The sequence below is a fragment of the Phyllobates terribilis genome, unplaced genomic scaffold (assembly GCF_046119375.1).
Source record: "Phyllobates terribilis strain yellow unplaced genomic scaffold, ASM4611937v1 Scaffold_5__5_contigs__length_657084704, whole genome shotgun sequence".
NCBI classification, from domain to species: Eukaryota; Metazoa; Chordata; class Amphibia; order Anura; family Dendrobatidae; genus Phyllobates; species Phyllobates terribilis.
Genome location: NW_027362765.1, coordinates 244,206,221 through 244,278,309, shown reverse-complemented (window position 1 = coordinate 244,278,309; position 72,089 = coordinate 244,206,221). Strand labels below are relative to the sequence as shown.

At 45.7% G+C, this 72,089-nt stretch overlaps 5 non-coding genes across 5 annotated transcripts; 3 read left to right on the top strand and 2 right to left on the bottom strand.

Annotated features, from left to right (window-relative positions):
* The first annotated feature begins 16,269 nt into the window (after positions 1-16,269).
* TRNAG-GCC (transfer RNA glycine (anticodon GCC)) lies at positions 16,270-16,340 on the top strand. The gene has a single exon. It is a non-coding gene; the product is annotated as a tRNA-Gly (tRNA).
* A 16,258-nt stretch (positions 16,341-32,598) lies between these two features.
* TRNAL-UAA (transfer RNA leucine (anticodon UAA)) lies at positions 32,599-32,681 on the bottom strand. Its single transcript is given in 2 exon segments — positions 32,599-32,634; positions 32,645-32,681. It is a non-coding gene; the product is annotated as a tRNA-Leu (tRNA).
* Positions 32,682-32,812: 131 nt separating this feature from the next.
* On the top strand, positions 32,813-32,883 carry TRNAG-GCC (transfer RNA glycine (anticodon GCC)). The gene has a single exon. It is a non-coding gene; the product is annotated as a tRNA-Gly (tRNA).
* Positions 32,884-33,467: 584 nt separating this feature from the next.
* Positions 33,468-33,538, bottom strand: TRNAG-ACC (transfer RNA glycine (anticodon ACC)). Its single transcript has one exon. It is a non-coding gene; the product is annotated as a tRNA-Gly (tRNA).
* A 209-nt stretch (positions 33,539-33,747) lies between these two features.
* Positions 33,748-33,820, top strand: TRNAK-CUU (transfer RNA lysine (anticodon CUU)). Its single transcript has one exon. It is a non-coding gene; the product is annotated as a tRNA-Lys (tRNA).
* Positions 33,821-72,089: the final 38,269 nt, after the last annotated feature.

Here is a 72,089-nt window from a genome sequence, read left to right as displayed (position 1 = left end):
CAGAGTATGATGAGATGGATCAAGAAGCCGTAGCGGGCGATTACACACAGCCCAGCCTCATCTCATCCCAACATGCATTGGGGGACAATGAGGGAGAGGAGGAGGAGGAGGAGGAGGAGGAAGAACAGGAGCTGCTATCATGCGTTGTAGACGGTAGTACCTGTACAAGTGTCATACCGTCGGTTCAGCGTGGGTGGCCTGAGGACAGGGGGGAGGAGGAAGAGGAGGAGGAGGAGAGCACGGTCAGTCGTCATCTTGGTGAGGACACGGAAATCTTGCCCGTTACCAGTCTGGCACGCATGGCTGACATTATGTTACGCTGCCTTAACCGTGACCCTCGCGTTGTCAAAATGTTGGGTGACAGTCATTACTGGTTGGTGACACTTGTAGACCCCCGCTACAAGGAGAACTTTCACTCTCTTATTCCTGAGGTGGAGAGGTCTACAAAAATGGGGCAGTACCAGAAGGCCCTTGCTGCAGAACTCTTAAAAAAATTCCCATCTGAACACGCTAGCGGCAGAGGTCACAGTTCGTTGCCCAACCGAGGCGTATAGGCGAGAGAGATGCAACTCCAATCCAGCAGAGGCAGGGGAACACTGTCAACGTTCTGGGACAGTTTTCTGACACCCGCCCAGCTTACAGGCCCTGAGGCGCGGGGTACTCTCACAAGGAGTGGAAAGTTTCAAAAGATGGTGAGGGAGTACCTTGCCGACCGTACCAGCGTCCTCCGTGATTCCTCTGTGCCTTTTAATTATTGGGTATCCAAGCTGGACACTTGGAATGAACTCGCTCTGTACGCCTTGGTGGTCCTGGCCTGCCGCTAGCGTGTTATCGGAGCGTGTTTTTAGTGCCGCTGGGGGAATTATAACTGATAAGCGCACTCGCCTGTCAACTGACAATGCTGACAAGCTGACCCTTATCAATATGAACAAGGGCTGGATTGGGCCAGACTTCTCATCACCACCAAATGACAGCAGAGTAACATAAAGTCAAATCCACTGTGTTATTTCGGGAGGTGTATTCACATGCACCGCTTCACACCCACACATGGGTATACGCTTCCTCGTTTCGGCTGTTTTATCTTCTTCTCTTTATCCTCAGCGTCCACCACCACTATACCACCAGGGTGCCAGCATTGCAAGTTCCTCCGTCCTTATTTTTGGCAGCTTTTGCTTGCAAGGCATAAGCAAATACTATGGGACACCCACTCCCCAATAATGAGACTTATGTTTGTAATATGCTGTACTGCATGGCTCTTGTAAGGGGCATTGCAAGTTGCTCCGTCCTAATTTTTGGCAGCTTTAGCTTGGAAAGCATAAGCAAATACCATGGGACACTCACTCCCCAATTATGGGACTTATGTTTGTAATATGCTGTACTGCATGGCTCTTGTAAGGGGCATTGCAAGTTGCTCTGTCCTAATTTTTGGCAGCTTTTGCTTGGAAAGCATAAGCAAATACTATGGGAGACCCACTCCCCAATAATGGGACTTATGTTTGTAATATGCTGTACTGCATGGCTCTTGTAAGGGGCATTGCAAGTTGCTCCGTCCTAATTTTTGGCAGCTTTTGCTTGGAAAGCATAAGCAAATACTATGGGAGACCCACTCGCCAATAATGGGACTTATGTTTGTAATATGCTGTACTGCATGGCTCTTGTAAGGGGCATTGCAAGTTGCTCCTTCCTAATTTTTGGCAGCTTTTGCTTGGAAAGCATAAGCAAATACTATGGGACACCCACTCCTCAATAATGGGACTTATGTTTGTAATATGCTGTACTGCATGGCTCTTGTAAGGGGCATTACAAGTTGCTCCGTCCTAATTTTTGGCAGCTTTTGCTTGCAAGGCATAAGCATATACTATGGGACACCCACTCCCCAATAATGGGACTTATGTTTGTAATATGCTGTACTGCATGGCTCTTGTAAGGGGCATTGCAAATTGCTTCGTCCTAATTTTTGGCAGCTTTTGCTTGGAAAGCATAAGCAAATACCATGGGACACCCACTCCCCAATAATGGGACTTATATTTGTAATATGCTGTACTGCATGGCTCTTGTAAGGGACATTGCAAGTTGCTCCCTCCTAATTTTTGGCAGCTTTTGCTTGCAAGGCATAAGCAAATACTATGGGACACCCACTCCCCAATAATGGGACTTATGTTTGTAATATGCTGTACTGCATGTGACGCGCCCCCTGGGCCGTGTGTACACGTGTGTGGGATACCCGGTGCCGGGTCTCTGGGGTCTGTAGTCTCCGTGGCGGTGACCCGGTCCCGTGGCTCAGGCTGGTCAAACCAGTGGCAGTCTTTCTTAGGTTTTGAGGTTAATTGTCCGACTGCGCCACCCGTGGATTGCGGTCAGGGAGTACCACCGCTGCGAGGCAGACCGCTGAGGCTGGTTTTGTGTGCGTAGCAGAGAATGGGATAACTCCCCACGGGAGGAGTATAGCCTCAGGGCAGTGAGTGTGGATGATGGGGGTGATGGTGCACGAGCGCAGCAGGAACGACTCAGAGTCTTTGCAGTGCAGTTCAGGGTCTTTACTGATGATTATAAGGTAGACCCTCCCGTACTGGCTAGCATAAGAGGCCTGGCCAGTCTGTGAGCAAGCAGGAGTTCCCCTGGCCAGGTGGAGTTGTAGGCCTCTCCGTCTGTCTGCACTCTTCCTGGCTACCTTGCTGTAAGCGGGTAGAAGTAGCCCACGTCCCTGAGTGTACCGTGTAGTGCTCACCCGTATGGCTGGTGACTTGGGGCCTTCTGTTAGCCTCCGCTCCACGACGGCGGTGCTGGTCCCTTGCTTATGACTGAGCCTCCTGGCTTCTATGGCCAGAGGACCTGATATCCCCTGCCGGCTGGTTTCTGCTGCTGGATATATAAGTCCTCACAGCCTTGGACTCCTGTGTCCGGTTCCTATTGTCTTCTGCCAGGGCGAGCTCTGCTCAGCTTCCAGCCCCTGGTCTTTAGCTCCTAGCTCCTACAGAGCTCCTTGCTGTTACTTTCCCTTGCTCTCACTCTGACTCTGACTGTTCTCTGTTCTCTGACTCACTCAACCCCGCCCCAGATCCAGTTTATAAGGGCAGAATTCTCCCCTCCCAGGACTGGGGCAGGAGGATGTTGCATGTTTAAGGGATCCTGACCAGGAAACCTCCCACTTGCTCTCCGATGTAATATCTCTATTACTGTGGTGACCAGACCCCTGGGGTGCCACACATGGCTCTTGTAAGGGGCATTGCAGTTCCTCATAATTTTTGGAAAGCCTTCCATTCACTGCTTAGGCCAACAGTGCACGGGAGACCCAGTTGCTATAAATGGAAAAAAAGGTTTAGTTAACGCCCTCTGACCTCCATGTCATTTCCAAGGGGCATTGGAGTGCCTCAAAATTTTTGGTAGGCATTGCACTCACTGTATGCCCTATAACTGTGTAGCCGAACCGCTCCTTTTGTTACAGAAACATATCCTACAAGACATATCTGGTTGACTGGCCTGATATTGATGTGAATGGTCCCTGTTCCTCCTGCTCTTTCTCCTTTGCCACTACCTCATCCATCATTTATCACCTGAAGCTTTGTTTTAACGGGAGTCATAGAACTTGGATAGTAGCAGGAAAACATCCAGCAATCCTCGGAGGAGGTAGGATATGCGCCAAAACGCTGACCACCTCAGGCCTAGCCGCTACTACATACATGCGCTTGCATTACAACAAAACAAAGCAGATGCTAACTTCTATCATCCTCATCATGCTCCTCACCTTGGCACTCTCAACTCCCCTGATGGAGAAGCCAGGGCCCACCGGAGGAATCTGATAGTCCGGTGGGCTCGGCCAATGCTGCCCTAAAGCAGGCCAGGTTAAGAAAAGTGTGGGAAAGGTTACCGGGACAAATAGGGGTGGCTGGGGACCGAGTATGGACATCCGGCCACCCCATGGAGGCTGGGAAGCAAGCGGGGACACCCGACCACCAGGCGGCTGGGGACTGAGTATGGATACCAGGCCGCCGACACAGCCATGGCGTGGTGGCCAGATTCCGCCTCCACATGCCTAAAAGGCCCAATTTAAAGTGCAAGCAAGCAAACAGTATGGTATTGCAGCCTGGGGGTGGGTGGGTGGCAGGCTGCATACTTGCGCTTGCATTGCAAGGAATGGGAGAGGTACAATTGAACACTGCCCTGGGACAAGGACTTGAATGGGGATAGTTGCAAGTCTGCAACGACAGGTGCAAGGTGGGAGGCATCTTCGCATGTACCATGAACAGTGGTTTGGCATGCACACACTACAGCGGAATAGGCTCTCCTTCCCACTAAATGCACTGGGGAGGGCACAGGTAATGTTTTGGTATACGCGCTTAATCTTATGTATAAGGCACACCAGGACAAATAGGGGCGGCTGGGGACTGAGTATGGATACCTCGCTGCCGAAGCAGCCATGAGGTAGTGGCCAGCTTCGGCCTCCTCCAAACTAAAAGGCCCCATTTCAAGTGCAAGCTAGCAGTATGGAATTGCAGTCTGGGGGTTGGTGGGTGGCAGGCTGCACACTTACACTTGCATTAAAAGAAAACATAGCAGATGCTAACTTCTGTCATCATCATCATGCTCCTCACCTTGGCACTCTCAACTCCACCGATGGAGAAGTCAGGGCCCAACGGAGGAGTCTGGTTCTCTGGTGGGCTCGTCTAATGCTGCCTAAAGCAGGCCGGGCTAAGAAAAGTGTGTGGAGGGATGTTCCAAGGAGAAATAGGGGCGGCTGGGGACCGTTTATGGACACCCGGCTGCCCCCAGGCGGCTGGGGACCGTGTGTGGACACCCGGCCGTAGGGCGGCTGGGTACCGAGTATGGACACCCGGCCGCCGGGCAGCTGGGGACTGAGTATGGATTCCAGGCTGCCAACACAGCTATGACGTGGTGGCCAGATTCCGCCTCCACATGCCTAAAAGGCCCAATTTCAAGTTCAAGCAAGCAAGCAGTATGGTATTGCAGCCTGGGGGTGGGTGGGTGGCAGGCTGCATACTTGCGCTTGCATTGCAAGGAATGGGGGAGGTACAATTGAACACTGCCCTGGGACTAGAACTTGCATGGGGATAGTTGCAAGTCTGCATCTTCTGATGCGGCAAGGATCACTTATGATGGGCACACTTTTAGACAGTGACCTGGGAGTCAGAGATGCTTCCAGGGGTCTTCCCCATGCTGTTCCCATGTCTTTTCAGCACTTTATGCATGTGTCACACAGCACATGGCCAGATAAGGTTGTAAAATGTTAAAATGACATTTCCCGGTGAATGCATTTGTCATAGTTGAAAGCAATACAAAAGTGCAAAAACGCATAAAAAATGCTACTTGTGAACATAGCCGAAGGTGTGGAGGAGTATTTTTGTTTTTGGTCATTTATTTTAACTTATACACAAGTCTTTTCCCTGGAAAGGATGTTCCTTAACATATTTCACAGGAAAAAATTTCACTTTCATTTTTGAACGTTTTATTGTGAGCCCGTAAAAGTGGCATAATACCTTTGACCACGTTGTTGACAGCAGTGACCTGGGGGTCAGAAATGCTTCCTGGGGCGATCCCCATGCTGTCCCCATGTCATTTGAGCACTGTCACTATCGTTTTGGGCACTTGTTAGGCTTTTAAAAGACTGCCGGGGGTGCCACCGCAAAAATGCTTGAGTCTCCCATAGACTAACATTGGGCTTGTTGCTCGGGTCGAGCACCCGAGTATCACGGCGAGCTCGGCCCGAGCTTCGAGCACCCGAACATTTTAGTGCTCGCTCAACACTAATAATAATATATCATCCATGCATTATCCTTCCATATACAGTTGAAACCAGAAATTTGACGCCATCATCAGTGTTACTATCCCACTTTTTTGCCTCCTAGAAAAAACGCTTCTGGCGATGATAGATGAGGTGGTAGCACAGGAGGAAGAGGAGGAGGAACAGGGACTATTCACACCATTATCAGTTCAGTCTTCTACACATGGATTGGATGGTGGGTTCCTGTACCAACAGTGGACAGGTACACAATTGTCCAGCCAGGTGACAGTTCTAGAGGATGAGGAGGAACCGTGTTCACAACAGGATGGCACTCAAGGAAGTTTACAGCATCACTGGAGTGTGTCTGGGAGATACAGAGGACACAGACGATACACCTCCCACCCAGGCCAGCTTGTCGTTGTTATGATCTGCAACATGTACTAAGGAAAGATAAGGAAAAACTGTCCCTACAGTAAAACTAAGCTGAATCCCTACGATGTAGCGGGCTGCCTGTTCCTAGCGAACAGATCCTCCTTAGTCCTCGGCTAGTCTGAACAAAGACCTATAGCATAAGGGGAGGAATCCCTAAAAGAACTAAGGACTGGGACAAAAATGGGACACCTCCTAAACAGAGAACTTGTTGCAGAACACAAAAAAGACAAACAGACAAAAAAAAGTACTAGAGGTCCCAGAAGGACCAAACGAACTGACAGAGAAAGGCACAGAAGCACCTGGCTGGAGAAACAGTCAAACACTGAAGTCCAGCACAGCCAAAAGGGTGGAGCTGGAATATAAAGGCAGATGGTCACGTAACCGCAAAACACAAGATGGAAAAAACAAACAGGAGGGTTCTAACAGTACCCCCTCTTTTATGAGGATCCTCCGGATCCTCCAGGCCCAGGCCTATCCAGAAACCTCTTGTGGAAAGCTTTAACAAGCCTAGGAGCAGAGACATCATCCATCCTTACCCAGGAGTTGTCTTTGGGACCGAAACCCTTCAGGAGACAAGATACTGTAATCTCCCTCTATGCCATGTAGAGTTTAAGATACAAGAAATTTCATATTCGCCGTCTTCCACCACAGGAGGAACTGAGACTGTGGCATCCCTATCTGATACATCAGCCTTTTTCAACAAGGAAACATGAAACACAGGATTAATCTTCCAGGAAGTAGGGACATCCAACCTAACAGCAGACGGGTTAACAACCTGAAGCACTTTAAATGGACCCACAAACTTAGGACCCTGTTTTTTAGAGGGAATCCTCAACCGCAGGTTCTTTGTGGACAACCAAACCATGTCACCCACAGTAAAAGAAAACCTCCTTATGTTTCCTGTCAAAATACTTCTTGGACTTCTTGTTAGTCTCTTGAAGGTTGCAATGTACATTAGTCCAAACTCTCTCCAAATCACCGGAAAAATTCTCCTCCTCCGTCACCGCCGACCCCAATTTGGAGAACAAACCAAAAGATGGATGTCTCCCAGTACAACAAAAAAAAGGAGAACACCCAGCAGAGGAGGATGTATGATTGTTAAGAGCAAATTCTGCAAGAGGCAGAATCTCAGACCACACCTCTTGATTGTCCGCCACAAAACAACGCAAAAACTGTTCAACATCCTGGTTCACTCTTTCAGTCTGTCCATTAGACTCAGGATGATACCCAGACGAAATAGACAAATGGACTCCCAACCTGTCACAAAGAGCACGCCAAAAGCGAGCCACAAACTGAGGTCCTCTATCAGAAACAATATTGGTGGGAACGCCATGGAGCTTGACAATCTCCTTAACAAGCGCCTTAGCGAGTGTCTTGGCGCAAGGCAACTTAATGAATGGAACCAAATGACTCATCTTACTAAAACGGTCCACGACCACCTAGATGACAGTAAAACCCTCGGACACAGGAAGATCAGTAATAAAATCCATTGTGAGATGCGTCCACTAGGAACCTCCAGAGGGCAAAGCAACCCCGAAACAGGAGTATGTGAAGCCTTTAACCTAGCACACACAGTACATTGACGCACCCACTTGATGACTTCCTTCCGCCATCCAGGCCACAAAAAACTGCGACTGATAAGTCTCTTAGTCTCCGAAATTCCTGGATGACCTGCCAACCGAGACTCATGACACTCCACAAACAAATCTCTCCTAAAGGCTCTAGGCACGAACAACCTCCCATGGGAGTGTTAGATGGAGCATCATCTTGAGCTTTCAGAATCCCATTCTCCAAAACGGAGTCCAATGTCGCCACTACATCTCCTTTCTGTAAAATGCTCCCCTCCTCCTCGGCACCGACCGTAGGAGAAGCTGCGAGATAAAGCATCGGCTTTAACATTCTTTGTACCAGGGATATAGGTAACAGAAAAATGAAACCGAGAAAAAAAAAGTGCCCACCTAGCTTGATGGGCATTCAAGCGCTTGGCAGCATCCAGATAGATCAAATTCTTATGATCTGTGAAAACTTGAATAGGAAAACTAGCGTCTTCCAAAAAATGATGCCAATGTTCAAACGCAAGTTTAATAGCCAGCAACTCCCGATTTCCAACTTCATAATTCAGTTCGGTTTCCGAAATTTTTTTCGAAAAGAAGGCACAACGATGTACTCCATCCTTGTTCTCCTGAGACAAAACTGCTCCCCATGAAGCATCGACCTCTACCAAAAAAGGCTTGGTCTCATCAGGCTGCATAAGGATAGGGGCAGAACTGAACCACTCTTTGAGATACTCAAACGTTTCAATGGCCTCAGTAGTCCACTGGACCGTATTCGCACCTTTCCTGGTGAGATCGGTCAGAGGCCATTACAGAAAAATTCTTAATGAATTTCCTGTAATAATTGGCAAAACCCAAAAATCTCTGTATAGATTTCAAACCAATAGGCCTAGGCCATTCCTGCACAGTCTGAACCTTCACCAGGTCCATCTCAAAGCCCTCGCTGGAGACAATGTAGCCCAAAAAACTAATTTTCTGCACAGCGAACTCACATTTCTCCAGCTTAGCAAAGAGTGAATTATCACTCAATAACTGCAAAACTTCACGTACACTCTGCCAATGCGACTCTAGATCTGGTGAATAAATCAAAATGTCATCCAAATACGCAACCACATTCTTACCAATCAAAGGTCTCATGATGTCATTAATAAGGTTCTGAAAAAATGCAGGTGCATTGGTAAGACCAAAAGGCATCACGAGATTCTCAAAATGACCTACCGGAGTGTTAAAAGCAGTTTTCCATTCATCACCCTCCTTCACTCGTAACAAATTGTATGCCCCCTGGAGATCAATTTTAGAGAACCACTTGGCCCTCACCAACTGGTTAAACAAGTCAGGAATTAACGGCAATGGGTAAGAATTGCGTACGGTAATCTTATTAATTTCACGAAAATCCTGACATGGACGTAAACCCCCGTCCTTTTTTTTAACAAAGAAAAATCCAATTGCCACAGGCGACTTAGAAGGTCTAATGTGACTAGCAGCCAGGATAGTCTGTATGTACTCCTCCAAGGCCTTTCTTTCAGGGATAGTCAGATTAAACAAGCGACTCTTGGGAAGAGTAGCTCCAGGAACAAACTCAATGGCGCAATCAATATCCCTATGAGCTGGTAAAACTTGCGACTCCTCCTCTGAAAAAACCCTCCAAAAATCTTGAATAGGTACAGGTAATTCCCCTTTTTCCACAGCCGCAATGCGACCATTGCAACATTTATCATAGCACTTCGGACTCCAAGACTTAATCACATTATTGCCTAATAATTCTGCACAGTAATAGTTACCTGCACAAACAGATATCCTCCTAAGATAGCCAAATCTAAAAAAAAAACACTCCAACTTCCAAAAATATTAAGCTTGGATATTTATGAGTCTTTTGGGTTGATTGAGAACATAGTTGTTGATCAATAATAAAAATAATCCTCTAAAATACAACTTGCCTAATAATTCTGCACACAGTGTATACACAGCAGGGGGCCGCACGTAGCCATGTATACACAGCAGGGGGCCGCATAAAGCCATCTGTACACAGCAGGAGGTTGCACGTAGTCATCTTTACACAGCCGGAGGCCGCATGTAGCCATCTATAAACAGCAGGAGGCAGCACGGCGCGCTGTATAAAAAGCGGGAGGCCGCACGTAGCCATCTATAAACAGCAGTAGGCAGCCTGGCGCCATCTATACACAGCGGGAGGCTGCATGTGGCCGTCTATAAACAGCAGGAGGCAGCATGGCGCCATCTATATACAGTGGGAGGCCGCATGTAGACATCTATAAACAGCAGGAGGCAGCACAGCGCCATCTATACACAGCAAGAGGCCGTACATAACCATTTATTCACAGCAGGAGGCCGCATGTAGCCATCTATTCACAGCAGGAGGCCACATGTAGCCATATATTCACAGCAGGAGGCCGCATGTAGCCATCTATACACAGCAGGAGGCCGCAAGTAGCCATCTATAGACAGTAGGAGGCTGCACGTAGCCATCTATACAAAGCAGGAGGTCACACGTAGCCATCTATACACAGCAGAAGGCGGCACATAGACATCTACACACAGCAGGAGGATGCAAGTAGCCGTCTATTCACAGCGGGAGGCCACACGTAGCCATCTATAAACAGCAGGAGGCCACACATAGCCATCAATACACAGTAGGAGGCCACATAAAGCCATCTATAAACAGCAGGAGGCAGCACGGCGCCCTCCATACACATCAGGAGGCCGCACGTAGCCATCTATACATAGTGGGAGGCCGCACGTAGCCATCTATACACAGCGGAAGGCCGCACATAGCCATCTATACACAGGAGAAGTCCGTACGTAGCCATCTAGACACAGCGGGAGGCCGCACGGTGCAATCTATACATAGCGGGAGGCCGAAAATAGTAGTCATCTATACACAGCAGGAGGCAGCATGGCGCCATTTATACACAGTGGGAGGCCACATGGCGCGATCTATACACAGCAGGAGGCCTCACGTAACCATCTATACACAGCGGGAGGCCGCACGGTGCAATCTATACATAGCGGGAGGCCGAACGTAGCCAACTATACACAGCAGGAGGCCGCACGTAGCCATCTATACACAGCAGAAGGCCGCACACAACCATCTATACACAGCAGGAGGCCGCACATAGAAATCTATGCATAGCAGGAGGCCGCACATAACCATCTATACATAGCAGGAGGCTGCACGTAGCCATCTATACACAGCGGGAGGCCGCACATAGCCATCTATACAGAGCGGGAGGCCGCACGTAGCCATCTATACACAGCAGGAGGCCGCACGTAGCCATCTTATCACAGCAGGAGGCCACACGTAGCCAGCTATACACAGCGGGAGGCCGCACATAGCCATCTATACACAGCAGGAGGCCGCACGTAGCCATCTATTCACAGCAGGAGGCCGCACGTAGCCATCTATACACAGCAGAGGGCCGCATGTACCCATCTATACACAGCGGGAGGCCGCATGCAGTCATCTATAAACAGCAGGAGGCAGCACGGCACCATCTATACACAGCGGGAGGCTGCAAATAGCCATCTATAAACAGCAGGAGGCAGCACAGCGCCATTTTTACACAACGGGAGGCCGCACGCGCGCCATCTATACCCAGCAGGAGGCGGCACGTAGCCATCTATACACAGTGGGAGGCTGCACATAGCCATTTATACATAGCGGGAGGCCGCACATAGCCATTTATACATAGTGCGAGATTGCACTGCGCCCCCAAGATACAGTGGAAGACCGCACGTAGACATCTATACACAGTTGGAGGCTGCATGTAGCCATCTATACACAGCAGGAGGCTGCAAGTAGCCATTTATACAGAGCAGGAGGCCCCATGTAGCCATGTATAGACTGCAAGAGGCCGCAAGTAGCCATTTATACAGAGCAGGAGGCCCCACGTAGCCATGTATACACTGCAAGAGGCCGCAAGTAGCCATTTATACACGGTAGGGGGCCGCACGTAGCCATCAATACACAGCAGGAGGCCGCACGTAGCCATCAGTACACAGGAGGAGGCCGCACGTAGCCATCTATACACAGCAGGGGGCCGCACGAAGCCATCTATACATAGCAGGGGGCCGCATGCAGCCATTTATACACAGCAGGAGGCCGCACGTAGGCATCATTACACAGCAGGAGACTGCAAGTAGCCATCTATAAACAGCAGAAGGCAGCACGGCGCGCTCTTTACACAGTGAGAGGCCACACGTAACCATCAATAAACAGCAGGAGGCAGCACCGCGCCATCTATACACAGCGGAAGACCACATGTAGCCATCTATAAACAGCAGGATGCAGCACGGCGCCATCTATACACAGAGAGAGGCCGCATGTAGCAATCTATAATCAGCAGGTGGCAGCACAGCGCCGTCTATACACAGTGGGAGGCCGCACGGTGCCATCGATACACAGCAAGGGGCCGCACGTAGCCATCTATACACAGTGGGAGGCCGCAAATAGCCATCTATACTCATCAGGAGACCACAAGAAACCATCTATACACAGTAGGAGGCCGCACGTAGCCATCTACACACAGCAGGAGGCCGCACGTAGCCATCTATGCACAGCAGAAGGCCGCATGTAGCCATCTATACAAAGCAGGAGGCTGCACGCAGCCATCTAAACGCAGGAAAAGGCCGCAAGTAGCCATTTATACACAGCGGGAGGCCGCATATAGCCATCTATACACAGCAGGAGGCCGCACGTAGCCATCTATACACAGCAGGGGGCCGCACGTAGCCATCTATATACAGCTGGAGGGCGCATGTAGCCATCTATAAACAGCAGGAGACAGCACGGCACCATCTATACACAGCGGAAGGTTTCACACGGCGCCATCTAAACACAGCAGGAGGCCGCACGTAGTCAATTATACACAGTGGGAGGCCGCACCTAGCCATCTATACACAGTGGGAGGCAGCACGTAGCCATCTTTATATACATCAGGAGGCCGCATGTAGCCATTTATACACAGCAGGAGGCCGCACATGGCCAACTATACAAAGCAGAAGGCCAGACGTAGCCATCTATACACAGCAGGAGGCCGCATATAGCCATCTATACACAGCAGGAGGCCGCACGTAGCCATCTATACACAGCGGGAAGCCACAAGTAGCCATCTATACACAGCAGCAGGCCGCACGTTGCCATTTATACACAGCAGAAGGCCGCACGTAGCCATCTTTACACAGCAGGAGGCCGCATATAGCCATCTATACACAACGGGAAGCCGCACGTAGCCATCTATACACAACGGGATGCCGCACAATGCCATCTATACAAAGCAGGAGGCCGCACAAAGCCATCAATACACAGCGGGAGGCCGCATGGCGCCATCTATACACGGCAGGGGGCCGCACATAGCCATCTATACACAGCGGGAGGCCTAACGGTGCCATCTATACACAGCGGGAGGCCGCACGTAGCCATCTATACACAGCAGGAGGCCGCACAAAGCCATTTATACACAGCGGGAGGCCGCACGGTGTCATCTATACACAGCGGGAGGCCGCACGTAGCAATCTCTAAACACCAGGAGGCCGCACGTAGCCATCTATACTCAGTAGGAGGCCGCACATAGCCATCTATGCACAGCAGGAGGCCGCATATAGCCATCTATACACAGCAGGAGGCTGCATATAGCCATTTATACACAGCGGGAAGCCGCACTTAGCCATCTATACACAGCGGGATGCCACACGGTGCCATCTATACACAGCAGGAGGCCGCACAAAGCCATCTATACACAGTGGGAGGCCGCACGGCGCAATCTATACACTGCGGGGCGCCGCACATAGCCATCTATACACAGCGTGAGGCCTAACGGTGCCATCTATACACAGCGGGAGGCCGCTCGTAGCCATCTATACACAGCAGGAGGCCGCACGGTGTTATCTATAGACAGCGGGAGGCCACACGTAGTAATCTCTACACACCAGGAGGCCGCACGTAGCCATCTATACACAGCAGGAAGCCGCACATAGCCATCTATACACAGTAGGAGGCCGCATATAGCCATCTATACATAGCAGGAGGCCGCACATAGCCATCTATACATAGCGGGAGGCCGAACGTAGCCATCTATACACAGCGGGAGGCCGCACGTAGCCATCTACACACAGCGGGAGGCAGCCCGTAGCCATCTATACACAGCAGGAGGCCGCACGTAGCCATCTATACACAGCAGAGGGCCACACGTAGCCATCTATACATAGCGGGAGGCGGCATGTATCCATCTATAAACAGCAGGAGGCAGCACTGCACCATCTATACACAGCAGGAGGCCGCACGTTGCCATTTATACACAGCAGGAGGCAGCACGTAGCCATCTATACACAGCAGGAGGCCGCATATAGCCATCTATACACAGCAGGAGGCCGCACATAGCCATTTATACATAGCAGGAGGCCACAAGTAGCAATCTATACACAGCGGGAGGCAGCACGTAGCTATCTATACAAAGCAGGAGGCCGCACGTAGCCATCTATACACAGCAGGGGGCCGCACATAGCCATGTATACACAGCGGGAGGCCGCATGTAGCCATCTATAAACAGCAGGAGGCAGCACGGTGTCATTTTTACACAGCGTAGGCCGCACGGTGGCATCTATACACAGCAGGAGGCCGAACGTAGCCATCTTTGCACAGTGGGAGGCCGCACGTAGCTATCTATGCACAGTGGGAGGCAGCACGTAGCCATCTAAACATAGCGGGAGGCAGCACGGCACCCTCCAGATACAGCGGGAGGCCACACGTAGACATCTATATACAGCGGGAGTCCGCACGTAGCCATCTATACACAGCAGGAGGCCGCACATAGTCATCTATACACAGCAGGAGGCCACATGTAGCCATCTATACATAGCAGGAGGCAGCACATAGCCATCCATACACAGCAGGAGAGCGCAAGTAGCCATCTATATACAGCGGGATGCCGCATATAGCCATCTATACACAGCAGGAGGCTGCATGTAGCCATCTATACACAGCAGGAAGCCGCACGTAGCCATCTACACTGTGTGCAGAATTATTAGGCAAATGAGTATTTTGCTCACATGATACTTTTTATACATGTTGTCTTACTCCAAGCTGCATAGACTTGAGAGCCAACTACCAATTAAATAAATCTGGTGATGTGCATCTCTGTAATGAGGAGGGGTGTTGACTAATGACATCAACACCCTATATAAGGTGTGCTTAATTATTAGGCAACTTCCTTTCCTTTGGCAAAATGGGTCAGAAGAGAGATTTGACAGGCTCTGAAAAGTCCAAAATTGTGAGATGTCTTGCAGAGGGATGCAGCAGTCTTGAAATTTCCAAACTTTTGAAGCGTGATCACCGAACAATCAAGCGTTTCATGGCAAATAGCCAACAGGGTCGCAAGAATCGTGTTGGCCAAAAAAGGCGCAAAATAACTGCCCATGAATTGAGGAAAATCAAGCATGAAGCTGCCAAGATGCCATTCGCCACCAGTTTTGCCATATTTCAGAGCTGCAACGTTACTGGAGTATGAAAAGCACAAGGTGTGCGATACTCAGGGACATGGCCAAGGTACGGAAGGCTGAAAAACGACAACCTTTGAGCAAGAAACATAAGATAAAGCATCAAGAATGGGCCAAGAAATATCTTAAGACTGATTTTTCAAAGGTTTTATGGACTGATGAAATGAGAGTGACTCTTGATGGGCCAGCTGGATGGGCCAGAGGCTGGACCAATAAAGGGCAGAGAGCTCCACTCCGACTCAGACGCCAGCAAGGTGGAGGTGGGGTACTGGTATGGGCTGGTATCATCAAAGATGAACTTGTGGGACCTTTTCGGGTTGAGGATGGAGTGAAGCTCAACTCCCAGACCTACTGCCAGTTTCTGGAAGATAACTTCTTCAAGCAGTGGTACAGGAAGAAGTCGGTATCGTTTAAGAAAAACATGATTTTCATGCAGGACAATGCTCCATCACATGCATCCAACTGCTCCACAGCGTGGCTGGCCAGTAAAGGTCTAAAAGAAGAAAAAATAATGACATGGCCCCCTTGTTCACCTGTTCTGATCCCCATAGAGAATCTGTGGTCCATCATAAAATGTGAAATCTACAGGGAGGGAAAACAGTACACCTCTCGAACAGTGTCTGGGATGCTGTGGTGGCTGCTTCACGCAATGTTGATCGAAAACAGATCAAGCAACTGACAGAATCTATGGATGGAAGGCTGTTGAGTGTCATCATAAAGAAAGGTGGCTATATTGATCACTATTTTTTTGTTTTTGTTTTTGCATGTCAGAAATGTTTATTTCTAAATTTTGTCGTTTGCCTGGTGAAAATAAACAAGTGAGATGGGATTATATTTGGTTTTTATTAAGTTGCTCAAAACTGAGATTAAGAGTCTCATGCTCTACCGACTGAGCTAGCCAGGCTGCAGACACACACTCACGCACCGCACCACACCGCACCACAAGAGCTTCATGTGGTCAGGTCGGGCGATGGTGGCAGTCTGATCCTGGGACCTGGATCTGGCAGGCACCACTTCCATGAAGGACTCATCCAAGCATTGGTGGTTCAGTGATAAAATTCTCGCCTGCCACGTGGGAGGCCTGGGTTTGATTCCCGGCCAATGCAGCACAGCTTCTTTTCTCATTTGCTGACCATTGCAGCGCATCTCTTCCCTCATTGACTTTGCAGACACTTGCGAAAACATTGGGCACTTGCTGCTTTTCTTTCGCTTCCCATCCTTTTGGGCCTTCCCTGCCCCTTATCCTGCAGGGCTATGCTGTTTGTCATGTTTTGTAGCAAGCAGAAGGGGACAGTTCGTAAGGTGTTATCTGGGTTGACAGTGGTTAGCATAAGTAGTAAAAGGCAGCAATAAGCAACCACCCAACATGGGGCTCAAACCCACAACCCCAAGATTAAGAGTCTCATGCTCTACCGACTGAGCTAGCCAGGCTGCAGACACACACCGCACCGCACCGCACCGCACCGCACCACAAATTTTTCGTTATCTTTATTATAGGCTGTAATGAAGTTGAACTGCCATTTCTCATCATTAGATTTCAGGTGAGATTTAGTTGTATCCATGACAGCATTTTCTCTCACAGTTTTTTCAGTGCTTTTTTCTCTAGTATTTTCAAGCGTTTTTTTCAAACATTCACCCTGAGTTTTTGCTAAGTTTACCTTATAAGCTTGTTGTATTAGGGTTTTTGGATACTTTTTTTCCCGAAATCTGTTAGTCAGGATCTTGCTTTGTGTTATATAATCCTGTTCACTACTATTATTTTTCCTTATTCTTAAATATTGACTGAATGGAATATTATTCTTCCATTTAGTATAGTGTGCACTGTTATAATGTAAATATCCATTAATGTCTACTTTTTTAAAATGTGTTTTTGTTACGATTTTCTTTTTCATATGTGAAATCTCTAAATCCAAGTAAACTATTTTTTCAGCGCTGATAGTGGATGTAAAGGAAATGCCCCATGTGTTTTGATTCATTTCCCTCACCAGCAAATGGGCTTGTTCTATATCCCCCCTCCAAATGATTAATAAGTCATCTATAAAACGTTTATACATTATTATGTTGTCTTTGTATTTTTCTGAATTAAGTGGGGATAGGGACTCGAATAGCCCCATAAATAAATTTGCAAAACTTGGGGCTACCCGAGTCCCCATCGCGGTACCATGCTGCTGCAGGTACAGTTGTCCATCAAACTCAAAGACATTATGACGCAAAATGAATTGCAAACCAGTCAGAAGAAATTCTACTTGTTCATCTGGCATTTTTTCATTTTTCTCCAAATAAAATCTGGCAGCTCTTATACCCAAATTATGTTCTATATTTGAATATAACGCTACCACATCTAGGGTTAGAAATAAAAAATTCTCCTCCCAATCCATTCCCTCCAAGAGACTAATGAGGTGGCTCGAGTCTTTCAAATATGAGGGCAGTGATTTGACATGTGCTTGTAAATGTAAATCCAGGTAGTGTGACAAACAGCTAGTGAGAGAATTAATCCCCGAAATAATAGGTCGTCCAGGTGGATTTTCGAGGTCCTTATGGACTTTGGGGAGATGGTAAAAAAAAGCCATAGCTGGTTCTTTGTTAATTAAAATTTTTTTCTCTCTTTTTGTTATAATTCCTTTCTCAGAGGCCTCATTCAGAAATAGGTGATATTCTTTAGAAAAATCAACAGTAGGATCCTTTTCCAATTTTTTATAGTATTTTCGATTGGATAGTATTTTAACTGCCTCACTGAGATAATCCTTCCTATCTTGAATAACAGTACCACCGCCTTTATCAGCCTCTCTAATTATTATTTCAGTGTTCTCTCTTAGATTTTTTAAGGCTTCTCTTTCTTGGGGGGTAATGTTATATTTAGCAATTTTTTGGGCAGTTTTTGATTTCTTATGTAAATTTTTACATTTTTTATCTTTGCTCTTTATTTTATCAGTAGTATTCAACTTACGGAAATCATCACCTACTAGAGATAAAAATGTTTCAATATAGCTACCCCTATGATGTATGGGGTTAAAGGCAGATTGTGGTTTCACTTCCATATGTATATATGGTGTTTCGTTTGTTATCCTTGCCGTTTGTTCCAATTCTTTCTTATTTTTTAAAACAATGTTTTTGTCATTTTTCCCTTTATTACGATCTTGCAATACAAAGTGTCTTTTTAGGGTAAGACGCCTTATATAGTGATTAAGATCAATAAAAAGCTCAAAATTATTACTATGTTGTGTGGGGCAAAAATTTAGCCCTTTACTCAAGACCTTTTCTTCATCTTGTGTAAGTACATGCGAGGACAAGTTGAAGATTTTTTCAGAGGATTTAGGGGAAATTTTATTTTTGAAAAAAGACCCTTTTGTTGAGTTAGTTAAAATAAACTCGGATTTTTTATCTTTTTTGAATTGGACTCTTCTACCACCCCTGCAGCCCCTGGTACTTCTTTTCTTTTTTTGGGGACTATAAGTGTGGGAAAGAAACTGGTTATTTGTCTTTGAGCAGCTATTTGAGGGGATATAGTCTCCAAATTCTGCGGCAGGAATTGAGCTATAGGTGTTAAGGAGGGGGCTTGTAGGGATTTGGCTACTATTTTGGGTACTAATGTTTCTAACAGAGTGGGAGTCTGGAGAGGGCCTATTTCTAAAAAAGAAATCTGTGAATTAAGGGATGATTGAGATGGGCCCAAAGCTTGTAAAGCTGTAATGGAGGGTAGATTTGTCTCCTCAGTACTATGTGTAGTAAAGATACTAAGATCAAAGGAACATTCTTCCTCATTTTTCTCTGTATCACAAGTTATTGTGTTGTTATCGGAATTGAATATCTCGCAGTCAGGAATATTTTTTAAGGAAAATTCTGAATTAGTTATAGATGTGGATTCAATATTAATATATAGTTGGAAGAAGGCATAGGATTATTAAAATTTTTAGTTGTTTTATGTCCTGATTTATAAGTAAAATCAGGTCTAAACGGATTATAGAATTTATTTTTTGGTATAGCCCCCAAATTTTTGTTAATCACATTCGTATTCATTCTTAAATCGATGTTTTTCTTATTAGAATTTGCTCCTGCTATTTTAGAGTTGTAAAAGACTCGTAGACTATCTACTGTGTCTCTTTGTTTTTTCGATAGACCTTCAATATTCCCTAATGGTTGTAAGGTATTCTTATTAGTAATCATATTAGTTTTAGAGTTATTTTTATTTTTATATTTTTTATCAGATGCAATTTCAAACATATCTCTCCGTAGTTTTTTAGTTTTTGTTTCCATTAAGTTATTTTCATACATTTTAAGGTTACGATTTGTATCCTCATTTATAGCACGATAATAAACTAATTTTTCATACTGTTGCAATTTCTCCATTAGTTGTTCACAAATATCAGTGGCTTTTATAGCTGTTTGCGTTTGTGTACTAGGAGGGACATTAATTCATATGAGCATTTATCTAAAATCTCTTTCCATTTGTCTGAAAAATCTGTATCATTCGAAAAAGTACTTTCAAAATGAATCTCTAGACCCTTCGGTATAATTTTTCGATCAATACAGATACTCAAAAAATCAGCATCAAGTTGATGTCTTATCTCTGTCTTCATACTTTTCTCAAAGCCGGAGAACAGATTTCTAATATTTTTCTTAGTCTCTAAGTCAATGTCATTGTGCGTAGGTATTGAAGTCATGTCCACACTTAAATTTGTAGAAGTGATAGAGGCCAGTGCCTCGAGTCTTCTGTGATATTTGTTCTTAAAATGTTCCATAGTGCGATCGCTGCCAACCCCAATGGATTTCTTTCCTCACAAGTCAATGGAAGGTAAGATGCCTCCTCTGGCTTCAGAAATGGATGAATAAAAAAAAGGGAAAAGGAGAAAAGAAAGGGGGGCGCAGATCTAAGTGTAATATTTTAACAATATCAAATTAGAATTAAAAATTGCTCTCACGTTTGTGGTGTCTTGTTATCCAGCATGTATCCCTGTCTTTAGGGAGTGGAGTAGTTGTCTGGATCTGCTGGCCTGCCGCTCAAAAACAGGTAAAACGAGCTCACAAATAATTTTATTTTATAGAAAAAAAAAAAAAAAAAAATTTATTGAATAGGAAAAAACAATATATAGTGGTGTTTTTTATTTTTTTTTATTTTTTATTTTTTTATTTATTTTTTTTTGTTGTTTTTGTTTCCCCCTCCCCCCTTTCTAAATCCATATAGAGTTCACTTTTAATTAACTGCTTAATACCTTTTAGAAGTGCACATGTGTTTTAAATTGATGAAAATTGATTGAGGGGTTGGATTAGTTCCTACTCCTCTTTTTATGCTATATAAATGTATTCTTTAAAGACAACTATGATTTTACCTGATGAAGGCTAATGTTATGTATAGCCGAAACGCGTTGTTTATATAAAAATAAACTGGATTATTCCTGAAAGATTTGGAGTAAGTAATGAATCACCTGGAAGCGCTCCCTGACAAACTGGAAAGTTTTTCTTGCACTCATTGACTTTGCAGACACTTGCGAAAACATTGGGCACTTGCTGCTTTTCTTTCGCTTCCCATCCTTTTCTTTCGCTTCCCATCCTTTTGGGCCTTCCCTGTCCTTTATCCTGCAGGGCTATGCTGTTTGTCATGTTTTGTAGCAAGCAGAAGGGGGCAGTTCGTAAGGGGTTATCTGGGTTGACAGTGGTTAGCATAAGTAGTAAAAGGCAGCAATAAGTAGTGTTGAGCCACCCCCGTAGTGTTCCAGTTCGGTTCGGTTCGTCGAACACCCTCGAACACCGTTAAAACCAATGGCAGGCAAACAAAAACACATAGAAACACATAGAAAACACCTTCAAAGGTGTCCAAAAGCTGACAAACTGCTCAGAAGACACAACTAACACATGGAAAAGTAGTAACAAGTACATATAGTCATGCGAAAAGAAAAGAGGTGGAGGAGTAAAAGGAGGGGGAGACACAGATATAGGCATGTCATGCCCTTCTAAAATCCAAAAAGTGAGAAGCCGACACGTTCAGTCCGCTCCTGCCTGTGCCACCTCCGTGTCGCCGGGTTTGTGCCAGAGCCGCAGTGAACCCTGACGGCCAGCCCCCCTCTCCCAATACTGGTGCCTGTCCGCTGGTGGGTCGAGCGAGCCCCCCTGTGGTCGAGGCAGCTCTAAGCTTTTTAATTTAAATTGTCTCTCTAATTTGAATGAATACACTTTAAATCCATTTACAAGGATCTATTGGAGGGCAAGTCTCATGCCAGTAGCCGCGTAATTCCAGCTCCAGTAGCGTCCACTAAAGCTGCTGCAGTTAAAAAGCTTTTATAAGGATCGAGCTCGGCTGTCCACCGCAAGGCATGCTACTGCCAGTCCCAGCCCCTATGCCTTGGGGTGCCTCCTGATGCTCTTCACTGAGTATCCCGTGGTCCCGAAGCATTTCCTTTGAAAAAATTAAGTGTCCAAACTACAGGTGGTGTAGCTTGCTTAACAGCCGGGATAATCCGCTGACTAGCAGACACTGCTACTAGGCACAAAGTATTTCCTGGGCTAGATGCAGTTAAAAATTTGTAATTAGATACTCTCGTTGGGTGCTGAGAAAGCATTCCATAGAGTCTCCTGGCACGCCATATATGATTCTCTTAAAAAGCTTGGGGTAGGGGTCTAGGGGACCCTTTTATAGCCAAAATCACGGCCCTGTATCACAATACGTCACCTAGGCTGAAGATAAATGGAACTGTAGCACCCTGAGGGTTCGGTTGCTACAGAGGTATTGCACCTCACCCAGAGGTGTGATATCTCACTCTCAGGTAAGGATGGAGTGTGGATCAGGACCCGACACCTGCATGCATTACACCACATTGCCGTGGGGCAGGGCGACCAATATGCCTCTGAGATGGGCACGACAGTCCCTGTCCCTGGCTGGAGTGGAGGGAGGGAACACTGAGGAAGGGGAACCCTGTAGTGCAGGAGCAGGGAGGAAGCAGTTCCTGGGTGCATTGAGAAGGGAGTATAAAAGGTGGGCACCATCTTAGTTCAGTGCAGAGAAGTCTGAGCAGAAGTGGCAGGGAGCAGGGGCTCTGCATGAGCTCTGCTCCGGAGGCGGGCCTAGTAACAGAGACCCAGGCCTGGAAGAGGGAGAAGGAAGGAAGAGGAGCGGAGAAGGCTCCAGGAACGAGGAATGAAGGGATCCCAGGGGTGCGGACGGGCGAGTCGCCACCGCACGCCCGAATCCACCTGCGTGGAGGGGTCAGGCCAAAGGGGGAGACCGGTCCCCGAAACTAGTGGAGGCAGGAAACGACCCTCAGCTAGAAACCGGAGGCTGTGACATTTTATGTGGTGCAGCCCCTCGCTACACCCGCTAGGAAGGCACCACATAGGGTCAGGGAAACTGGCGCCAAGTTTACCAAGAGGAGGCCCGAGGCAGCCGGACAGAAGGGTTGGTAAGAAAGGCCAGACAAAGGACACACAAAGGGGGTCCTGTGAAGCGCTCCAAAGTTATCTGGGAGTTGACTGAGCCCCTCACCTGGTGAGCACAGTACGACGTGGGCAGCCGTTACCTGCAGACGTGGTCTGGATAATAAGAACTGTGAGTAAAGGCCCTGGACTGCATCACTGACTCCGCGTCGTTACTGCTGCTGCCCTGCACCATCACCCCCATCCTCCGCTTACACTGCCCTGAGGCTATACTCCTCCCGTGTGGAGTTATGCTACGCTCTGCTGCACCCACAACACCAGCCTCAGCGGTCTGCCCTGCAGCGGCGGTTCACTCTGACCGCAATCCACGGGTGGCGTAGTCGGACATTTAAACATCAAAACCACATAAATAGTTCCGCCACTGGTTTGACCACCCTGAGCCACGGAACCGGGTCGCCGCCACGAAGACTACAACCACCAGCATCCACCAAAAAGGGTCCGGCTCCGGGTGTCCCAAGGCCCAGGGGGTGCATCAGAACATTTTCATCACCTTTCACAATCACCAATGGGACAAGGCAGGGATGTCCTCTGTCCCCTCTCTTATACATCCTAGTGACGGAGCACCTGCTCTCATCAATTCGCCATAACCCCAATATTAGGTGGATTGAGGTGGGAGGCACCGAGTACAAGTGCTCTCTATTTGCTGATGATGTCCTAGTATATATCACTCAATCACATATATCCATCCATGCTGTTATGGCTGAAATAGATCACTTTGTTACATGGTCAAATTTTAAAATCAATGCAGCGAAGTCTGAGGCCCTCGATGTCTCCCTCCCCAAATCCATATAGGATTCCATCCAGTCCAACTTTCCCTTTGCCTGGCCCTCACAGGGTATCAAATACTTAGGAATTCCTATTCATAGAGACCTCTCCCATCTATGTTATCTTAATTTTGGGCCCTTTATTGAACAACTCCATACAGACCACGGTTGGCAAGTTAGAACTGTAAGATTCACTACGTGAACCACTGGTGTTTTGTGGAAAAGCACATGTACACTGTGTTCCAAATTATTATGCAAAAAGTGTTTAGGAGTGATAAGGGAAGAATTTGTTTGTTTGTCAGTTAAACTCATTGATGGTGATGTGTGTCAGGGCTCTTTATATCACTGTAAGCAATTGCAGACACCTGTGCTAATTAGTTTGGCAGGTGTGTCCAATGAAAGGCAAGACTACTTAAGAAGGCTGTCTCACATTATTAAGCAGCCTACATTTTCTGCCAAAATGGGAAAGAAAAAGGATGTGTCGGCTGCTGAGAAGCAACAAATTGTGGAGTGTTTAGGTCAAGGCATGACTACAATCAACATTGTGCGATGATCAGGATGAAGTGTCCTGGCAATCAAGAAGTATGTAGCTGATTCACAGTACACACGTGTGCGTGCTGATAAGGGCAAATTGAGGACTCTTTCCTACAGGCAATTACGTCAGGTTAAAAGAGCAGCGGCAAAAAAGCCTTGTCATAGCAGCAGACAAGTTTTTGAAGCTGCTGGTGCCTCCAACGTCCCCCGAACAACAAGATGCAGGGTCCTTCAGAGGTTTGCAGCTGTGCATACGCCATCCTGTCGACCTCCTCTATCCACTTCACACAAGCAGAAACAGCTCCAGTGGGCCAAACATTACATGAAGACTGATTTCAAAACTGTTTTGTTCACGGATGAGTGCCGTGCAGCGCTCGATGGTCTAGATGGATGGAATGGAGGATGGCTGGTTGATGGACACCCCACGCAAACACGGCTACAGCGCCAACAAGGAGGAGGTGGAGTAATGTTTTGGGCTGGAATCATGGGGAGAGAGATTGTCGGCCCCTTTAGGATCCCTGAAGGCGCTAAAGATGAACTCCATAATGTATGTGGATTTTCTCAAACAGCACTTCCTGCCATGGTTCAAGAAGAAGAACCGTGTATTTCACAGCAATATCATTTTTTTGCATGATAATGCACCATCTCATGCTGCACATAAAACATCTGCATCTCTGGCTGATATGGGCATAAAAGGGAAAAAACTTATGGTGTTATCCCCATGCTCCCCTGACCTCTACCCCATTCAGAACCTCTGGAGCATCATCAAAAGGAGTGTATATGATGGCGGGAAGCAGTTCACATCTAAGCAACAGCTCTGGGAGGGTATTCTGTCCTCATGCAAAACAATTGAAGCAGAAACCATCCAAAACCTGACAAATTCAATGGACGAGAGAGTTCAGAAGCTCCTTTCGAACAAGGGGTCCTATGTGAAAATGTAACATCACCTAGAATAAAGTTTTGAGTTGAAAACTGTTTGATTTCAGTTTCTAATAACCTGCTAATGCTTATAATTTCAAAAATGACCATTTTTTTGGTCTTTATTAAAATGAAAAGGTTGATCGAAAAGTTTGGGGGATCTAAGAGTGTGGCAACCCAGTAGTCATGATTACTTCGAATTCTGACAATATGAGGGTCATGTTGCAGGTAGTGCAGCAAGAAGGCACTTATGTGTCTTGCGCATCTCGGAGCCCCAAAATTATTTTCCGGGCTAGATGCAGCTAAAAATTATTATTAATTTTAAATCTGGTGGAGCTTAGTATAGATGGCCTAATAGGATCAGTGCTGCACACTGCTACAAAGCCAAAATTATTTTCCAGTCAAGATACAGATAAACATGATTAGTAATTTTAAATCTGGTGGAGCTTATTATAGATGGCCTAATAGAATCAGTGCTGCACACTGCTACAAAGCCCAAATTATTTTCCAGCCAAGATACAGATAAACATGATTAGTAATTTGAAAGCTTAAAACGGTTGGTAGGGTGATTTTAACCAATCATCAAGCTTTTACTCTCCCCAGGATGACACAGGGGTAGAAAAGTCGTTTCGGATCCATGATTTGTTCATCTTTATGAACGTGAGTCTGTCTACATTATCAGTGGAGAGCCGCGTGCGCTTATCTGTCAGCACACCACCAGCAGCGCTGAACACACGTTCAGACAGAACGCTGGCTGCGGGGCATGACAAGATCTCCAAGGCGTAAGTGGCTAGCTCCGGCCATTTATCCAGATTGGAAGCCCAAAAAGAGCAAGGGTCCAGTGACACAGTCATGGCTTCAATGTTTACTTGGAGATACTCCTGTACCATCGTCTCTAGGCGTTGACTATGTGTCAGACTTCTTGTCTCCTGTGGCCTTGCAAAGGATGGGCTAAAAAAGTGGTGAAATGATTCCGCAAAATTGATGTTACCAGCAGATACTGTGGTTCTGTTACGGTTTGAGTGCTGAACACTTGACGGTCCCACGGTTGGCAAGTTGGAACTGTGAGATTCACTACGTGCACCACTGGTGTTTTGTGGAAAAGCAGATGTAAGATTCTGCAACAGTCTCTGCTGATACTCCTGCATGCGTGCATCCCTTTCTATGGCAGGAATAATTTCTGCAAATTTACTTTTGTACCGGGGATCTAACAGTGTGGCAACCCAGTAGTCAGGATTATTTCTAATTCTCACAATTCGAGGGTCATGTTGCAGGTAGTGCAGCAAGAAGGCACTCATGTGTGTTGCGCATCCAGGAGCACCAAGTCCCTGTTGTGTTGGTGGCGAGGTAACAATCATGCTTCCTTCCTCTGTCCTCTCCCCCCAACCTCGCACAACAGAAATGTGATCAAGGTCTCCCTCATCTGATGAGTCTTCCATCAGTTCGTCCTCTACTTCTTCCTGGGCTCCTGCACCTTCCTCACTAGTTTGGCTGCTACCATGCGACCTGGTAAAACCATCTCCCCCACCCTCACATGCCTGCCGCCTTGGTGCTGCCGACCGTATGGACCTTGCAGATGTTAGCCCTTCCGCATACAACTCCTCCTCCTCTACTTCCTCCACCTCCTCTTTTGCCACCACCTGACTCCGAATTCTGATTAACATGTGCTCCAGCATGTAAATCACCAGAATAGTCATGCTGATAATGGCATCGTCAGCACTAAACATCTTCGTCGCCATTTCAAAACTGTGCAGAAGGGTGCATAGGTCCCTGATCTGAGACCACTCCTCCAGCGTGATTTGCCCCACCTCTGGATCTCGTTGGCCCAGGCTATACGTCAGAACGTATTGCACCAGGGCTTGTCGGTGCTGCCACAGTCGCTGCAACATGTGCAGAGTTGAATTCCACCGGGTAGGCACATCGCATTTTAGCCGGTGAAGTGGCAGGCCCAACGACTTCTGTAGAGATGTAAGTCGCTGAGCTGCGGGATGCGAACGGCGGAAGTGAGCACACAGTGACCGTGCCCTCTGCAGAAGGCCATCTAGTCTGGGATAGTGGGCTAAAAATTGCTGGACAACCAGGTTCAACACGTGAGCCATACAAGGGACGTGTGTGACATTGCCCCGGCGAAGGGCCGCACCCAGGTTTGCAGCATTGTCGCACACGGCCTTCCCTGGTTTCAGGTCCAGTGGAGACAACCATTCATGAAATTGGTTCTCCAGAGCTGACCACAACTCCTCAGCTGTGTGACTCACATTTCCCAGACATTTCAAAGTAAAAACCGCCTGATGACGTTGAGCCCTACTGCCAGCATAGTAAGGAGGTGTGCAGGATCCCTTCTGCGCAGTTAGAAAGCTTGTGGCATGACCAGACAGGCTTTGGGTGCAGGTGGAAGACCGAGAGGAGGTTGAGGAGGCAGAAGCAGTGGAGGAACTTTGACATAAAGAGGATTGACGCACAACTCGTGGGGACGGCAAGACTTGGACAGCAGCCCCTTGTCCTGCTGTCACCATAGTTACCCAGTGCCCAGTCAGCGACATGTAACGCCCCTGTCCATGCCTACTCGTCCAAGTGTCTGTGGTGAAATGCACCCTGTCACACACAGAGTTTCTCAAAGAAGCGGTGATGTTGTGTGCGACATGCTGGTGGAGCGCAAGCACACCTTTCTTTGAGAAGTAGTGCCGACTGGGCATCAGGTACTGGAGCACTGCGACGGACATAAGGTCTCGAAAATCCTCTGTGTCCACCAGGCGGAAAGGCATTATTTCTGTAGCCAAGAGCTTGCAGATGGTGAAATTCAACCTCTTAGCTTTCTCATGGCTAGGAGGAAATGGTCTTTTACTTGTCCACATCTGAGGGACCGAGGGCTGGCTATTGTGCTTAGACGGGGTTGATAAGGGTGTCCCCGGCAAACTGCCGGTCTGTGAGGAAGATGCAGGCGGACATGTTAGGTTGCCTTGATCCAAAGGTGGTGCTATCGATGTCGGACAGCGCTCAACACCAGTTGGTGTTACCACCTCCAAAGAAAATGATGACCTGCCAATCACGCTGGCTGTTGCGGGTAAAGAGGTGGCAGGTCTGCGCCCCAAAACAGGTGTGACTGCTGTCCCCCCAGTCACAGAGGATGAAGAGGCCGCGGATGCACAAGATATGGCAGACGGTGGTTGGCCCGGCCGGCTAGGCTGCATTTTAGCACACTGAGCTTCCCACTGCAACTTATGCTTCATGTCCATGTGCCGGTTCATGCATGAAGTACTCAAACTATGTATTTTTTGGCCTCTACTTAGCTTTTGCTGACAAATGTTACAGATAACACGAGTTGGGTCATCTTTATCGATCTGAAAAAATGCCCAGGCTATGCAAGGCTTAGCACCCATGCGAGCTGAAGAGGCACCACGACTTGTGGTGAGAGGCAGAGTTGTGTTTGAGGATGCAGTTGTTGACGTGCTTCCAGTACTACGTCTCTGTCCAGGAAGGCGCAACCTGACCTCGTCGTCACTAGCATCTTCCTCCACCTCCTCTGCTGACCTCATCTCTTGGCTGACTGTGGGTTGACAGTAAGTGGGATCTCCAACCTCATCATCATCACCCTGTGCGTTATCACACCCGTCGTCCTCAGAGCCAACCTGTTCCTGCCCTGACAAAAAACTAAAGTTGTCGCTCCAATCAGGTATTTGAGTCTCATCATCGTCTTCCTCATTGTCTCCACCAACAGGAGTTACAGTTTGGGAATGAGGGTCTACATTATGGTCAGAACCTTCTGCGTCTGGTCCTGGATCCGACTCATAAAGATTCTGGGCAACAGTGCAGATCATTTCCTCGTCTGGATTCACAGAAGCGCTGGAGTCGACCTCTGATTCCCAGGCTATAGTATGAGTAAACAGCTCTGCAGACTCAACCATCTGTTCTACCTCATACTCAGACGGGCAGCTGGAGATTTGGGAGCTGTGAGGAAGCAAGTGCGATTCGGGTGACACCTTTGAGGACTGGAGTATTTGTGATGTTGAAGTTGATGTGGAGGAGAGCCCACTTAAAGGAGCACTTAATATCCGTTGAAGCACCTGCTGTTTTTGTGTCCTCATCAGGAATTTGTAGCGATTGGCGCGGCCGTAAGAAAGGGATCTTATCACATTGTCCGCTAAAAGAAGTAGACATTTTAGTTTGGCTGGAAGATGGTCTTTCTTCTGCAGATGTTACTGTTGCTTTAACACCTACCCCACGGACACAACCTTTTTTCCCCTTCCCAACATGCCTATTCCCCTTTCCACCAGCAGCAGGCCTTTTTCCACTCATTTTGGTGGTTAACTAATTCACAACTCTGGAGTTGTTTGCACAAAAAAACAATGGATGGGAACCGAGCAGAGCTGAGTGGCCAAAGTGTGGTATTAGGCCAAAACTATTGGCTGGGTTAGATGCAGAAAAAAATTATATTCAATTTGCAACCTGATGGAGGTCAGTATAGATGGACTAATAGAACAAGTCCCACACACAGCTAGAAGCCCAAATATTTTTTCAGAGGTAGATGCAGAAAAAAAATATATTCAGTTTGCAACCTGATGGAGGTCAGTATAGATGGACTAATAGAGAAAGTCCCACACACTGCTAGAAGGCCAAATATTTTTTCAGAGCTAGATGCAGACAAAAAATTATTTTTAATTTGCAACCTGATGGAGGTCAGTATAGATGGATTAATAGAGAAGGTCCCACACACTGCTAGAAGGCCAAATATTTTTTCAGAGCTAGATGCAGACAAAAAATTATTTTTAATTTGCAACCTGATGGATGTCAGTATAGATGGACTAATAGTGAAAGTCCCACACACTGCTAGAAGGCCAAATATTTTTTCAGAGCTAGATGCAGAAAAAAATTATATTCAGTTTGCAACCTGATGGAGGTCAGTATAGATGGACTAATAGAACAAGTCCCACACACAGCTAGCAGCCCAAATATTTTTTCAGAGGTAGATGCAGAAAAAAATTATATTCAGTTTGCAACCTGATGGAGGTCTGTATAGATGGATTAATAGAACAAGTCCCACACACAGCTAGAAGCCCAAATATTTTTTCAGAGGTAGATGCAGAAAAAATTATATTCAGTTTGCAACCTGATGGAGGTCAGTATAGATGGACTAATAGAGAAAGTCCCACACTCTGCTAGAAGGCCAAATATTTTTCAGAGCTAGATGCAGACAAAAATTATTTTTAATTTGCAACCTGATGGAGGTCAGTATAGATGGACTAATAGAGAAAGTCCCACACACTGCTAGAAGGCCAAATATTTTTTCAGAGCTAGATGCAAATATAAATTATTTTTAATTTGCAACCTGATGGAGGTCAGTATAGATGAACTAATAGAGAAAGTCCCACACAATGCTAGAAGGCCAAATATTTTTTCAGAGCTAGATGCAGAAAAAAATTATATTCAGTTTGCAACCTGATGGAGGTCAGTATAGATGGACTAATAGAACAAGTCCCACACACAGCTAGAAGCCCAAATATTTTTTCAGAGGTAGATGCAGAAAAAAATTATATTCAGTTTGCAACCTGATGGAGGTCTGTATAGATGGATTAATAGAACAAGTCCCACACACAGCTAGAAGCCCAATATTTTTTCAGAGGTAGATGCAGAAAAAAAATATATTCAGTTTGCAACCTGATGGAGGTCAGTATAGATGGACTAATAGAACAAGTCTCACACACAGCTAGAAGCCCAAATATTTTTTCAGAGGTAGATGCAGATAAAAATTATTTTTAATTTGCAACCTGATGGAGGTCAGTATAGATGGACTAATAGAGAAAGTCCCACACACTGCTAGAAGGCCAAATATTTTTTCAGAGCTAGATGCAGACAAAAAACTATTTTGAATTTGCAGCGTGATGGAGGTCAGTATAGATGGACTAATAGAGAAAGTCCCACACACTGCTAGAAGCCCAATATTTTTTCAGAGGTAGATGCAGAAAAAAAATATATTCAGTTTGCAACCTGATGGAGGTCAGTATAGATGGACTAATAGAGAAAGTCCCACACACTGCTAGAAGGCCAAATATTTTTTCAGAGCTAGATGCAGATAAAAATTATATTCAGTTTGCAACCTGATGGAGGTCAGTATAGATGAACTAATAGAACAAGTCCCACACACAGCTAGAAGCCCAAATATTTTTTCAGAGGTAGATGCAGAAAAAAATTATATTCAGTTTGCAACCTGATGGAGGTCTGTATAGATGGATTAATAGAACAAGTCCCACACACAGCTAGAAGCCCAAATATTTTTTCAGAGGTAGATGCAGAAAAAAATTATATTCAGTTTGCAACCTGATGGAGGTCTGTATAGATGGATTAATAGAACAAGTCCCACACACAGCTAGAAGCCCAATATTTTTTCAGAGGTAGATGCAGAAAAAAAATATATTCAGTTTGCAACCTGATGGAGGTCAGTATAGATGGACTAATAGAGAAAGTCCCACACACTGCTAGAAGGCCAAATATTTTTTCAGAGCTAGATGCAGATATAAATTATTTTTAATTTGGAACCTGATGGAGGTCAGTATAGATGGACTAATAGAGAAAGTCCCAAACACTGCTAGAAGGCCAAATATTTTTTCAGAGCTAGATGCAGAAAAAAATTATATTCAGTTTGCAACCTGATGGAGGTCAGTATAGATGGACTAATAGAACAAGTCCCACACACTGCTAGAAGCCCAAATATTTTTTCAGAGCTAGATGCAGAAAAAAATTATATTCAATTTGCAACCTGATAGAGGTCAGTATAGATGGACTAATAGAATGATGCTATGCCCAAAAGATTTTACTTCACTAGGTTCAGTAAAAAAATTGGTATTCTATACACAGGTGGTATATCTTGCAACACAGATAGGCTACTCCACTGACTAACACACTCTGCAGTAGGCCAAAAAGGATTAGCTTTGCTAGATTCAGCCAAATGCTGTGAAAAAAACTTGCACAGCACTGGCACAGACCTGCCTGGCAAAAACTGATAGGAACTGATGTAACCTAGTCCTGAAAAGGACTGCAATTACAATTAGTCTTTACTCCCACAATCTATCTATTTAAGAGCACAGACCTGCCTGATAAAAGTCGTAGGAAATGCTGTAACCTAGTCCTTAAAAGGACTGCAATCACAACTATTCCCTACTCCCAAGCTATCTGTAGATTTGTGCGAAAATTGGCTTGAAATTAACAAGGTATAGCACACACAGCAACAGCGGTGCCGTCTAACACGCAGCTGCAGCAGTGAGAAAATGGTGGCGACGGGGAAAATGGCTTGGTCTTATAGGGCAAGGACATGTGACATACACTGCCAATGACACATGCCCTTGCTTGTGTGAAAAAAAGCACTTCGCTCCGTGTGTGTGCTGCTGATAGGCTGACAGATTGCACCTCCCCACTGTAAATGCGGGAAAGAGAAAAAAAAATGGAGGTCTTCATTATTCCTGCAGAGATCCATCCCCTGCCCCTCCCCCCGCCCCGCCCCGCTCCGCTGTACACTCAAACTGCGTATTAACATTAATTTTCATCATTACTGAGAAAAAAATCCAGTTATGATTTTGGTGCACGAACAGTTATCGAACATAACCTCGAACAGCCGAATTTTTCTCAAATCGTTCGTGTTCGCCGAACGGCTCGAACACCGCCCAAAACAGCTTGAATTTGAGATTGGCGAACAGATCGAGTCGAGCTACGCTCATCTCTAGCAATAAGCAACCGCCCAACGTGGGGCTTGAACCCATGACCCTGAGATTAAGATTAAGATTAAGTCTCATGCTCTACCGACTGAGCTAGCCAGGCTGCAGACACACACTTACACACCGCACCACTTCGCACCGCAAGAGCTTCATGTGGTCAGGTCAGGCGATGGTTGCCGTCTGATCCTGGGACCTGGATCTGCCAGGCACCACTGACATGAAGTACTCATCCAAGCATTGGTGGTTCAGTGGTAGAATTCTCGCCTGCCACGTGGGTGGCCCGGTTTTGATTCCCGGCCAATGCAGCACAGCTCCTTTTCTGACCATTGCAACGCATCTCTTCCCTCATTGACTTTGCAGACACTTGCGAAAACATTGGGCACTTGCTGCTTTTCTTTCACTTCCCATCCTTTTGGGCCTTCCCTGCCTTTTATCCTGCAGGGCTATGCTGTTTGTCATATTTTGTAGCAAGCAGAAGGGGGCAGCTCGTAAGGGGGCAGCTCGTAAGGGGTTATTTGGGATGACAGTGGTTAGCATAAGTAGTAAAAGGCAGCAATAAGCAACCACCCAACATGGGACTCAAACCCACAATCCTGAGATTAAGAGTCTCATGCTCTACTGACTGAGCTAGCCAGGCTGCAGACACGCACCGCACTGCACCGCAGTGCTAACCACTGTCAACCCAGATAACCCCTTACGAACTGCCCCCTTCTGCTTGCTACAAAACATGACAAACAGCATAGCACCGCAGGATAAAGGGCAGGGAAGGCCCAAAAGGATGGGAAGCAAAAGAAAAGCAGCAAGTGCCCAATGTTTTCGCAAGTGTCTGCAAAGTCAATGAGGGAAGAGATGCGCTGCAACGGTCAGCAAATGAGAAGAGGAGCTGTGCTGCATTGGCCAGGAATCGAACCCAGGCCTCCCACGTGGTAGGCAAGAATTCTACCACTGAACCACCAATGCTTGGATGAGTCTTTCATTTCAGTGGTGCCTGCCAGATCCAGGTCCCAGGATCAGACGGCCACCATCGCCCGACCTGACCACATGAAGCTCTTGTGGTGCGTGTGTGGTGCGTGTGTGGTGCGTGTGTGGTGCGTGTGTGGTGCGTGTGTGGTGCGTGTGTGGTGCGTGTGTGGTGCGTGTGTGGTGCGTGTGTGGTGCGTGTGTCTGCAGCCCGGCTAGCTCAGTCGGTAGAGCATGAGACTCTTAATCTCAGGGTTGTGGGTTCGAGCCCCATGTTGGGCTGTTGCTTATTGCTGCCTTTTGCTACTTATGCTAACCACTGTCAACCCAGATAACTCCTTACAAACTGCCCCCTTCTGCTTGCTACAAAACATGACAAACAGCATAACCCCGCAGGATAAAGGGCAGGGAAGGCCCAAAAGAATGGGAAGCGAAAGAAAAGCAGCAAGTGCCCAATGTTTTCGCAAGTGTTTGCAAAGTCAATTAAGGAAGAGATGCGCTGCAATGGTCAGCAAATGAGAAAAAGAGCTGTGCTGCATTGGCCAGGAATCAAAACCAGGCCTCCCGCGTGGCAGGCAAGAGTTCTACCACTGAACCACCAATAATTTGATGAGTCCTTCATATCAGTGGTGCCTGCCAGATCCAGGTCCCAGGATCAGAAGGCCACCATCGTCAGAAATGACCACATGAAGCTCTTGCGGTGCGGTGTGTGTGTGTGTGTGTTGCTTATTGCTGCCTTTTACTGCTTGTGCTAACTAGAGATGCGCGGTTTTCGACTCGAACTGTTCGCCAATCTCAAATTCGAGCTGTTTTGGGCGGTGTTCAATCCGTTCGGCGAACACGAACGATTTAAAAAAAATCCGGTTGTTCGAGGTTATGTTCGATAACTGTTCATGCACCAAAATCATAACTGGATTTTTTCTCAGTAATGCTGAAAATTAATGTTAATACGCAGTTTGAGTGTACAGTGGGGCGGGGGGAGGAGCAGGGGATGGATCTCTGCATAAATAATGAAGATCTCCATTTTTTTTTCTCTTTCCCGCATTTACAGTGGGGAGGTGCAATCTGTCAGCCTTTCAGCAGCGCAAACACGGAGCTAACTTCTTTTTTTCACACAAGCAAGGGCATGTGTCATTGGCTGTGTATGTCACATGTCCTTGCCATATAAGACCCAGCCATTTTCCACGTAGCCACCATTTTCTCACTGCTGCAGCTGCGTGTTAGACGACACCCCTGTTGCTGTGTGCGCTATACTTTGAGTGTTCATTTCAAGCCAATTTTCTCTGAAATATACAGATAGCTTGGGAGTAGGGAAAAGTTGTGATTCCAGTCCTTTTGAGGACTAGGTTACATCATTTCCTACGACTTTTATCAGGCAGGTCTGTGCTCTTAAATAGATAGGTTGGGAGTAGGGACTAATTGTAATTGCAGTCCTTTTGAGGGCTAGGTTACATCAGTTCCTATCACTTTTTGCCAGGCTGGTCTGTGCCAGTGCTGTGCAAGTTTTTTTCACAGCATTTGGCTAAATCTAGCTAAGCAAATCCTTTTTGGCCTCTTGCAGTGTGTGTTAGTCAGTGGAGTAGCCTATCTGTGTTGCAAGCTACACCACCTGTGTATAGAATACAAATTTTTTTACTGCACCTAGCCAAGTAAAACATTTTGGGCATAGCATCATTCTATTAGTCCATCTATACTAACCTCCACCAGGTTGCAAATTAAAAATATTTTTTATCTGCATTTAGCTCTGAAAAAAAATTTGGGCTTGTAGCAGTGTGTGGGACTTGTTCTATTAGTCCATCTATACAAACTTCCACCAGGTTGCAAATTAAAAATATTTTTTATCTGCATCTAGCTCTGAAAAAAAATTTGGGCTTGTAGCAGTGTGTGGGACTAATTCTATTAGTCCATCTATACTAACCTCCACCAGGTTGCAAATTAAAAATAATTTTTATCTGCATCTAGCGCTGAAAAAATATTTGGGCTTGTAGCAGTGTGTGGGACTTGTTCTATTAGTCCATCTATACTAACCTCCACCAGGTTGCAAATTAAAAATAATTTTTATCTGCATCTAGCTCTGACAAAATATTTGGGCTTGTAGCAGTGTGTGGGACTTGTTCTATTAGTCCATCTATACTAACCTCCACCAGGTTGCAAATTAAAAATAATTTTTATCTGCATACAGCTCTGAAAAAATATTTGGGCTTGTAGCAGTGTGGGGGACTTGTTCTATTAGTCCATCTATACTAACCTCCACCAGGTTGCAAATTAAAAATAATTTTTATCTGCATCTAGCTCTGAAAAAATATTTGGGCTTGTAGCAGTGTGTGGGACTTTTTCTATTAGTCCATCTATACTAACCTGCACCACCTGTGTATGTAATAAAATTGTTTTACTGCATCTAACCCAGCCAATACTTTTGGGCTAAACCACAGTTTGGCCACTCAGCTCTGCTCGGTTCCCATCCATTGTTTTTTGTGCAAACAACTCCAGAGTTGTCAATTAGTTAACCACCAAAATGAGTGGAAAAATGCCTGCTGCTGGTGGAACGGGGAATAGGCATGTTGGGAAGGGAAAAAAATGTTGTGTCCATGGGGTATGTGTTAAAGCAACAGTAACATCTGGAGAAGAAAGACCATCTTCCATCCAAACTAAGATGTCTACTTCTTTTAGCGGACAATGTGATAAGATCCCTTTCTTACGGCCACGCCAATCACTACAAATTCCAGATGAGGCACAAAAACAGCAGGTGCTTCAACGGATATCAAGTGCTCCTTTAAGTGGGCTCTCCTCCACCTCAACTTCAACTTCACAAATACTCCAGTCCTCAGAGGTGTCACCCCAAGCGCACTTGCTTCCTCACAGCTCCCAAGTCTCCAGCTGCCCGTCTGAGTATGGGGTAGAACAGATGGTTGAGTCTGCAGAGCTGTTCACTCATACTAAAGCCTGGGAATCGGAGGTCGGCTCCAGAGCTTCTGTGAATCCAGACGAGGAAATGATCTGCACTGATGCCCAGAATCTTTATGAGTCGGATCCAGGACCAGACGCAGAAGGTTCTGATCATAATGTAGACCCTCGTTCCCAAACTGTAACTCCTGTTGGTGGAGACAATGAGGAAGACGATGATGAGACTCAAATACCTGATTGGAGCGACAACTTGAGTTTTTTGTCAGGGCAGGAAGAGGTTGGCTCGACGGGTGTGATAACACACGGGAATGATGACGAGGTTGGAGATCCCACTTACTGTCAACTCACAGTCAGCCAGTCGATGAGGTCAGCAGAGGAGGTGGAGGAGGATGCTAGTGACGACGAGTTCAGGTTGCGCCTTCCTGGACAGAGACATAGTACTGGAAGCACGTCAACAACTGCATCCTCAAACACAACTCTGCCTCTGACCACAAGTCGTGGTGGCTCTTCAGGTCGCATGGGTGCTAAGCCTTGCATAGCCTGGGCATTTTTTCAAATCGATAAGGATGACCCAACTCGTGTTATCTGTAACATTTGTCAGCAAAAGCTAAGTAGAGGCCAAAAAATACATAGCTTGAGTACTTCATGCATGAATCGGCACATGGATATGAAGCATAAGTTGCAGTGGGAAGCTCACTGTGCTACAATGCGGTCTAGCCGGCCGGGCCAACCACCATCTGCCACATCTTCTGCATCCGCGGCCTCTTCATCCTCTGTGACTGGGGGGACAGCAGTCACACCTGTTTTGGGACGCAGACCTGCCACCTCTTTACCCGCAACAGCCAGCGTGATTGGCAGGTCATCATTTTCTTTGGAGGTGGAAACACCAGCTGGTGTTGAGCGCTGTCCGACATCGATAGCACCACCTTTGGATGAAGGCAACCTAACATGTCCACCTGCATCTTCCTCACAGACCGGCAGTTTGCCGGGGACACCCTTCTCAACCCCATCTAAGCACAACAGCCAGCCCTCGGTCCCTCAGATGTGGACAAGTAAAAGACAATTTCCTCCTAGCCATGAGAAAGCTAAGAGGTTGAATTTCACCATCTGCAAGCTCTTGGCTACAGAAATGCTGCCTTTCCGCCTGGTGGACACAGAGGATTTTCGAGACCTTATGTCCATCGCAGTGCCCCAGTACCAGATGCCCAGTCGGCACTACTTCTCAAAGAAAGGTGTGCCTGCGCTCCACCAGTATGTCGCACACAACATCACCACTTCTTTGAGAAACTCTGTGTGTGACAGGGTGCATTTCACCACAGACACTTGGACGAGTAGGCATGGACAGGGGTGTTACAAGTCGCTAACTGGGCACTGGGTAACTATGGTGACAGCAGGACAAGGGGCTGCTGTCCAAGTCTTGCCGTCCCCACGAGTTGTGCGTCAATCCTCTTTATCTCGAAGTTCCTCCACTGCTTCTGCCTCTTCAACCTCCTCTCGGTCCTCCACCTGCACCCAAAGCCTTTCTGGTCATGCCACAAGCTTTCTAACTGCGCAGAAGGGATCCTGCACACCTCCTTACTATGCTGGCAGCAGGGCTCAACGTTATCAGGCGGTTTTTACTTTGAAATGTCTGGGAAATGTGAGTCACACAGCTGAGGAGTTGTGGTCAGCTCTGGAGAACCAGTTTCATGAATGGTTGTCTCCACTGGACCTGAACCCAGGGAAGGCCGTGTGAGACAATGCTGCAAACCTCGGTGCGGCCCTTTGCCGGGGCAATGTCAGACATGTGCCTTGTATGGCTCACGTGTTGAACCTGGTTGTCCAGCAATTTTTAGGCCACTATCCCGGACTAGATGGCCTTCTGCAGAGGGCACGGTCGCTGTGTGCTCACTTCCGCCGTTCGCATCCCGCAGCTCAGCGACTTACATCTCTACAGAAGTCGTTGGGCCTGCCACTTCAATGGCTAAAATTCGATGTGCCTACCCGGTGGAATTCAACTCTGCACATGTTGCAGCGACTGTGGCAGCACCGACAAGCCCTGGTGCAATATGTTCTGACGTATAGCCTGGGCCAACGAGATCCAGAGGTGGGGCAAATCACGCTGGAAGAGTGGTCTCAAATCAGGGACCTATGCACCCTTCTTCACAGTTTTGAAATGGCGACGAAGATGTTTAGTGCTGACGATGCCATTATCAGCATGACTATTCGGGTGATTTACATGCTGGAGCACATGTTAATCAGAATTCGGAGTCAGGTGGTGGCACAAGAGGAGGTGGAGGAAGTAGAGGAGGAGGAGTTGTATGCGGAAGGGCTAACATCTGCAAGGTCCAGACGGTCAGCAGCACCAAAGCGGCAGGCATGTGAGGGTGGGGGAGATGGTTTTACCAGGGCGCATGGTAGCAGCCAAACTAGTGAGGAAGGTGCAGGAGCCGAGGAAGAAGTGGAGGACGAACTGATGGAAGACTCATCAGATGAGGGAGACCTTGATCACATTTCTGTTGTGCGAGTTTGGGGTGAGAGGGCAGAGGAAGGAAGCATGATTGTTACCTCGCCACCAACACAACAGGGACTTGGTGCTCCTGGATGCGCAACACACATGAGTGCCTTCTTGCTGCACTTCCTGCAACATGACCCCCGAATTGTGAGAATTAGAAATAAACCTGACTACTGGGTTGCCACACTGTTAGATCCCCAGTACAAAAGTAAATTTGCAGAAATTATTCCTGCCATAGAAAGGGATGCACGCATGCAGGAGTATCAGCAGAGACTGTTGCAGAATCTTACATGTGCTTTTCCACAAAACACCAGTGGTGCACGTAGTGAATCTCACAGTTCCAACTTGCCAACCGTGGGACCGTCGAGTGTTCAGCACTCAAAACGTAACAGAAACACAGTATCTGCTGGTAACATCAATTTTGCGGAATCATTTCACCACTTTTTTAGCCCATCCTTTGCAAGGCCACAGGAGACAAGAAGTCTGACACATAGTCAACGCCTAGAGACGATGGTACAGGAGTATCTCCAAGTAAACATTGAAGCCATGACTGTGTCACTGGACCCTTGCTCTTTTTGGGCTTCCAATCTGGATAAATGGCCGGAGCTCGCCACTTACGCCTTGGAGATCTTGTAATGCCCCGCAGCCAGAGTTCTGTCTGAACGTGTATTCAGCGCTGCTGGTGGTGTGCTGACAGATAAGCGCACGCGGCTCTCCACTGATAATGTAGACAGACTCACGTTCATAAAGATGAACAAATCATAGATCCGAAATGACTTTTCTACCCCTGTGTCATTCTGGGGAGAGTAAAAGCTTGATGATTTGTTAAAATCACCTCACCAACCATTTTAAGCTTTCAAATTACTAATCATGTTTATCTGTATCTTGGCTGGAAAATAATTTGGGCCTTGTAGCAGTGTGCAGTACTGATTCTATTAGGCCATCTATACTAAACTCCACCACATTTAAAATTACTAATCATGTTTATCTGTATCTTGGCTGGAAAATAATTTGGGCCTTGTAGCAGTTTGCAGTACTGATTCTATTAGGCTATCTATACTAAACTCCACCAGATTTAAAATTACTAATCATGTTTATCTGTATCTTGGCTGGAAAATAATTTGGGCCTTGTAGCAGTTTGCAGTACTGATTCTATTAGGCCATCTATACTAAGCTCCTCCAGATTTAAAATTACACTGGTCAACGCAATTTTTCTGTCAAAAGGTTTTAAAACATATTTTAAGTCAATTTTGGCTGCTGATTACTAATACAAACTCCGTTTTTGGCTATCACATCAGGATTTCGAGATATTTTTGATGGAAATTACTCCTATCGAATGTTTTTTGATAAAAACCTCATGATTTTCATTACTACATTTTGTATATTTTTAATCAAGGAATAACAAAAATTACAAAGTCTGTGTACAGCAAATCAAATATACTTACAAAATTAAACTACAAAATATAAAAACACATATATATGACACACAGATGAATGGCAAATGGCAGTTATTTGAACTTTCTTTTCTTGGCTGATCTGTGATGTACAGCTTCTGGGTTGTCTCTCATCAAGCTCCAGCAATAGTCAGCCATCATATGTGAGTCCCACCGGCCTTGATACCGTTCTTCCATTGTTTTAATGTCCTGATGAAAACGCTCCCCTTGTTCCTCGTTCACATCCCCATGGTTCTCTGGAAAAAAGTCCAAATGACTGTATAAATAGTGAATCTTGATGCTCATCTACATCCAAGGTTTTGCAGACTCATTAGTAGCTCTTCCACAATCTCTTCATAGTTGTCTGCTTTCTTATTCCCTAGAAAATTCTGCACCACATTACAAAATGCATTCCAAGCTCTTTCTTCTGTCTCATTCATTGATGTGATAAAGTTTGGGTCTCTCATAAGTGTTCTTATTTGAGGTACATCAAATATTCCAGCCTTTTTCTTCTCTTCACTAAGACCAGGAAAAGTTGAACATATATAGTTAAAGCATTCTCCACTGTGATTGAGAGCTTTGACGAACTGCTTCATTAATCCAAGTTTTATGTGCAAGGGAGGAAAGACAATGTTCTTCCTATCCACTAGAGGATCATGGATGACATTCTTATCGCCAGATGCCAAACTCTGTCGCTGAGGCCATTCAGTTTTCACCCAATGCTCTGCTGTAGCTCTACTGTCCCAGTAGCACAGAAAACAAGGGTGTTTGAAAACTGTTTTTTTACTTTCTTATCATAACAAATGGGAATTATGCATGTTCAAAGAAAACAAAGATATTCTCACATTTATTGGGAGACTAAATGAAAACTAAATTTACCTTAGTGAACCGTATAAACCGGCACTTTTCATACACTACTTAAATTTTTCTTGGAATTATTGAAAATGGGCTATATACCTATAGCGCAAAAAACGTGATGTGATAGAGAAATTATAAGATCAGATTTGAATTCAGCACCCTCGAGTTAGTCTAAAACTGTTCTTAAAGTCCATGCCAGAAATTTTTTTTTTTTTGCACACCAGTGTTATTAATAAAAATTATGTTTATCTGTATCTTGCCTGTAAAATAATTTTGGCCTTGTAGCAGTTTGCAGTACTGATTCTATTAGGCCATCTATACTAAGCTCCACCAGCTTTCAAATTAATAATAATTTTTAGCTGCATCTAGCCCGGAAAATAATTTTGGGGCTCCTAGATGAGCAAGACACATGAGTGCCTTCTTGCTGCACTACCAGCAACATGACCCTCAGATGGTCAGAATTCGAAATAATCCTGACTACTGGGTTGCCACACTCTTAGATCCCCCACACTCTTCGATCAACCTTTTCATTTTAATAAAGAACAAAAAAATGGTCATTTTTGAAATTATAAGCATTAGCAGGTTATTAGAAACTGAAATCAAACAGTTTTCAACTCAACACTTTATTCTAGGTGATGTTACATTTGCACATAGGACCCCTTGTTCGAAAGGAGCTTCTGAACTCTCTCGTCCATTGAATTTGTCAGGTTTTGGATGGTTTCTGAGCTCAATTGTTTTGCATGAGGACAGAATACCCTCCCAGAGCTGTTGCTTAGATGTGAACTGCCTCCCGCCATCATAGACACTCCTTTTGATGATGCTCCAGAGGTTCTCAATGGGGTTGAGGTCAGGGGAGCATGGGGGTCACACCATAAGTTTGTCCCCTTTTATGCCCATATCAGCCAGAGATGCAGATGTGTTATATGCAGCATGAGACGGTGCATTATCATGCATGAAAATGATCTTGCTGCAGAATACACGGTTCTTCTTCTTGAACCATGGCAGGAAGTGCTGTTTGAGAAACTCCACATACATTATGGAGTTCATCTTTACCCCTTCAGGGATCCTAAAGGGGCCGACAATCTCTCTCCCCATGATTCCAGCCCAAAACATTACTCCACCTCCTCCTTGTTGGCGCCGTAGCCGTGTTTGCATGGGGTGTCCATCAACCAGGCATCCTCCACTCCATCCATCTGGACCATCGAGCGTTGCACGGCACTCATCGGTGAACAAAACAGTTTTGAAGTCAGTCTTCATGTATTGTTTGGCCCACTGGAGCCGTTTCTGCTTGTGTACAGTGGATAGAGGAGGTCGACAGGATGGCTTGCGCACAGCTGCAAACCTCTGAAGGACCCTGCATCTTGTTTTTCGGGGGACGTTGGAGGCACCAGCAGCTTCAAAAACTTGTCTGCTGCTATGACAAGGTTTTTTTGCCGCTGCTCTTTTAACCTGACGTAATTGCCTGTAGGAAAGAGTCCTAAATTTTCCCTTATCAGCACGCACACGTGTGTACTGTGAATCAGCTACATACTTCTTGATTGTGCAATGATCAGGATGAAGTGTCTTGGCAATGTTGATTGTAGTCATGCCTTGACCTAAACACTCCACAATTTGTTGCTTCTCAGCAGCCGACGCATCCTTTGTCTTTCCCATTTTGGCAGAAAATGTAGGCTGCTTAATAATGTGGGACAGCCTTCTTAAGTAGTCTTGCCTTTCATTGGACACACCTGCCAGGTGTCTGCAATTGCTTACAGTGATATAAAGAGCCCTGACACACATCACCATCAATGAGGTTAACTGACAAACAAAAATTTCTTACTTTATCACTCCTAAACACTTTTTGCATAATAATTTGGAACACAGTGTACATGTGCTTTTCCACAAAACACCAGTGGTTCACGTAGTGAATCTTACAGTTCTAACTTGCCAACCGTGGTCTGTATGGAGTTGTTCAATAAAGGGCCCAAAATTAAGATAACATAGACGGGAGAGGTCTCTATGAATAGGAATTCCTAAGTATTTGATACCCTGTGAGGGCCAGGCAAAGGGAAAGTTGGACTGGATGGAATCCTGTATGGATTTGGGGAGGGAGACATCGAGGGCCTCAGACTTTGCTGCATTGATTTTAAAATTTGACCATGTAACAAAGTGATCTATTTCAGCCATAATAGCAGGGATGGATATATGTGATTGAGTGATATATACTAGGACATCATCAGCAAATGCAGAGCACTTGTACTCGGTGCCTCCCACCTCAATCCACCTAATATTGGGGTTATGGCGAATTGATGAGAGCAGGTGCTCCGTCACTAGGATGTATAAGAAAGGGGACAGAGGACATCCCTGCCTTGTCCCATTGGTGATTATGAAAGATGATGAAAATGTTCCATTTATCTTCAGCCTAGGTGACGTATTGCGATACAGGGCCGTGATTTTGGCTATAAAAGGGTCCCCTAGACCCCTACCCCAAGCTTTTTAAGAGAATAATATATGGCGCGCCATGAGACTCTATGGAATGCTTTCTCAGCATCCAACGAGAGTATCTAATTACAAATTTTTAACTGCATCTAGCCCAGGAAATACTTTGTGCCTAGTAGCAGTGTCTGCTAGTCAGCGGATTATCCCAGCTGTTAAGCAAGCTACACCACCTGTAGTTTGGACACTTAATTTTTTCAAAGGAAATGCTTCAGGCCCCCGGGACACTCAGTGAAGAGCATCGGGAGGCACCCCAAGGCACAGGGGCTGGGACTGGCGGTAGGACGCCTTGCGGTGGACCGCCAAGCTCGACCCTTATAAAAGCGTTTTAACTGCAGCAGCTTTAGTGGACGCTACTGGAGCTGGAATTCCAGCGGCTGCTGGCATCAGACTTGCCCTCCAATAGATCCTTGTAAAAGGATTTAAAGTGTACTCATTCAAATTAGAGAGACAATTTAAATTAAAAAGCTTAGACCTGCCTCCACCGCAGGGGGGCTCGCTCGACCCACCAGCGGACAGGCACCAGTATTGGGAGAGGGGGGCTGGCCGTCAGGATCCACCGTAGCTCTGGCACAAACCCGGCGACAAGGAGGTCGCACGGGCAGGAACGGACTGGCCGTGTCAGCTTCGCACTTTTTTGGTTTTAGAAGGGCATGACATGCCTATATCTGTGTCTCCCCCTCCTTTTACTCCTCCACCTCTTTTCTTTTCGCATGACTATATGTACTTGTCACTTTTCCATGTGGTAGTTGTGTCTTCTGAGCAGTTTGTCAGCTTTTTGACACCTTTGAAGTGTTTTCTATGTGTTCCTATGTGTTTTTGTTTGCCTGCCATTGGTTTTAACGGTGTTCGAAGGTGTTCTACGAACATACGGGTGTTCGACGAACCGAACCGAACTCGAACACTACGGGGGTGGCTCAACTCTAGTGCTAACCCCTGTCAACCCAGACCACCCCTTACAAACTGCCCCCTTCTGCTTGCTACAAAACATGACAAACAGCATAGCCCCGCAGGATAAAAGGCAGGGAAGGCCCAAAAAGATGGGAAGCGAAAGAAAAGCAGCAAGTGCCCAATGTTTTCGCAAGTGTCTGAAAAGTCAATGAGGGAAGAGATGCGCTGCAATGGTCAGCAAATGAGAAAAAGAGCTGTGCTGCATTGGCCGGGAATCGAACCTGGGAATCCCATGTGGCAGGCAAGAATTCTACCACTGAACCACCAATGCTTGGATGAGTCCTTCATGTCAGTGGTGCCTGCCAGATTCAGGTCCCAGGATCTGACAGCCACCATCGCCCGACCTGACCACATGAAGCTCTTGTGGTGCGGTGTGCTGTGTGTGCATCTGTAGCCTAGCTAGCTCAGACGGTAGCACATAAGACTCTTAATCTCAGGGTTGTGGGTTTGAGCCCCATATTGGATGGTTGCTTATTGCTGCCTTTTACTGCTTGTGCTAACCCCTGCCAACCCAGACAACCCCTTATGAACTGCCCCCTTCTGCTTGCTACAAAACATGACAAACAGCATAGCCCCGCAGGATAAGAGGCAGGGAAGGCCCAAAAGGATGGTAAGTGAAAGAAAAGCAGCAAGTGCCCAATGTTTTCACAAGTGTCTGCAAAGTCAATGAGGGAAGAGATGCGCTGCAATGGTCAGCAAATGAGAAAAAGAGCTGTGCTGCATTTTCTGGAAATCAGACCCTGGCCTCCCACATGGCAGGCAAGAATTCTACCACTGAACCACCAATGCTTGGATGATTCCTTCATGTCAGTGGTGCCTGCCGGATCCTGGTCCCAGGATCTGACGGCCACCATCGCCCGGCCTGACCACATGCAGCTCTTGCGGTGCAGTGTGTTGTGTGATGTATGTGATACATACACATACATATTTGAACATATTCTTAAAAACACATATAAAACAGACATAAATATATATACACAGTCATACACACTGACATACACAGATATTCACATCATACATGCACACACACATTAGAAATATTTTTTAAATGGGGATTAGGGAAGCTCGCTCACCTGCCCCCTGGCCTGTGTCCCATCCAGCTCCTCAGTCATGTGGCAGTTCAGTGCAGGGCCTCAGGCGTGTCACATGGCCCTGGACCATCAGGGGGGCCCACTCATTATCGGGGCCCGGGCCGCTTCCCCGGCATCTGTGCAGGGCTGACGGTGCTGTTCAAGCCCTGCTCTGCTACATGCAGCAGCAGTCAGTGTGCGGTCAGTGTGCTGCTGCTCCACCAATCAGGCCCAGTGCTGTCACTTTCCAGACATGGCTGCGCGCTGTGCGGCTGTGTCTGGTAGTAATGACATGGCAGGTGCGACACACAAACACAATTAAAGGCGCAGTGTCGCCCCTGCGTGTCATTACTACCAGACACAGCGCGCAGCTGCGGCCATGTCTGGAAAGTGACAGCACTGGGCCTGATTGGTGGAGCAGCAGCACACTGACCGCACACTGCTGCTGCATGAAGCAGAGCAGGGCTTGAACAGCAGCGGCGGCCCTGCACAGATGCCGGGGAAGCGGCCCGGGCCCCGATAACGAGTGGGCGCCACTGATGGTCCAGGGCCCCGACACTTGCCCAGGTGCTGACGCCGGCCCTGGGCGCAGGGCAGGAGGGTGAGAGCCAGCGCAGGGAAGACGACCGAGAAAGGAACATAAAACGAGGTCCCTTTTAAGTACTCCTGAAATACTTGAGAGCTGCTGAACCCCTTCCTTGGTGGACACAGGACGACGTGGGCAGTTATAATCCGGAAAGTGCAGCCTGAGGAATTGAACAACTGTGAGTAAACCTTGAAGACTGCACCCCACTGTGTCCTGGAATTATTGCTGCGCCATCACCAATTCAGGTTACCGCTTCTCGGCCTTTTGACTAACATCAAGTGTAGTATCTGTTCTCATTTAGTATATGTGCATCGAGCCCCATGGTGCCATGCATTCCAGGATGGAGGGATGCCAGACATACCAGGATGGGGATGGGGACCACGTATAAAAGGAATGGGGGCGGCATATATATCAGGATGAGGGATATTGTCCTAATTGGTGGACATTACCCCTATACCAGTGTCAGCAGAAGACCCCCTCCCCCTTAAAAGTGTATCATGATCACATTTTTTGCTTACGGTAAATTTTTATTTTTTTATTTTCCTCCTCTAAAACCTAGGTGCGTCTTATGGTTCGGTACGTCTTATAGTCCGAAAAATACGGTATACACAGCGGGAGGCCGCACGAAACCATCTATACACAGCAGGAGGCCACACGTAGCCATCTATTCACAGCAGGAGGCCGCATGTAGCTATCTATACACAGCGGGAGGCCGCATGGTGCCCCCCACATACAGCGGGAGGCTCCACGTAGCCATCTATACACAGCGGGAGGCCGCACGGCACCCCCCAGATACAGCAGGAGGCCGCACGGTGCCCCCCCAAAGACAATGGGAGGCCGCACGCAGTCACGCACACACACAAACATATACAGACATATACATACATGCATAAACACATTTGAAACACAAAAATACATATAAACAGACATCACACAATTATTTCTGCCTGCACACACACACAGACACACTCACTCACACACACACTCACACACTCACTCTTTCACTCACCATCCCTCGGCTTGGCTCCAGTCGTCCTGCTCCTCTCCGATGCAGTTTTACAGGGCGCACACTGTATGACGTCATGCTAGCAGACACAGCCATGCACAGGGCCGTGTCTGCTAGCTGTGATGCGGCCGAGCCAGCACAAGCACACAGGGAAGTTAACAGGTGCAGTGCTGGCCCAGCCAAAGAAGCAGCAGCCGTGCGCAGCTGCTGTGGGAGCGATCCGGGCCCCCCCTCGCCTCTGCCTGCCGCCGGTATGTGCCGCATTGGCTCCCACATATTATAATGAGGGCAATCTGGCCATGGCCCCCCGTAGCCACAGGCCCCAAGCGGTAGCCCAGATTGCCCTCATTATAATCCGCCTATGTGTAAACCTATAAACAATTATAAACAACCTATAAACAACAACCTATAAACCTGTAACAAGACCAATCTCACCCCATAACAGTAGAGATATGTAATGTCCACAAGACACCAGTTTGCAGACATTTAGGGATGAGAGAACCCAAACTGTAAAGTTCTGGGTTCGTACCGGACACCAGGTGATTTTTTTCTGGATGTCCGGTTTACTGTTCGAAAGTTCAATGGCTGTGCGAAGTTCTTGTATGGCCAGCATACTCACAGAACTTGTCACCCATTGAACATGTTTGGGATGCTCTGGATCGACGTATATGACAGCTTGTTCAAGTTCCCCCCAATATCCAGCAACTTCGCACAGCCATTGAAGAGGAGTGGACCAACATTCCACAGGCCACAATCAACAGCCTTATCAACTCTATGCGAAGGAGATTTGACCACTATTTGCATCACGTAGTTCAACACACCAGATACTGATTGGTTTTCTGACCCCTGCAATACTGTAAAACTGCACATTTTAGAGTGGCCTTTTATTGTGGGCAGCCTAAGGCACACCTGTGCAATAGTCATGTGTCTTAGATTTTTGGTCACTAGAGGTCACTATAGTGGGTGCAGGGGTTGCAGTTGCATCTTTTTCCAGGAGCCTAGGGAAGGCGGGGGACCAAATGGTCTGTTTACCCCATCTGAAAAATCAATTCTAATATAGAGATTCTCTGAGAATGTCATAAAAATGTCCCCCAACACATATTTTAAAGCTACAATCTGTTCTAGTTATGTTAGGATGGGCTACATCCTAAACAAACACCATCTGAGACGTATCAACTGTCAGAGGAGTAACACTGTAAGCAAACACATCTGATCTTCCCACTCAAATTTCATCTACCCCCTGTCAGTCTGACAGCTTTACAGCAGGGCACAGAGACTGACTGAGCACACAGTCAGACTGAAAGTGGACAAAAAAAAACAACCATTGTACTGTTAGCTGAGGGGGAAGTTTTTTGTTTTTTTACGTTCGTCTTACAGCCCTGCTCTGTGGCTTAGTGAGCAGATGAAGTATGTTTGTTCACGATGCTGCATCTCTGACACTTGGGACATGTCTCGAGCGGTATTTATTCACCGTGAAAGCCGTCCTGACAAGTAACTAGGAAGGGTTGCAGCTTGATACAGTGAAGGAAATAAGTATTTGATCCCTTGCTGTTTTCGTAAGTTTGCCCCCTGACAAAGACATGAACAGTCTATAATTTTAAGGGTAGGTTAATTTTAACATTGAGAGATAGAATATCCCCAAAAAAATCAAGAAAATCACATTGTATAAATTAGATAAATTATTTTGCATTTTGTAGTGAGAAATAAGTATTTGATCCACTGCAAACCATTATGAATTCTGGCTCCTACAGACCAGTTAAATGCTCCTAATCAACTCATTACCTGCATTAAAGACAGCTGTCTTACGTAGTCACCTGTATAAAAGACTCCTGTCCACAGACTCAATTAATCAGTCAGACTGTAACCTCTACAACATGGGCAAGACCAAAGAGCTTTCTAAGGATATCACGGACAAGATCATAGACCTGCACAAACTTGGAATGGGCTACAAAACCATAAGTAAGACGCTGGGTGAGAATGAGACCACTATTGGTGCAATAGAAAGAAATAAAAAATGACTGTCAATCGACATCGATCTGGGGCACCATGCAAAATCTCACCTCCTGGGGTATCCTTGATCATGAGGAAGGTGAGAGATCAGCCTAAAACTACACGGGGGGAACTTGTTAATGATCTCAAGGCATCTGGGACCACAGACACTAAGAAAACCATTGGTAACACATTACATCTTAAAGGTTTAAAACCCTGCAGTGCCCGCAAGGTACCCCTGCTCAAGAAGACACATGTGCAGGCCCTTCTGAAGTTTTTCATTGAACACCTGATGATTCTGTGAGTTACTGTGAGAAGGTGCTGTGGTCAGATGAGACAAAAATTGAGCTCTTTGGCATTAACTCAACTCACCATGTTTGGAGGAAGAGAAATGCTGCCTATGACCCAAACAACACCGTCCCCACTGTCAAGCATGGAGGTGGAAACATTATGTTTTGAGGGTGTTTCTCTGCTAAGGGCACAGGACTAGTTCACCGCATCAATGGCATAATGGATGGAGCCATGTACCATAAAATCCTGAGTGACAACCTCCTTCACTCCATCAGGACATTAAAAATGAGTTGTCGCTGGGTCTTCCAGCAAGACAATGACCCAAAACATACAGCCAAGGCAACAAAGTGGCTCAAAAAGAAGCACATTAAGGTCATAGAGTGGCCCAGACAGTCTCCAGACCTTAATCCCATAGAAAGCTTATGGAGGAAGTTGAAGCTCCGAGTTGCCAAGCGACAGCCTCAAAATCTTAATGATTTAGAGATGATCTGCAAAGAGGAGTGGACCAAAATTACTCCTGAGTCCTGACTGTGCGCAAACCTCATCATCAACTACAAAAAAAGTCTGACTGCTGTGCTTGCCAACATGGGTTTTGCCACCAAGTATTAAGTGTTGTGTAACATGCCTGGTGGCGTGCTTGCATAGTGCACCACCTCCCACCATGCAAGACCGCAATCTTACCCGTCAGTTCAGCCTACAAACCTTGCTCCAGTTCATGCTGTGTGCATGTCTCCTGTCTAATTGCTTAGGGCGGTGGCCCGATTACTTCCTGATTCTTATAGCTGCTGTAGGTGCACTCCTAATGCGTCCCCAGCCTATTGCTGTGAGTCTCTGGATATTTAAACCTCCTCCACCCAGAAGGAGGTGCCTGAGCAACACTAACTATCAGTGTGCTCCTTGCCTCTGAACTTGCCAGGTCTTGTCCTCTATCTTGTCTGTTTCTGCCACCTTGGGGGCTGCATGCCCAGGCCTGTTATCTCTGACTTCCAGTCTGTTTCCGCCATCCTGGGGGCTGTATACCTAGGCCTGTTACCTGTGACTTCTAGTCTGTTTCCACCACTCTGGGGGCTGTATACCCAGGCTCGTTCCTGTATCTCGTTGGAGTGTCAGTTCCTGTCTCAACTGTCTCCTAGCCTGTTACCTGTTTGTCTCTATGTCCGTACCCTCCCTTTTCCTTCAGTGTCTGAACCTGCACCTAACTCCAACTCATTGTCTCTGTACTTCTGTTTGTGAGTTTTGTGTCCACTCGCTACTTCATTGTAAGTACCTTGTGTGTATCTGGCTCTGCTTGTCCCTTTTCCCTTCCTCCTTATCTACCTCCGGTGTTCTAGTCATCTTCCTGTATTTTCCTATCTGTTCCATGTGAACAGAGCCCAGTCCTCTCTGCCTGCTCCGTCAGCCTGTTCTGCTCTGCTTGCTCACCGCTCCGGCTGTTTCGCTCTGCTCTGCCTTGCCCACCGCTCCGGCGGTTCCTCTCTGCTCTGCCTTGCCCACCGCTCCGGCGATTCCTCTCTGCTCTGCCTTGCCCACCGCTCTGGCGGTTCCTCTCTGCTTTGCCTTGCCCACCGCTCTGGCGGATCCTCTCTGCTCTGCCTTGTCCACCGCACCTGCGGTTTTGCTCTGCTCTGCCTTGCCCACCGCTCCGGCGGTTCCTCTCTGCTCTGCCTTGCCCACCGCTCCGGCGGTTCCTCTCTGCTCTGCTTTGTCGACCGCATCTGCAGTTCCTCTCTGCTCTGCCTTGCCCATCGCTCCAGCGGTTCCTCTCTGCTCTGCCTTGCCCACAACTTTGGCGGTTCCTCTCTGCTCTGCCTTGTCCACCGCTTAGGCAGTTTCGCTCTGCTCTGCCTTGACCACCGCACCTGCGGTTTCACTCTGCTCTGCTTGCTCACTGCTCCAGCGGTTTCGCTCTGCTCTGCCTTGTCCACCACACCTCCGGTTCTGCTCTGCTCAGCCTTGTCTTCCGCTCCGGTGGTTTCACATTACTCTGCTTGTCTACCGCATCTGCGGCTCTGTTCCTGCTTCCCAGTCTGTACTGGACCCTATCCAGCCTGCGCTCCAACCTGCTAGTACCTACCTGTCTGCACTCCAGCCGTGCTTGCCAGTATCTCCCTGTCTGCACTCCAACTGTGCTTGCCAGTACCCACCTGTCTGCATACCAGCCGTGCTTGCCAGTACCCACCTGTCTGCATACCAGCCGTGCTTGCCAGTACCCACCTGTCTGCATACCAGCTGTGCTTACCAGTACCCACCTATCTGCATTCCAGCCGTGCCTGCCAATACCCACCTGTCTGTATGCCAGTCTAACCTGCCTGTTCCTGCATTTCCCGGAGTGGGTCAACAGCTGTGACCGGGGTCTGACCTGGAGTAGCACCTGGTCCCTCTGCTCGGTTCCTCCTTGATTCACGGAGTCGACTGAGCCGCCATGCGACCTTGGTCGGATCGGGTTGATACTTAGTTACACCCCTCCAGGCACTCCTCGGTTCATGGTACAGTGGGATCACTAATCACGCTCACGACAGTCAGTCCGGGCGTGAGCGTAACATGTTGTTTGCCAGAGGAATCAAATACTTATTTCTCACTGCAAAATGCAAATAAATTTATCTAATTTATATAATGTGATTTTCTTGATTTTTTTTGGATATTCTCTCAATGTTAAAATTAACCTACCCTTAAAATTATAGACTGTTCATGTCTTTGTCAGTGGGCAAACTTACAAAAACAGCAAGGGATCAAATAATTATTTCCTTCACTGTACATTGTAAACTTTTTAATTTCGCATTTCTACACTTGGGGTTTCCAAATCCAGAATTCATGTTTTGAAAAATAATCTTTTTATTTGGGGATTTTTACAATTAGGGGAAAGGGAAAATAAAATGTAATATATTACATCAACCTCAAGAAAACAAACTTGTAACATAGAAGAAACAAAGAAGAGAACAGGGAAAGAGTTTCGGAGGGTAAGGAAAAGGGGAAAGGAAAAGGGGAAAGGAAAAGGTGGACAAAAAAAGGGGGGGGTAAATTTAAATATGGAAAGAGGGATAAAGGGAAATAAAAGAGAAATCATACATATTATAATCATAGCTATAATTTCACAGGTTTTCAATTTATATGTATTGAAATAAAGAAATCTATATATTTTCTGGCTAAAAATAATAACACATTTAAGTAGAGAGGTTATTCCTGCTTGGGGAAAAGTACTTATTCCAGGAAGATCATCTAGAATAATATATATTTTTTTCCAATTCTTTATTTTTATTTTAGAATCAAAGAAGAGAGACTATGTAACACAGAGACACATATTTGATCCACTAATAGAGAAAACATAATCATTGCGTCACACAGTTATGACACAGTAAATACAGAATTTAACAATTTTCTCTTAACAAACAGAGAAATAATGCTAATCAAAACAAGTCAAAAAACAAACCCAATTACAGGAGAGTATCAGTGATGTTTTAACGCATTCTTAAAATTTATCCAATTCTTGAGGTATACCGATGTTGAGTACAAAAGAAGGAACTGACAAACCCATTTCCATCAAGATACAACTCTATAAGCCAATGTGCCCCCGAGTCTCCTTACAAAATTTGTCAATATATATGGAAAGTTAATATTGTTGCCTACAACATCCAATAGTGGTTGGCTATTCAGTCGAACACTGTGGCGTCCCCCAGACACTCAAGGGTCAAGAGGCAATGTCACCCTGTATATTGTGTCCACGGTGCCCAGGTCTTCATGAACTTATCGTGGGTCAAAGAGTCCCAACTTGTCAGCTCTTCTAACCTGAATAGGTCTCTCATTTTGCATTTCCATTCTTCTAGCGTCGGTGGGGTTTGCTGTTTCCATTTAAGGGCTATTAGCTGCTTTGCCGCTCCTAACATCAGAGGGGCCAATTCATGCTTTTTTGGGTGGAAGTTATCTGTGGGGAGGGATAAGAGCACCTCTACAACCGTCAAATCTGACTCAAGTATTTTGAGAGAGCGCATAACCCCCATAACCCCAGACCAAAATTGTCAGAGGGCCGGGCAAAACCAGAAGATATGGGACAAAGTGCCTCGCGCTCCCTCACACCTCCAGCATTGAGGGGAGTTAATTAGCCCCAAATGGTAAAGTTTATCCGGCATACAGTACCAGCGCGAGAGCAATTTGTACGTCATTTCCTGGGATACCACACAACGTGAAAAACCATGTGAGATGAGGCAAATCTTTTGTTTATCCTGTGAAGAAAGATGGATATTCAGTTCAGTCTCCCAGTAGTGTAAGAATAACGGTAAGGCATTGTCTGCCATATTCGTGAGATTAGAGTAAAGTTTAGATACAATTTTTGAAACAGGATGGTTAACTTTTGTTAGAATCTCCAGCCAGAGCCATTTAGAGCGGGGTTGAGGTAGCTTTTTGATCAAATTCATATAATGGGCAATATGTATATGTTGCAAATAATTGAGGGGGCGTTTCCCGGCCGCCAATGGCCAACCGTTAACACAAGGAATTTTCCCCTGTAGCAAATGTGAAATGGGTTTTTGTGGTAGAGATGACCACAGTTCGTAGGGGTCTGTAAAATCCGGAGAGAAGAGGTAGGGAATAAGTCCTATTGGAATTTTGTCTATAAAATTACAAGTTGGAGCTCGGATTGGAATCAGTGTACGTCTGATTTGTAGAGTGGCTAGGAGAGTATCCCCCAATCCCTCTCTTGGAAGGGGGCAATCTGTCCATAAATATTTTGATGCATGTTTTCCCAAGCTTTGTATTTCAATGTGCGAATCATGACCCTTCTCCGCCCATCTTATTAATTTTAGCTAGGAGGATGGCTTGATGATAGAAGGCTAGGTTAGGTAAACCCGCCCCTCCCTCGCATTTAGAGCGTATTAAGAGTTTCAAGGGTAGTCTGGATTTTTTGTATTTCCAAACAAATTTGGCTATTAATTGGTTGAGAGAGCGTATGAAGGAAACGGGGAGTTGGATTGGGATCATGCTCATCACATAGAAAATCTTGGGGAAAACATAGGACTTAAACACATTAACCCTACCGAGCCAGGACAGAAGAGGGGTATCATAGGAGAGTAGGAGAGTTTCCGTTTGTCCTATCAATTGGGAGAAATTGTGTTGAAAAAGTGTGCTAGCATCATCCGTTATATATATCCCCAAATATTTAAGTTTGTGTTGTTGCCATTTAAAGGGGGCAAGGCTTTTCAGGATTTGTACGTCCTCTCTGGGTACCAAAATATTCAGAGCCTCCGATTTATCCAGATTAATCTTAAAGTTGGAGAGTTCTCCAAAGAAGGAGAAGAGTTCCAAAATCTTGGGGACTGCCATTTTAGGGTTGGATAGTAGAAGTAAGAGGTCATCCGCAAAGGCAGCCGCCATCAACTCCAAATGGTTGATCTTCAACCCTTCAATCTCAGGCTGCTGCCTGATTGCTTGGATAAATGATTCCATCACAAGGACGAATAAAGAAGGGGAGAGAGGGCAACCCTGCCTAGTGCCATTAGTGATATTAAAAGGCGCTGACAGAGTCCCATTCACCCTGACCCGGGCTGTAGGAAAGGTATACAGTGACATGATTGCATCTATGAAAGGAGGGGGAAAGGCGAATCTATGCAAAACACACGTCATATAGCGCCAACTGATGCGATCGAATGCCTTTTCGGCGTCCGTGGAGAGTAATATAAGTGGCAGACGATTGTGCCTAGCATAAGAAATCGCCTGTAAGACTTTAGTAGTATTATCCTTTCCCTCTCTTCCACGAACGAAACCAGCCTGATCAGGGCGGACCAGGTCAGCCAAAACTAAGAGTATTCTATTGGCTAAAATTTTGGCACAAAGTTTGAGATCCGTATTCAGCAGGGAAATAGAGCGATAATTGCTGCACAGGGTGCCGTCTCTCCCCTCCTTAGGAAGCACAGTGATGTGTGCCTCTAAAGCCTGTGGTGGAGGAACCGAACCCGAGAGGAAAAGGTTAAACAATTCAATCAAATGAGGAACAAATACCTCCGCAAACGTCTTGTAATATATGATGGGGAAGCCGTCCGGACCCGGGGTCTTCCCACCAGGAATAGAGGCAAGTGCTTCCTTTACCTCTCGAGAGGAAATTGGGGCAAGTAAAATAGAATGTCCTGAAGCGGAGATCTCCGGGAGCGCAAGAGTAGAGAGAAAGTCATGAATGCGGTGAACTGCTGTAGGAGGGTCGGACATGGAATCATGGGGGTTTATATTGTATAGGGAGTGATAATATGTGCAGAAGGCCTCTTCTATTCCCTCTGACTCCGAGACTACCTTTCCCCCCTCTGCTCGAATTTGCCTAATGAAGCATTTGTCCCTCTGCGCCTTTAGCATTCTGGAAGTAAGTTTGCTGCCTCTGTTGCCGTGTACATATATTTTCTGCTTGCAGCGTGCATAAATTTTGGCTGAACGTATATTAAGTAAGTCCTTTAGTTTCTCTCTCAGATCCCTCAACTCCGATCGGATTTTGTCCGCTTTCTTTTGTTTATGCAAACGTTCCATGACATTAATTTGATGCAAAAGAGAGTAAATTTCTTTATCTCTTTTCTTTTTTATATGGGAACCCAGTGAAATCAGTTCCCCCCTTAGGACAGCTTTATGGGCTTCCCATATCATGGGGGTCAGTTTCCCGTCGACCTTATTCTCCCCAAAAAACCTTTGAAATGAGAAGGTAATCTGGGAAACATTGTCAGCGCTACTCAAGAGTGTTTCGTTCAAACGCCACGAGGATGGGAGCCGTGATAGGGAGTCTATTTTAACCGACAGAAAAATCGGAGCATGATCCGATAATGTCATGGATCCTATTGAGGTGGAGGTGATTCGTTTAATGGCTGAGGATTGGACTAGTAAGTAATCGATTCTGTGATACGTGTCATGAGGAGAAGAGTAAAACGTATAATCCTTTTCATTGGGGTGGGCTAATCTCCAGGGGTCTATTAAGTGAAAGGTTTGTAATTTATTAATCAGTTTTCTCTGGTCTTTGTGAGAAATTGTAGATTTCCCTGAGGAAGAGTCCAGGTTCGGTTGTAACGTCAAATTAAGGTCCCCTCCCAAAATTAATAGTCCTTCCATGAACAATGAGAGCGCGTCCAAAGCTTCTGCCAACCACTCAACCTGTCCTTGGTTTGGTGCATAGACGTTTGCGAATGTAATTGGGGTGTTGAATAGTAAACCCTTCACAAAAACGTATCTGCCCTCTGAGTCCAAGATGCTCTCTTTTAGGGTAAATGGAAGTCCCCTCTTAAAAGCTATACTGACCCCCTTGGAAGCCGACCCCGGACAGCTATGAAACCAAATTGGGTACTTAGAATAGGACATATTAGGGGATCTGCCCTTCTTGAAATGAGTTTCCTGAAAAAAAATTACCTGAGAGTAAGCCTTATTCAAGAGAGATAAGATCTGGCTACGTTTGACGGGGCTATTCAGTCCCTTTGTGTTGAGAGACGCCACAGTGAGCAAACCTTCCCACAGCGCTACTAGCCATATTCAGACGAGTCATTGGTAACCTCTTCCTGCACAATAAACCTGTATTGGGAATTAAACAAATTTAAAACAAAACTATGTATAAAAACAAAGATAATCTCATCTTCCGCAGGGGGGGATTGTAGGGACCCAATTGTTGAAGATGAGTTCCATAGCAACCAAGTGGAGTTCAAATATAATTCAAATAGTTATTAACATGTGACAAGAAAGAAACAAGTACACTTCAAACAGTCAGCTATAAGCCAAAAAAGAATTGTATGTGACTAGCGCGACCTTGCGCTTTCCTGATCTGTATCAGTAATTTGAGGAGACCCATGTCTGAGAACTCCCAGGCGTTCTGATAAACGAGGTCAGGGGAGAGGGTGGGAGGAAGAAAAATGGAATATCAGCTAGATAAGGAAAGGTGGGGAAAAGGGGGATAGACAGGAAAATCGGGTTAAAGGAGTAAACAGGGAGAAAAAAGGAAGGTTAGAGTATAGATAAAAGTGTAAGGAGCCCCCATCGTCGCTTGCAAGTCCCCAAGGAGGAGAAGGACAGCATAGGCAATCGGTATCGGTATCCACAGGAACGATAAGTGAACAAGTATTGGATGTAAAATTCCTTGAGATTAACAGTCTCTATCTACATCCATTACATAAACCCATCTCGTCAGACAGAGTCCCCTTTAAAGAAAGGTGATAGTCACATTCATGTGTGTTGCTGTCTGTTCGCTTGCTTTTTGGCCTTTGGTGATGTCGACTTTTTTTTAATCGACCAATCGTCGGGCTTATCAAGCCGTGGGATGAGCAAACCGATGTCGAGTGGCATCCACGAGGGAATGGATATGGGATCCATTTGTAAAGGTTCCCAGGCAGCTTCCAGGTCTTCTGGGGTGCGGATGGTGATCTGACGATCATCCTTAGTAATAACCACCCCAAAGGGGTATAACCACCTGAATCACAAGCCTTGGCCTAGTATTGCGTCAGTCAATGGTTTGAGAATTTTTCTCTTGGCCAGCGGTAGTTGGGGAGATATCCTGGAAAATTTGGTAATTGACGTCTCCATACGTCAGTGGTGATTTTTCCCTTGCTCTAGACAAAATAGCAGCCGTGTCGACATAACTGAGGAGGCCACAAATTATATCCCGTGGGCGTTTATTAGGTTTAGGCTTTGGTCTAAGAGCCCTATGATCTCTCTCGATGATAACCGCGTCGGCCCTTTCAATGCCTAGTATAGCCGCGAATATCTCTTTAGAGACCTTTTTGAGGGATTCTGGAGTGAACGACTCGGGAATGCCGCGAAAACGCACATTTTTTCTCCGGCTCCTGTTCTCCTGGTCCTCCAAAGCCAGATATACGAAATTGAAGTGTTGCTGATGGACAAGAATATGGTCGCCAAGGGTATTAGAGGCGTTTATTAAGTCCGCCTGTGTGTTCTCAAGTGTTTCAACCATATGCCCTATATGTCTTACGTCAGATCTGAGTTCAGCCAATTCCTTGACCAAGGGTTGTACAGTAGATTCCAGCAAGGATTTCATGTAGGACCTGGAGAGGGGAGCCGAGTCATCCGAAGTGGATCTGCAATCCGAGTCACCCGGACCGTCGTCAGAGTGATCATTAACCATAGGAGTCGCTTCACCACGGACCTTTTGCTTGTCTGGAGACTGTGACATTCCCAATTTTTTATTTAGGAATTTTTCCAAATCTCCCTTAGAAGTAGTAGACTGAGTTATAGAGGTTTGCCGTTGGAGGCTTTTTGCTCTTATTTTATGATCTGTGCGAACCATCATGAGGCGGCTGATTATAGGCGCTTGTAAACATCACTTGGTTACATCAGTAAAGTCATTTTATCTTCATATTTATGCGGCTTTGGACATAGTTGTAGAGTTTATATATCCAATAGTGTAGAAATGTAATAACCCAATTCTTCCAGCAGGTGGAGCTCACACTCCACAAATTGATGGGTACTAGTACTCAGACAAAGAAGATGTGTATAAAAGAAACTGAAATGGTGTTGAATGCCTGTATATGGACAGGACTCAATAAAAGTCACAGCTCTTCCCCTCTAGCAGTTTGTAACCACCATGAGGATATATTTGTGTCCTATAAATATTGCAGACACCGAGGACTATTTCCCCACCTGGCAGCTAGGGGTTAATGAGAGTACAGTTCAGCTGCCAGCAACTTCCCTCCAGGCGCTTGGGTAGCAGGAGCAGTGGCAACAGTGCAGTGGTGCCTTTCCCGCTTCCGAGGCTTCGTGGGCGGAGCTATACAGGGAAAGATGGCGCCAGCTTGATTTTTTTTTTGCCTTTTTGCAGAGGCACTCACCACCAGATCCCTCCCAGCGCTCTCCAACGGTACGATGCGGGCAGGGCCGGCGTCAGCACCCGGCGCACCCGGGCAAATGCCGGGGCCCTGAGCAGGCAGAGGGGCCCACTGGCGGTCGCGCACCCCGCTGGGCTATGGGCGGAGGAGAGCGGTGTCAGCGCCCGCCCTTCTCCGCCGCTTGCTCAGGGCCCCGGCAGCTGGATACTTACCTCTCCCCATGCCTCCGCAGATCAGCTGTCTTCCTGCTCTGCGCTCCCTGTGACGTCTCAGGTCAGAGGGCGCGGTGACGTCTTTACACCGCGCCCTCCCCTGAGCCGTCACAGGGAGCGCAGAGCGGGAAGTCTCCGACAACGTTGGAGTTCGGACCCGAGCAGCAGGTAGCAGGTGAGGAGAAGGGAGGTGAGTATTTGATTTTTTTTTTTTTTAATGTATGGAGGCATGGGGCAGTATAAAGAGAAGGGGAGGGGGTGGCATCCTCCATGGAGCATTATAAAGAGGGGGGGGGGCATCCTGCATGGGGCATTATAAAGAGAGGGGGGGACATCCTGCATGGGGCATTATAAAGAGAGGGGGGGACATCCTGCATGGGGCATTATAAAGAGGGGGGGTATCCTGCATGGGGCATTATAAAGAGGGGGGGTGACATCCTGCATGGGGCATTATAAGGTGGGGAACAGCCTGCATGGGGCATTATAAAGGGGGGGGGCAGCCTGCATAGTGCTTTATAAGGGGGGGGCAGCCTGTATGGGGCATTATGTGGGGGGTAACAGCCTGCATGGAGCATTAAAAGGGGGGGAGCCTGCATGGAGCATTATAAGGGGGGGACAGCCTGTATGGGGCATTATGTGGGGGGTAACAGCCTGCATGCAGCATTATATGGGGGCCAGTATCCTGTATGGAGCGTTATAAGGGGACCGGTATCCTGTATGGACCGTTATAAGGGGACCGGTATCCTGTATGGAGCGTTATATGGGGGCCAGTATCCTGTATGGAGTTTTATAAGGGGACCAGTATCCTGTATGGAGATTTATAAGGGGACCAGTATCCTGTATGGAGCGTTATATGGGGGCCAGTATTCTGTATGGAGCCTTATATGGTAGCCAGTATTCCGTATGGAGCCTTATATGGAGGCCAGTATTCCGTATGGAGCCTTATATGGGGGCCAGTATTCCGTATGGAGCCTTATATGGGGGCCAGTATTTCGTATGGAGCCTTATATGGGGGCCAGTATTCCGCATGGAGCCTTATATGGGGGCCAGTATTCCGCATGCAGCCTTATATGGGGGCCAGTATTCCGTATGGGGCCTTATATGGGGGCCAGTATTCCTTATGGGGCCTTACATGGGGGCCAGTATTCCTTATGGGGCCTTATATGCGGGCCAGTATTCCGTATGAAGCGTTATATGGGGGCCAGTATTCCGTATGGAGCCTTATATGGGGGCCAGTATTCTGTGTGGAGCGATTCACCGGTTTCTGAGCTATTGTGGAATTTACAATAGATATCACTCATGTAATGTAAGAGGTGAAATCTTTGCATTGTACTATATATATATATATATATATATATATATATATATATATATATATTTATTTCTCTGCCGTATCTCTGCATCATGAATCGTGGTATGTGTTAAAGGGGCCACTGAGACTCTTTCGCCCGGGGCCCAGAAAAACCTGGAGCCGGCCCTGGATGCGGGCACGAAGACTCCGAGGCCTGCCGATGGCTCCCGCACCGCTTCTGAGGACAAAGCTGAGGTAAGCGTCACGGGCTCCCTAACCCTCACTTACCCGGCGGATCGGGCCCCGCAGCCTTCCTCCGTGCTCTCTGTCTTCAAACTGCCGACAGAGCGGCCGAATCCGACACCCTGGGTCTCCAGGGGTCGCACAGCTCACCTCTGTGTCCGCGGTCTGTCTGGTGAGATGCAGATCATTCGGAAAGCTTCACCACAGCTCCAGTCACGCCGCTCCGGGGTCTCCTCCGCATTTTCCTCGATCCTCCTGGTCGTCACCAGGGTAAGAGTGACCTATTGTCCCCGCATGGTGGTAGAGAGGGGACACTGAAGGTTTCATATGCTGAAGTGTCAGAAAATCAGTTTTTTTTACACTTTTTGTGGCCTGGGAGCAGGAGCAAAGATCATGCACGACCAGCCATGCCAGAGCCCAGGCCACGCCCCCCATCTAGAATAATATTTTTTAAGAGAGTTGTTTCTTAAGGCAAAACAGTATTCAAAATAATTATGAGAAGACATTTTTTCTATAATATCTGAAATAGTAGGAACGTCAATAGACTTCCATTTAGATGCAATAAGTACTTTCATTATAGCAAATATGTGAACTGAAATATATTTTATCTTCTGGGGGAGCAAGTTTGAATTGAGACAAAGAAGAAATAGTTGAGGAGGGATTTTACCTGTAGTTATTGATTTTATTTAGTAATTTAGAGATTTATTTCCATATTGCAATAATTTTAGGACATATCCAGTAGATGTGTAGAAGATTTGCTTTATGTTCCATGAAAGCTTTAAGTGATACTGGTGTGAAAAACCAGCTCGATAGTATTTTAAAGTAATTTTCATGGAGATTAGGATTGACATTGGATTTGTATGTTACGTCAATCGCTTCCCTCCACATTTCAGGAGAGAAATTAAGGTTTAAGTCGTTTTTCCATTTTATCATGGGTTTAGATTTTTCAAAAACGGTATCAGAATTGAAAAAAGCATATATATACAGTACAGCCCAAAAGTTTGGACACACCTTCTCATTTACTGAAGGCATCAAAACTATGAATTAACACATGTGGAACTATATACTTAACAAAAAAGTGTGAAACAACTGAAAATATGTCTTATATTCTAGGTTCTTCAAAGTAGCCACCTTTTGCTTTGATGACTGCTTTGCACACTCTTGGCATTCTCTTGATGAGCTTCAAGAGGTAGTCACCGGAAATGGCTTTCACTTCACAGGTGTGCCCTGTCAGGTTTAATAAGTGGGATTTCTTGCCTTATAAATGGGGTTGGGACCATCAGTTGTGTTGTGCAGAAGTCTGGCGGATACACAGCTGATAGTCCTACTGAATAGACTGTTAGAATTTGTATTATGGCAAGAAAAAAGCAGCTAAGTAAAAAAAAACGAGTGGCCATCATTACTTTAAGAAATGAAGGTCAGTCAGTCCGAAAAATTGGGAAAACTTTGAAAGTGTCCCTAAGTGCAGTTGCAAAAACCATCAAGCGCTACAAAGAAACAGGCTCACATGAGGACAGCTCCAGGAAAGAAAGACCAAGAGTCACCTCTGCTTCTGAGGATAAGTTTATCCGAGTCACCAGCCTCAGAAATCGCAGGTTAACAGCAGCTCAGATTAGAGACCAGGTCAATGCCACACAGAGTTCTAGCAGCAGACTCATCTCTTCAATAACTGTTAAGAGGAGACTTTGCGCAGCAGGCCTTCATGGTAAAATAGCTGCTAGGAAACCACTGCTAAGGACAGGCAACAAGCAGAAGAGACTTGTTTGCGCTAAAGAACACAAGGAATGGACATTAGACCAGTGGAAATCTGTGCTTTGGTCTGATGAGTCCAAATTTCAGATCTTTGGTTCCAACCACCGTGTCTTTGTGTGACGCCGAAAAGGTGAACGGATGGACTCTACAGGCCTGGTTTCCACCGTGAAGCATGGAGGAGGAGGTGTGATGGTGTGGGGGTGCTTTGCTGGTGACACTGTTGGGGATTTATTCAAAATTGAAGGCATACTGAACCAGCATGGCTACCACAGCATCTTGCAGCGGCATGCTATTCCATCCGGTTTGCGTTTAGTTGGACCATCATTTATTTTTCAACAGGACAATGACCCCAAACACACCTCCAGGCTGCGTAAGGGCTATTTGACCAAGATGGAAAGTGATGGGGTGCTACGCCAAATGACCTGGCCTCCACAGTGACCAGACCTGAACCCAATCGAGATGGTTTGGGGTGAGCTGGACCGCAGAGTGAAGGCAAAAGGGCCAACAAGTGCTAAGTATCTCTGGGAACTCCTTCAAGATTGTTGGAAGACCATTTCCGGTGACTACCTCTTGAAGCTCATCAAGAGCATGCCAAGAGTGTACAATGCAGTCATCAAAGCAAAAGGTGGCTACTTTGAAGAACCTAGAATATAAGACATATTTTCAGTTGTTTCACACTTTTTTGTTAAGTATATAGTTCCACATGTGTTAATTCATAGTTTTGATGCCTTCAGTGTGAATGTACAATTTTCATAGTCAAGAAAATACAGAAAAACCTTTAAATGAGAAGGTGTGTCCAAACTTTTAGTCTGTACTGTATATTTCTTGTATTCCAAATATTAGCGTTTGTAAAGTTTTTAAAAAGGGAAATAATAACTCTAGGAAGAAGTATAGGGAGATTAAATTTTTTTCTAATATGTTTCCTAAGCTCTAGAAAATTAAAACATTTCCTCCTCTGAAAGATTATATAGAATTTTTAGGGCTTGAAAGTTAATAATTGCATCTTTTTTAAGACCCGGCAGGTAGCAGGCGGACGCTCCCAGGTGAGCAGGTAAGAGTCTCTGGACAGGCAGGTGGTCACAGCACGAGACGGCAGAGCCTCCAGGTAGGCTAGCAGGCAGGTAGCAGGCGGACGCTCCCTGGTGAGCGGATAAGAGTCTCTGGACAGGCAGGTGGTCACAGCACGTGACGGCAGAGCCTCCAGGTAGGCTAGCGGGCAGGTAGCAGATGAGCGCTCCCAGGTGAGCGGGCAAACAGATCCATAGACAGACTGGCAGGGCTGGTAGGCAGACTGTCGGACCGCAGGAATGTAAGCAGAAAGACAAGTATCAGGCAGGTATCAAGCAGGATTCTGGCAGGTAACTGGCAGGTAACTGGCAGGTATCTGGTTACGGGACCTGAGGGCTGAAGCAGAGTGATAGGCTATGCAACAACATTGCTCGGGCACCTCCATTTTGGAGGAGGTGCCTTATGTATGGTGAGGTCCTCCGGCCATTGGCCGGGGACTCCTTAGGATGGCGCGTGCGGCCCCTTTAAGAAAGGGGGAGCGCGCGCGCGCCCTAAGCACAGTGGCCGGGAAGCAGCGCGCGCTGCCAGCAGAGCGGGAGGAAGACGCCGGGCACGGAGCGGAGAGGTGAGGGGAACAGCGTCCCTGCCTAGCAGGAGGCAGGGACGCCGACGCTACATAATTAAAGCAGAGCAATTTACAATTCAAAATTTTTCCCATTTATCAATCGTAAAATTAGGAAAGGCAGTGTGGAAAAAAGATATAGGAAGTTTCTCTAATGGGTAGTTATGTTGGTTATTTTTTGTGATCTTAAATAATTTCCTCCATAATGTAATAGGGCATTTTATTAGTGTATGTTAGGGTAATAGAAGAGTTTGGCCTAATAAATGCGAAATAGTGAGTGCTAACAAAGAAAAATGTCCATTGTACAGCTTTTCCATTGCTGTTCAATTATTTTTCCCTTCATCTAGAAACCAGTGTCTGCTTTGGAGAATGATGTTGGTTTCAGAATAGGCCTGAATATTTGGTAGGCCCATGCCACCTTTTCTTTTCTTTTTGAATAATAATAATTTTGCGATTCTTGGGTTTTTTGTTTGCCATATGTAGTTAGAAAGCTGTTTATGAAGTTTTTCAGTCCATAGATCTGGTATTTGAATTGGGATTGATCTGAAAATATACTGCTATTTAGGCAAGATAATCATTTTGATAAAAAAACAATTCTGCCTAACCATGAAGTGTTGATTTTATCAAAATTGTTCATACTAGTTTGAATATGTTTTTGTGAGCAATTTAAGTTTTCATTCAAGATTTTGTTTAAGGGGTTCATAATTTTAATTCCTAAGTAAGGAATTTGGGATGTTTCCCAGGTGTAGGGAAATTCCCTTTCCATTGCTTTTTTTAATTGAGAGTCTAAAAAAACTTAACATTTTTGAGTTTTTTTAGATTAATTTTGTAATAGGATACTGACGAGAGCTCCCTAATTATTAAAGAAACAGCTCTTAAAGAGTTAATAGGGTCCATAATAGAAATTGAAATGACGTCCACAAATAGTCCAATTTTATATTGTCTATATTGTATACGGTCTATATTGTGATTGAATGGAATGCCCTTTATGAGATTGCTGGTTCTGATGTTTTCAGCGAAAGGTTCCATTATAAGATCAAAAAGAAGCTGGGATAATGGGCAACCTTAGCGTGTGCCATTTGAGATAAAAAAGGAATTAGAGAGTAGATTATTGACTTGGACCCTTGCTGAAAGGCACGAATATAGGGAAAAGATGGCCTTAAGAATTTGTCCCTGAAAACCAAATGTATTTAAAATGACGCACATAAAATCCCAATTGATCCTATCAAACGCCTTTTCTGCATCTAGAGAAATCAGAATGAAGGGGATTTTCCCCTTTTCCACATATGTAAGTAAATTCATAATTCTCCTGCTTCCATTTGAAGTCTATCTCCCCTTAAAAAACCCTACTTGATCAGGCTGAATTAATAAGGGTAAGATTTTCAGAAATTAGTTTAGCAAAAATTTTTATGTTTGTTTTTAAGAGGGATATGGGTCTATCATTCGAAATCGCCTCAAGAGCACTGTTTGGTTTGGCATAGCAACGATAGTCACTTCTAACGATTCTTTTGGAAGAAGGCCTTCGTTATTAGCTTGATTAAACATGGAGGTCAAGGGGCTGGATACTTTATGCTTAAATAATTTGTAATATTCATTGGGGAATCCATCAGGTCCAAGAGATTTATTTTCTTGTAGTTTTTAATGGCAATTTCTGTTTTGTCTATGGAGAAAGGGGAATTTAGCGAGTTACTTTGTTCAGAATTTAGTTGCCGTAGGTTGACTTTAGAAAGGAATTGATTTATTTCTTTGATGTTTGGTTGGGTGGTATTCACATCCTTTTTCAGGTTATGTAAAGTGGAATAGAATGCTGCAAGCTGCTCAGCTATGTTTTGCGGATGGACATAAGAGGCTCCAATTTTTTTAATAGAAATTGCCCTTGATCTTATACGTGGTTTTCTAACTTTAATAGCCATAAGTTTGGTCATTTTGTTAATAGGAGAAATAATAATTAAGTTTGATAGAGTTCATTAATTTATCGTAATTATTCCATAAGAATGAATTTAAGTTCTGCTCTAAGACTCAGTATAACTGAGTGGGTTTTATCTGTCGGGTTTTGTTGTTGTTTTTCCTCCTCATTAATCTTTTGAATTATATTTTTGATACTTTCTCTAGTTTTTCTTTTATGTTGTGAGTTTAATTGTTTGACAACTCCTCTAAGTACTGCCTTATGGGCGTTCCATATAGTAGCGGGGGAAATGTCTTGTGAGATATTTTCTTGGAAGTATAATTTAATTATTATCAGTTTTTGTTTTATACATTGGAAAATGTAGTAGAAAAAATTGCATTTCCACATTTTAGAGTAATTATTTGATTGTGTGGATTTCAAAGACAATTTGATACAAGCATGGTCTGAACAAGTGATGGTACCTATTTGAATATCCTTACATTTTTGTAGGGTATGTAAATTAGTCAGAACCATGTCTATTCTCGAAAAGGTTTTATGTTTAGCAGAATAATAGATGTATTCCCTTGAGGTCAATTTTACATTTCTGAATACATCAAATAACTCTTCCTTTATTAACCAATTTTTTAAAGTAAACATTTTACATCTCGGAGAAGCCGAAGTATCCAAATTTTGCTTGGGGATAATATTAAAATCACCAAAAATAAATACATTTCTTTTTTGGTGTCTATACCTTTTTCATTAATTTTTTGAGGAAGGAAATTTGGCCCTGTTAGGGGCATACACATTTACCAAAGTGTACGTTATTGTATCAATAATGCAGACAAGAATATGGTAGCGACCATTGTTATCTATAATCTCTTCTAATAATTGAAAGGACACGGTGTTTCTTATGGTTGTAATCACACCGTTCTTTTTTTCCTCCAAAGAAGATCTAAAAATATGGGGGAAATCTTTATGAGAAAATTCTGGTGGGTTATTTGAGAGAATTTAGTTTCTTGGAATGCCACTATATCACTGTTAGAGCTCTTGGCTTCCCTCCAGGCGGAATACCTCTTAAACTACTATTTAGTCCTTTGACATTCAGTGATAGAATTTTTAGCACCATTAGGATTTAAACAAGAAAAATATGTATAATAGCCAGAAAAAAACATATGTAGTGCTTTGTACAATATTTAAATGCATATACCTATGGTGAAGGTGGTAAAATGAAATGCAATTCTGTAGAAAACCAATCATAAAACAAAACAAAAAACAAAAGAAAGCCAGATTCTAATACTCCTTAGATGATCCGGGGGAAAAGGTTGAGAACAAAAATATACCAGTTCTCAAGCACCTCATGCTATATCTGGGAAAAGAAAGTTCTGCGAACTCTGCGTGCGAGTCCTGGAGTTAAAGCAATTTTAAGTAGAAGAAGAGAACTCAAATCAGAAGATTGCTTCTAATCAGCTGTAAAATAAAATAGAACATGAACAAGGAAACTGTATAGCAAGTTTTACTTTAAAACCTTAAACTACCATTACTCCGCAGTGTCTTCTTTTCCTTCATGGTCGAAGTTGTATCTATTTCCGGGTATTTTGCATTGTTTTAAACAGTTCCATATCGTCTCTGGATCCTGTAATGTGTTTGTCCTTTCATTAAAAAATACTGTGAGTTTAGTGGGGAAACTCCACTTAAAGGAAATGTGACGCCCAGCTGCGCTTGGTATCACAGATCCTAGAAGAGTGCATTGATGGATTCCTCCACAAGAGGCCCCCATAACCATTCACACATCTTCACCTTCCACCTCAGACCAGCAGAGGGAGCCCGTTAGGGAGATAAATAGGGAAGGTGGAGCCAGGCAGCAGTTAGTCTAGACTGGAGTCGACAGAGAGCCAAACCTGTGGAGAGAGTTCCTGCAGAAAAGAAGCCTAAGAGAGGTCAGTCTGCAGTGGAGCACATTCTAGGCTCAGTTGTAGCTCAGAGTAGTGAGCTTTAGGTGTGCCGGCGTCATAAGATCAGTGAAGCGCGGCAAGCTGCCGTTAGTGTGAGTAGCCTAGTGAGGGCCCGAGTAGGCCAAAGGCGAGTGGAGACTTAGTACATAGGGGGCAGAGGAGCTTAACTAGCTCACCCCGAAGAATTTACCGGACACCGGGTCCAAAGCTTACCGGGATCTCTATGACCCAGTAAGGTATAACCGGAATCCCTGGAGAACTACAAGTCCCAGGATCGCTAAAGTGCTGATACGTAGCAGAGCCGGGAGACACATAGGCCCCGCAAGCTGAGGAGCGTGTACTCCAAGAAAAGGCCCTACCACAAGGTCAGCCAGCGCAGGACAGAGAAAAAGTAAGGCCTATCTCCAGGCAGGTCAGAAACTTACTACGCAGAGGCAAGTAACAGGAGGCCCTACACCCGCTCATTGGGGAGGATCCTGACATGCACCCTTCACCCTACAGTGCTCCGGGACGTGCCTGAATTTCCATCAGTAAAAGGTACTGAAGTGTCCCTGTTCTTGCTCTGCCCCGGCTGGGTCTCGCCTGTCCTGCATCCCCCTTCATACGCTGCACTGAGGCCTAGTTCCACCTGTGGGGAGCTATTCCATCAAGCTGCCTTATCATCGGCCTCAGTGGACTGCGCAGCGCTGGTGATTCTCACCACAAGCCACAGGTGGCGTCATGAACTTTCATAAAAATAACAAACCTATTATCCCAGTATAATATCCACGCTTTTAAAAGAGAGACCCCAGGGTACGGGCCTGGGAGCCGACCACCGTGACATCCCCAAAGGCCAGGCAAAGGCCCGGGTACAGAGTCGCCCCCATCCCCCTGGGCTACTCAGAAATGTTGTTTGATCTTAAAATGGAAGTAATACCTGCAAAAGATTTTCTGGTGTCTAAAGTTTCTTTCAAGAAATCAAGAAAAACTTTAATCGACTCAGAGGGGGGAGGTGGGTTCTTGCGTTTTCTTAGATAGTCTCTTAAATTGATCTTTTGTAATCACTTCTCTTGGTGTTTCTTTTGGAAGAAAGCTAGGTTTTTGTAACCTATGTGCTCTGTCAATTTTAAATCTGCAGTAGGAAAGGAAGGCAAGGATTTGTGCAATATATATATTTAATTTATGGAGTAAGATCTGCTGGTGGTGCATTTTCCGGGATACTTCTGAATTTTATATTGTTCCTCCCAGTAGCATAGCTACCGGGGTGGCAGAGGTGGCGGCAGAGAGGCTCTGAGAGGGACCACAACGGAGCTACGCCAGTGTAACTGTATCAGCGTGCGCAACACGCCGATACAGTTACACGTTGGGCCAGAGCAGGGAGACTCGATGTCCCTGCACTGCCAGGTGGCCACTATCGGGCCCATGAGCAGGAGGGGGGGGCCCCCAGTGCCAGCATCGGGCCCCCCGCCAGTCACCCCAAGACAGTTCAATGATGAGAGAGGAAACGTGACGCTCCCTCTCCCATTAGGCCCCTCTGCACCTGACGCCGCTGAACGAGCGTGATGATGTTACACTTGGCGTCCGCTGTTCTGTAGATCTACGGGCACTTGGAGCAGTGAGGGAATGAGGAGGAAAGGTGAGTATTGTATTTATTTATTTTTATGGGGGTGCATTACTATATAAACTGCCTCTAGGGCTGCATTATACTATATACTCTGACTATGGGGGTGCATTATACTATATAGAAGCCTATGGGGGTGCATAATACTATATAGACTGCCTATACGGGTGCATTATACTATATGAACTGCCTATGGAGAGTGCATTATACTATATAGAGGCCTATGGGGGTGCACCATACTATATAGACTGCCTATGGGGGTGTATTGTACTATATAGACTGCCTATGGGGATGTATTATACTATATACTCTGCCTATGGGGGTGCATTCTACTATATACTCTGCCTATAGGGCTGCATTATACTATAGACTCTGCATATGGGTGTGCATTATACTATATACTCGGCCTATGGGGGTGCATTATTCTATATACTCTGCCAATCGGGGTGCATTATACTATATACTCTGCCTATGGGGGTGCATTATACTATATAAACTCTGCCTATGGGTAGTGCATTATACTATATACTCTGCCTATGGGAGTGCATTATAGTATAGACTCTGCATATGGGGTACATTATACTATATACTCTGCCTATAGGGGTGAATCATACTATATAGACTGCCTATGGGGGTGCATTATACTATATACTCTTTCTATGGGGATGCATTATACTATAGACTCTGCATATGGGGGTGTATTATACTATATACTATGCCTATGGTAAGTGCATTATACTATATACTCTGCCTATGGGGGTGTATTATACTATAGACTCTGCCTATGGGGGTGCATTATACTATATGGAGGCCTATGGGGGTGCAGTATACTATAGAGGCCTATGGCGTGCATTTTACTATATAGAGTCTGCCTATGGGGAGTGTATTACACTATAGAGGCCTATGGGGAGCGCATTATACTATATTGGGGACTATCTGGTGTGGTGCATTATACTTTATGTAGGCTACAGTGGGTATGGAAAGTATTCAGACCCCTTTAAATTTTTACTCTTTGTTTCATTGCAGCCATTTGGTAAATCTAGGTGTTAAGTTGAGTTCTGTTGATAAGGAATTGAATAGCCTTACCAATTTGAATTCCCAGATTTTTCTGGGAATTCAAATTGATAAGGCTATTCAATTCCTTATCAACAGGACTCAACCTAACACCTGGATTTATGACTCACTACATGGACACAATTCACACCTCCAGATAATTAAACATCCCCACAGCATCTCCACTTGCAACAAAAAAATAATAATTTGATCTCCTTGACTTATCAGTAGGAAGCATCACCCCTTCCACCTCGTGAACAAATGTCATACTGTAACATCTCTTAAATGTTGTGCATTGTGTTTTATGTATTCATTTGTAATAATGCCTGAAGAAGGAGCATCTGTGCTCTGAAAGCTTGCATATTCAGTATATTTTTCTGGTTAGCCAATAAAGGAATCACTCCTAGAATACTTTTGTCATTTTTGGACTTAAAAGTATTTACATAGATTGTCAGTTTCAATAATTTTGTGATTTATATCATCCAGTGATGTTTGTAAACTGTTAAACCTTTTGATCATATTGACATTCAATTGCTGTATTGTAGATGTCAGAAGGTCTAGTAAACACTTCTGTGATGCTGAAAGGTTTACAGAGTGTCTAGTTGTTGGGAATGTTTGGAAAATATCACTAGGAACATTTTTAGGTAGGAACAGCAAGTGTGGAAGAGGGACTTGTACAGTCCATTTTAGGTCGTTGTTTATAAGGTGTCACTTTTGGTACAAATATTTGGTATTTTTGGTACAAATATCTCAAGGGCTGTCACATTGAAGAAGGATCATCTTTATTCTCATTTGCACAAAGAAAGACTAGAAGCAATGGGATGAAACTGAATGGGAGGAGACACAGATTAGATCTTAGAAAAAACTTTTTGACAGTTAGGGTGATCAAAGAGTGGAAAAGGCTGCCACGAGAAGTAGTGAGTTCCCCTTCAATGGACGTCTTCAGAGGCTGGACAGATATCTGTCTGGGATGATTTAGTGAATCCTGCTTTGAGCAGGGGGTTGGACCAGATGACCCAGGAGGTCCCCTCCAACTCTACCATTCTATGATTCTATGATTCTAGTCTTCTGAATCCTTATCTGTTTCTACT